At 42.8% G+C, this 72,089-nt stretch overlaps 3 protein-coding genes and 1 long non-coding RNA gene across 21 annotated transcripts; all 4 read left to right on the top strand.

Moving 5' to 3' along the window:
* The first annotated feature begins 44,201 nt into the window (after positions 1 to 44,201).
* On the top strand, positions 44,202 to 46,848 carry LOC141020667 (cysteine-rich receptor-like protein kinase 44). Its single transcript, XM_073495590.1, has 8 exons — positions 44,202 to 44,282; positions 44,630 to 44,708; positions 44,799 to 44,888; positions 44,992 to 45,220; positions 45,339 to 45,423; positions 45,620 to 45,808; positions 46,343 to 46,732; positions 46,831 to 46,848. Exons 1-8 carry the CDS (start codon positions 44,202 to 44,204, stop codon positions 46,846 to 46,848), a joined length of 1,161 nt encoding a protein of 386 aa, XP_073351691.1.
* LOC141021051 (uncharacterized) lies at positions 46,727 to 47,915 on the top strand. Its single transcript, XM_073495978.1, has one exon. It carries the CDS (start codon positions 46,938 to 46,940, stop codon positions 47,820 to 47,822), a length of 885 nt encoding a protein of 294 aa, XP_073352079.1. The 5' UTR covers positions 46,727 to 46,937; the 3' UTR covers positions 47,823 to 47,915.
* Positions 47,916 to 58,238: 10,323 nt separating this feature from the next.
* Positions 58,239 to 65,933, top strand: LOC109756760 (uncharacterized). 17 transcript variants are annotated; one of them, XM_073511130.1, is made up of 11 exons: positions 58,239 to 58,670; positions 61,148 to 61,700; positions 62,384 to 62,478; positions 62,596 to 62,713; positions 62,812 to 63,087; positions 63,202 to 63,250; positions 63,463 to 63,516; positions 64,460 to 64,517; positions 65,001 to 65,126; positions 65,206 to 65,384; positions 65,471 to 65,933. In XM_073511130.1, the coding sequence occupies exons 1-2, from the start codon at positions 58,662 to 58,664 to the stop codon at positions 61,634 to 61,636; spliced, it is 498 nt and encodes a 165-aa protein (XP_073367231.1). In that variant the 5' UTR covers positions 58,239 to 58,661; the 3' UTR covers positions 61,637 to 61,700; positions 62,384 to 62,478; positions 62,596 to 62,713; positions 62,812 to 63,087; positions 63,202 to 63,250; positions 63,463 to 63,516; positions 64,460 to 64,517; positions 65,001 to 65,126; positions 65,206 to 65,384; positions 65,471 to 65,933. The 17 variants fall into 17 exon arrangements, with proteins under 17 accessions (XP_073367231.1, XP_073367227.1, XP_073367225.1 ...); XM_073511126.1 differs by having other exon boundaries at positions 62,809 to 63,087; positions 63,197 to 63,250; XM_073511124.1 differs by having other exon boundaries at positions 62,347 to 62,478; positions 62,809 to 63,087; positions 63,197 to 63,250.
* A 3,923-nt stretch (positions 65,934 to 69,856) lies between these two features.
* Positions 69,857 to 70,660, top strand: LOC141042514 (uncharacterized). Of its 2 annotated transcripts, none has more exons than XR_012205614.1 (4): positions 69,857 to 70,004; positions 70,103 to 70,188; positions 70,354 to 70,416; positions 70,485 to 70,660. It is a non-coding gene; the product is annotated as an uncharacterized lncRNA (long non-coding RNA). The 2 variants fall into 2 exon arrangements; XR_012205615.1 differs by having other exon boundaries at positions 69,858 to 70,016.
* Positions 70,661 to 72,089: the final 1,429 nt, after the last annotated feature.

Raw genomic sequence — 72,089 nt, 5'->3', positions numbered from 1 at the left:
AGAAAGATCAATCTAGTAGGCCAAACCAAACTGATAATTTGAAGAGACTTGCAAAGATAACCAATCATACATAAAAGAATTCAGAGAAGATTCAAATATTGTTCATAGATAAACTTGATCATAAACCCCACAATTCATCGGTCTCAACAAACACACCGCAAAAGAAGATTACATCGAATAGATCTCCACGATAGAGGGGGAGAACATTGTATTGAGATCCAAAAAGAGAGAAGAATCCATCTAGCTAATAACTATGGACCCGAATGTCTGAGGTAAGAGGCTATATATGGTGTTGATGTAGAAGCCCTCCGTGATCGATGCCCCCTCCGGCGGAGCTCCGGAACAGGCACCAAGATGGGATCTCACGCGTACAAAAGGTTGCGGCGGTGGAATTAGGTTTTTGGCTCCGTATCTGGTAGTTTGGGGGTACATAGGTATATATAGGAGGAAGGAGGACGTCGGTGGAGCAACAGGGGGCCCACGAGGGTGGAGGGCGCGCCCAGGGGGGTAGGCGCGCCCCCTACCTCGTGTCCTCCTGGTTGATGTCTTGACGTAGGGTCCAAGTCCTCTGGATCACGTCCGTTCCAAAAATCACGTTCCCGAAGGTTTCATTCCGTTTGGACTCCGTTTGATATTATTTTTCTACGAAACTCTGAAATAGGCAAAAAAAACAGCAATTCTGGGCTTGGCCTCCGGTTAATAGGTTAGCCCAAAAATAATATAAAAGTGTCTAATAAAGCCCAATAATGTCCAAAACAGAATATAATATAGCATGGAACAATCAAAAATTATAGATACGTTGGAGACGTATCTTCAAGTCAATCACATAATTCTCCTAATAATGTGATCCCGTTAATCAAATGACACCTCATGTCCATGGCTAGGAAACTTAACCATCTTCGATTAACGAGCTAGTCAAGTAGAGGCATACTAGTGACACTATGTTTGTCTATGTATTCACACATGTATTATGTTTCCGGTTAATACAATTCTAGCATGAATAATAAACATTTTAACTTTATTATTGCCTCTAGGGCATATTTCCTTCACCCCTTTCCTATTCCCACAAGGAGAAGGGGGGAAGGAGGAGGAGAAGAGAAGGAAAGGCGGGCCGCCCCCCAACCCTAGTCCAATTCGGTTTGGGCTCGGGGGGGGGGGGCGCCTCCACCTGGATGCTGCCTCCTCTCTTCCACTAGGGCCCATGAAGGCCCATTAACCCCCCGGGGGGTTTCGGTAACATCCCAGTACTCCGGAAAATACCCGATACACTTTGGAACCATTCCGGTGTCCGAATATAAGCTTCCAATATATCAATATTTATGTCCCGACCATTTCGAGACTCCTCGTCATGTCCGTGATCTCATCCGGGACTCCAGACAAACTTCTGTACATCAAATCACATAACTCATAATACAAATCATCATCGAACGTTAAGCGTGCGGACCCTACGGGTTCGAGAACTATGTAGACATGACTGAGACACATCTCCGGTCAATAACCAAGTGCGGAACCTGGATTCTCATATTCGCTCCTACATATTCTACGAAGATCTTTATCGGTCAAACAGCATAACAACATACGTTGTTCCCTTTGTCATCGGTATGTTACTTGCCCGAGATTCGATCGTCGGTATCCTCATACCTAGTTCAATCTCATTACCGGCAAGTCTCTTTACTCGTTCGGTAATGCATCATCCCGCAATTAACTCATTAGTCACATTGCTTGCAAGGCTTATAGTGATGTGCACTACCGAGAGGGCCCAGAGATACCTCTCCGATACTCGGAGTGACAAATCCTAATCTCGATCTATGCCAACTCAACAAACACCGTCGGAGACACCTGTAGAGCATCTTTATAATCACCCAGTCACGTTGTGACGTTTGATAGCACACTAAGTATTCCTCCGGTATTCGGGAGTTGCATAATCTCATAGCATAGGAACATGTATAAGTCATGAAGAAAGAAATAGCAATAAACTAAACGATCATAGTGCTAAGCTAACGGATGGGTCTTGTACATCACATGATTCTCTAATTATGTGATCCAGTTCATCAAATGACAGCAGATGTCTATGGTCAGGAAACTTAACCATCTTTGATTAACGAGCTAGTCTAGTAGAGGCATACTAGGGACACTTTGTTTTGTCTATGTATTCACACATGTATCAAGTTTCCGGTTAATACAATTCTAGCATGAATAATAAACATTTATCATGATATAAGGAAATATAAATAACATCTTTATTATTGCCTCTAGGGCATATTTCCTTCAGTATCCCACTTGCACTAGAGTCAATAATCTAGTTCACATCGCCATGTGATTTAACACCAATAGTTCACATCATCATGTGATTTAACACTCTATAGTTCAAATCGCCATGTGACCAATACCCAAAGGGTTTAATAGAGTCAATAATCTAGTTCACGTCGCCATGTAATTAACACCCAAAGAGTAATAAGGCGTGATCATGTTTTGCTTGCGAGAGAAGTTTAGTCAACGGGTCTGCCACATTCAGATACGTATGTATTTTGCAAATTTCTATGTCTACAATGCTCTGCACGGAGCTACTCTAGCTAATTGCTCCCACTTTCAATATGTATCCAGATTGAGAGTCATCCGGATTAGTGTCAAATCTTGCATCGACGTAAACTTTTACGACGAACTTTTTGTCACCTCCATAACCAAGAAAACATATCCTTATTCCACTAAGGATAATTTTGACCGCTGTCCAGTGATCCACTCCTGGATCACTATTGTACCCTCTTGCCAAACTCATGGTGAGGTACACAATAGGTCTGGTACATAGCATAGCATACTTTATAGAACCTTTGACTTAGGCATAGGGAATGACTTTTCATTCTCTTTCTATTTTCTGCCGTGGTCGGGTTTTGAGTCTTTACTCAACGTCACACCTTGCAACACACGCAAGGACTCTTTCTTTGACTGTTCCATTTTGAACTACTTCAAAATCTTCTCAAGGTATGTACTCACTGAAAAAACTTATCAAGCGTCTTGATCTATCTCTATAGATCTTGATGCTCAATATGTAAGTAGCTTCACCGAGGTCTTTCTTTTGGAAAACTCCTTTCAAACACTCCTTTATGCTTTCCAGAAAATTCTACATCATTTCCGATCAACAATATGTCATTCACATATACTTATCAGAAAAGTTGTAGTGCTCCCACTCACTTTCTTGTAAAATATAGGCTTCACCGCAAGTCTGTATAAAACCATATGCTTTGATCATCTTAACAAAGCGTATATTCCAACTCCGAGATGCTTGCACCAGTCCATAGATGGATTGCTGGAGTTTGCACACTTTGTTAGCAGCTTTGGGATCGAAAAAACCATCTGGTTGCATTATATACAACTCTTCTTTAAGATATCCATTAAGGAATGCAGTTTTGACATCCATTTGCCAGATTTCATAAAATGCGGCAATTGCTAACATGATTCGAACAGACTTAAGCATTGCTATGAGTGAGAAAATCTCATCGTAGTCAACTCCTTGAACTTGTTGAAAACCTTTTTGCAACAAGTCGAGCTTTTTTGATAGTAGCACTACCATCAGTGTTCGTCTTCCTCTTGAAGATCCATTTATTCTTAATGGCTTGCCGATCATCGGGCAAGTCCACCAAAGTCCACACTTTGTTCTCATACATGGATCCTATCTCAAATTTCATGGCCTCAAGCCATTTATCGGAATCTGGGCTCATCATCGCTTCCTCATAGTTCATAGGTTCGTCATGGTCTAGTAACATGACTTCTAGAACAAGATTACTGTACCACTCTGGTGCGGATCGTACTCTGGTTGACCTACGAGGTTCAGTAGTAACTTGATCTAAAGTTTCATGATCATCATCATTAGCTTCCTCACTGATTGGTGTAGGAATCACTGGAACTGATTTCTGTGATGAACTACTTTCCAATTCGGGAGAAGGTACAATTACCTCATCAAGTTCTACTTTCCTCCCACTCACTTCTTCCGAGAGAAACTCCTTCTCTAGAAAGGATTCATTCTTAACAATGAATATCTTGCCTTTGGATCTGTGATAGAAGGTGTACCCAATAGTCTCCTTTAGGTATCCTATGAAGACACATTTCTCCGATTTGGGTTTGAGCTTATCAGGTTGAAGCTTTTTCACATAAGCATCGCAACCCCAAACTTTAAGAAACGACAGCTTAGGTTTCTTGCCAAACCACAGTTCATATGGTGTTGTCTCAACAGATTTAGATGTTGCCCTATTTAACGTGAATGCAGCTGTCTCTAATGCATAACCCTAAAACGATAGTGGTAAATCGGTAAGAGACATCATAGATCGCACCATATATCTAATAAAGTGCGGTTACGACGTTCGGACACACCATTACGCTGTGGTGTTCCAGGTGGCGTGAGTTGCGAAACTATTTCACATTGTTTCAAATAAAGATCAAACTCGTAACTCAAATATTCGTCTTAGCGATCAGATCGTAGAAACTTTATTTTTTTGTTACGATGATTTTCTACTTCACTCTGAAATTCTTTAAACTTTTCAAACGTTTGAGACTTATGTTTCATTAAGTAGATATTTCCATATCTGCTCAAATCATCTGTGAAGGTTAGAAAATAATGATACCCGCCGTGAGCCTCAAAACTCATCGGTATGTATTATTTCCAATAAGTCAGTTGCTTGCTCCATTGTTCTGGAGAACGGAGTCTTAGTCATCTTGCCCATGAGGCATGGTTCGCAAGCATCAAGTGATTCCAAAAGCCCATTAGCAAGGAGTTTCGTCACGCACTTTACACCAATATGACCTAAAAAGCAGTGCCACAAATAAGTTGCACTATCATTATTAACTTTGCATCTTTTGGCTTCAATATTATGAATATGTGTATCACTACGATCGAGATTCAATAAACCATTTATATTGAGTGTATGACCATAGAAGGTTTTATTCATGTAAACATAACAACAATTATTCTTTGACTTAAATGAATAACCGTATTGCAATAAACATGATCCAATCATATTCATGCTCAACGCAAACACCAAATAACATTTATGTCAGGTTCAACACTAATCCTGAAGGTAAAGGGAGTGTGCAATGGTGATCTTATCAACCTTGGAATCACTTCCAACACACATCATCACCTCGCCCTTAACTAGTCTCTGTTTATTTCGCAACTCTCGTTTCGAGTTACTACTCTTAGCAACTGAACCAGTATCAAATACCAAGGGGTTGCTATAAACACTAGTAAAGTACACATCAATAACATTGTATATCAAATATACCTTTGTTCACTTTGCCATCCTTCTTATCCGCCAAGTATCTAGGGTAGTTCCACTTCCAGTGACCATTTCCTTTGCAGTAGAAGCACTCGGTTTCAGGCTTGGGTCCAGCTTTGGGCTTCTTCATGGGAATGACAACTTGCTTGCCATTCTTCTTGAAGTTCCCTTTCTTTCCCTTGCCCTTTTTTTACTTGAAACTAGTGGTCTTGTCAACCATCAATACTTGATGCTTTTCTTGATTTCTACCTTCGCCGATTTCAGCATCGTGAAGAGCTCGGGATTCGTTTTCGTCATCCCTTACATATTATAGTTCATCACGAAGTTCCAATAACTTGGTGATAGTGACTAGAGAACTCTGTCAGTCACTATCTTATCCAGAAGATTAACTCCCACTTGATTCAAGAGATTGTAGTACTCAGACATTCTGAGCACATTGCTCACTGGTTGAGCTATTCTCCTCCATCTTGTCGGCAAAATACTTGTCAGAGGTCTCATACCTCTCAACTCGGGCATGAGTCTGAAATACCAATTTCAGCTCTTGGAACATATTATATGCTCCATGGCGTTCAAAACGTTTTTGAAGTTCCGGTTCTAAGCCGCAAAGCATGGCGCACTAAACTATCAAGTAGTCATCATACCGAGCTTTGCCAAACGTTCATAACGTCTGTATCTTCTCCTGCAATAGGTCCGTCACCTAGCGGTGCATCAAGGACATAATTCTTCTGTGCAGCAATGAGGATAATTGATGTCTACTACGCAACCTTCTTCTTGTAGATGTTGTTGGGCCTCCAAGTGCAGAGGTTTGTAGGACAGTAGCAAATTTCCCTCAAGTGGATGACCTAAGGTTTATCAATCCGTGGGAGGCGTAGGATGAAGATGGTCTCTCTCAAACAACCCTGCAACCAAATAACAAAGAGTCTCTTGTGTCCCCAACACACCCAATACAATGGTAAATTGTAATGTTGCAATAGTTCGGCGAAGAGATGGTGATACAAGTGCAATATGGATGGTAGATATAGGTTTTTGTAATCTGAAAATATAAAAACAGCAAGGTAGCAAGTGATAAAAGTGAGCGTAAACGGTATTGCAATGTGTTGAAACAAGGCCTAGGGTTCATACTTTCACTAGTGCAAGTTCTCTCAACAATAATAACATAATTGGATCACATAACTATCCCTCAACATGCAACAAAGAGTCACTCCAAAGTCACTAATAGCGGAGAACAAACGAAGAGATTATTGTAGCGTACGAAACCACCTCAAAGTTATTCTTTCGGATCGATCTATTCAAAAGTCCGTAGTAAAATAACACGAAGCTATTCTTTCCGTTCGATCTATCATAGAGTTCGTACTAGAATAACACCTTAAGACACAAATCAATCAAAACCCTAATGTCACCTAGATACTCCAATGTCACTAGTATCTGTGGGTATGATTATACGATATGCATCAAACAATCTCAGATTCATCTATTCAACCAACACATAAAACTTCAAAGAGTGCCCCAAAGTTTCTACCGGAGAGTCAAGACGAAAACGTGTGACAACCCCTATGCATAAGTTCACAAATGTAACCCGCAAGTTGATCACCAAAACATACATCCAGTGGATCACGTGAATATCCCATTGTCACCACAGATAAGCACATGCAAGACATACATCAAGTGTTCTCAAATCCTTAAAGACTCAATCCGATAAGATCACTTCAAAGGGAAAAATAAATCCATTACAAGAGAGTTGAGGGGGAGAAACATCATAATATTCAACTATAATAGCAAAGCTCGCGATACATCAAGATCGTACCATCTCAAGAACACGAGAGAGAGAGAGATCAAACACATAGCTACTGGTACATACCCACAGCCCCGAGGGTGAACTACTCCCTCCTCATCATGGAGAGCGCCGAGATGATGATGATGGCCACCGGTGAGGGTTCCCCCCTTCGGCAGGGTGCCGGAACAGGGTCCCGATTGGTTTTTGGTGGCTACAGAGGCTTGCGGCGGCGGAACTCCCGATCTATTCTGTTCCCCGATGTTTTTAGGGTATATGGACATATATAGGCGAAAGAAGTCGGTCAGGGGAGCCACGAGGGGCCCACAAGGGTGGGGGCGCGCCTCCCTGCCTCGTCGCCACCTCGAAGCTTCCGTCGGGGATATACCCGCGGTATGACCCGGCCGAAAGTATGACCCGGCCGGACTTGGCGCTTCAAGGTGGCCCGCCGGAGGACTAGCGACTCACGGGTCTGGCGGCTCACTGTCAGATGACTCACGAGCCTGACGGCTCGCGGATGACCCCGACGGCGGGTCAGATAGAAGACTAGGCCCAAGGCCCAGAAGGCCGGCTCATGTGATGATGGGCCGGCTTAAGAAGAAAGGGATGACGAATATTTCCTTTACAAGGAAGCAAGACCCGGACTTGTAATTAACTTGTAAGAGAAGATAGACTAGTCCTAGTCCTACTAGGACTCCACATGTAACCCGCCCCTCTAACTTATATAAGGAGGGGCAGGGCTCCCCAAAGAGGGACAGGCAACAAGAAATAATCTCTAGTGCTAAACACCGAGAGCCGGAGCCGGCGACTCTCCCGTGATCATAATGAGACCTATCCTCAAACAGCACGTAGGGTTGTTACCGGATGATGTTTTCCGGGGGCCGAAGCTGTCTACACCCTTGTCTTGTGTTGCGTCTCTCATCCCAATCAACCCCTCTCAAGCTACTACATACATGCGCTGGCCTCACGACTAAGTCCTTATACCTAGGACATCTGACGTGTCAATTCCACGACAGTTGGCGCCCACCGTGGGGCTTGCGCATGGTGGTGTTGAGTTCTTGAAGGGATCTCTTCAAGGGTTCGAGAAGTTGGCAAAATTTTCAGATGAAGAAAGAATCAGTTTGAAGGATATGCATCAGCTGGCCGATTTTGCGATCCGCCGAGTTGTAATGATTTTTGAAGATTCGCCAAATTGCCACCTCCGCGCACGTACTTCACATCAAGACAAAGTTGATTTGTTCCAAAATTATCTGAAGCCAAACTGGTCTTCTTTGGCCAACTCCGACGGCTATAAGGAATCTGCTAAAAGATTACATCAAGGATTAAGGAAGGAAAAAGCCGCAGCCCACGTGAAGGTGTAGTACTTGCTACCGTGGCCCCACGTGAAGGATCAATCAAAGGAAAAGTGAGCCATGCATGTACGCACAGATTCTTGATGGGATTAGTAGTACTCTTTGGACTTGGGCTCCACAATCGGGCATCTGCGCCGCGACAGCCGGTTTCGGCCCTGACGCCTCTGCCGCAGCACTTCTAAGCCTGCCTGCGCAAAGCCGCCTCCGGCCGCGGGCCTCTGGCCTGCGCGTCTCCATCCCGGCCTCTGGCTCATGCGCCTCCATGCTTCGTCGACGGCGTTCTTTCTCCTCGTGGTCGCACCTGCACGACTCTGAGTGCTAATCGCCAAGTTCCGTGCCACGCGCGCCCTCTGTTCTGGAGTCACCTTCGTCAAAGTCATCACCATGACTCGCCCGACCGCGGGCCTCCTCACCACCAGCTGCTATCACCAGATCCGCTCGTTCACTGGTTTTACTCCGCTACGCTGGACCCGTCGCGCTTAAACCGCTGCTATCAGGGGAACGCCAGCTTCAAGTCCCGAGGGAATCGGTGCCGCTGTTACGGTGTCCTACAAGACCTAAGGAATAAACCAACGTGACTAATGTTGGTACTCCGTATTGGGCTGATTTTCTTCGGAGATCAGTTTGCATGGAATACACATATGTGGAGACCAGCTACGCGCTAATGGCCACGCTCACATGCGTCCAAAAAATAAATCAGGTGTTATTTCTCCTATACATTTTCTCAGTATACTTTAATTACTATGAGCACAACTACTATGCTCTACGGTATTTTTATATATGCAGGAGAATTATTCATTACAAAGTGGTGTTATATCACGGAGGCACGTTCGGCGGTACCGCGCGGCTTCATGGACTGGCGTGTCATGGTCCGGATTACAGCAACGCGCCGGCCGACTCGCCCGTCCCCGCCGCATTGCAGCACCACAAATGACTCGCCCGCCCGCCCTCGCGACCGGTTCACGCGTCCGCATCGGCTTACAACGAGGAGGACAATTTTCTCGTCCGCACCGGCTTACAACGCCGCGGCCGATTTATCTGTCTGCTCCGACGGCCGATTCACCCCCCCCCCCCCCCCCGCGGCCGAATCGCCTGTCCGCCCGGCTTACCGTGCCTGCGATTAGCTCGCCCGTCCGCACCGGCTTACAGTGCCACGGCCGACTCATCTGTTGCCCGGGCGAATCAGGTGATATCTTTCTTCTGTATTTTATCAGTATGTTAATTCGTCTGAGAACAATTACTTGGCGTGTAATATTGTTTCACAGACAATTGTAATACTACGGGTACGGAGCGCACACTGGCAAACGTTCTGGCCTAGTGTTTCGTTCGTGCCACACTACCCGATGAACGGACGTGCGTAAGTCGCCGCTCCTGTGGCCCGGTCTACATCAACTCGTCAGTCTGCACGGCTTACCACGCCTGCGATTGACTCGCCGTCCGCGCGGCTTGCCATGCGATTGACTCGCCGTCCGTCATCAGGTGATATCCATCCAAGATTGTTTTATTAGCACATGTTGTTTTGTCAAAGAACAAGCTTATCTCTGCCTTGATCTGCAATATTGTTCATGCAGGGCAATTATTTATGACAAAAAGTGATATTATACTGCGGGGATAGAGGCATGCCAACATCTTTTGGCACAGGTGGTCTTCGTTATTCAACGGACCCCCGCACCGGCTTACAACGCCGTAGCCGTCTCTCGCGACCGCGCCGGCTTACCACGCCGTGGCCGTTTCTTGTGACCGCGCCGGTTTACAACGAGGAGGACAACTTGCCCGCTTGCACCGGCTTACAACGCCACGGTCGACTCATCCGTCTGCACCGGTTTACCACGCCGCGGCCGGTTCACCCGTGAGCGACTTCAACTTCACCTAGCAATCATTAATTTCATGGCGGATTATTTCCGGCCTGGCACATCAGGTGATATCCATCTAAAATATATTTTATTGGTACATATTATTTTTTATCAAAGAGAAGTTTATCTTTGTCTTGGTCTGCAATAGTGTTGATGCAGGACAATTGTTCACTACATCAAAACGATGTGGTTAACTCGTTCATCCGCACCGGCTTACAGCGCCACGGCCGGCTCGTCTGTTTGAGCTGCCTCTGACGCGGCGGTCGTCTTTTCCATCTGTCTATTGCGGCCGGGTCTACATTGACACACCAGGACTGCACCTGTCTGCATGAGCGGATTATTGAATATGAGCAAGTCACTGCTTGGGAAGCCCGGTTTTCTTTCAACAAAATGGAGGCAAATTATCATATACTATCAACCGCCGTCTGTACCGGATGGTTCAATGGACATGCGCACAAGTCGCCATCACTACAGTTTGGTTAAACTTCAAACAGCCAGTTGGAATGAACCATTGGCCGAGTTGCTGACACGGCTCATATGGGATCATTTATAACCCGCCGCAGTCACCTCAACCTTCTGTGGATACACATCGTGTTATCAACACCAATGATATGCAAGTTATGACGGTTTATATCACGGTTAAATATGGAGAATCTCAAGCCAACTCCTCGAGTCATCTTGAGACTCGGGGGCTACAGTGACATGACTCGGGAACCCCGGGTCGTTGGAGGGAATGATAACCCGGTTCCGGAGGCTGCTACCATATTGATGAAACTTTAAAGGCCGTCAGAAAATTGCCGGTTCAAATAAAGATTCCGGTTTAAAATCCGGTTCAAGAGATATCTTTCTCCCGCAAAGTTTTGAAGCTCTCAAATCCGGTTCAAACATCCGGCTCAAGGTAAATTTGTATCTTATAAAGCTTTGAAGCTCTTAATATCCGGTTTACAAATTTCTGGTTCAAAAAGAGGTTATCTCTCGCAAAGTTCGAGTTCTCGGGAAAAATTAAAGGGACCAAAGAGAGTCTGTTACAAAGCACAACTCAAATATAGGTACCCTGCTTTAATGACCATTGGGAGCTGATCGTATTCGAATTTAGCTTAACCCTTTTGGTGTGACCCTGATCGTATTCGAATCAGAGTCGTTAAATATTCTCATGATCACTAGGGGGCTTCCTGTTCAAACATAGGTCGTATTCGAATCAAAGAGAACATAGCTGTCGATACCCTTTTGATCGGCACACTGCCGAACTCATTGGGGAGTTTCTTGGTCATATTTGAACCATAGCTCAACCCCCTTTTGGGAACCGACATGGATCGTATTCGAATCAGCGTCATTAAACAACTCTCAAGGTCATTTGGGGGCTTCCTGTTCAAACATAGGTCGTATTCGAACCAAAGAGAACATAGCTGTCGGTACCCTCTTGATCGGCAACGCCAAATCCAATGGGGGCTATATGATCGTATTCGAATCTTAGCTTAACCCCTTTGGGACGGTTTTCTGATCGTATTCGAATCATAAGCCTCAAAATTTTTGAAGTCTCTTTTTGCAAATAATTTTTGGGATTTTATTTGAAAGCTCTTTTGGACACATCTAAAGTGTATATGAGTGGTTTCTATTTAAACCCGGCTTGATTTTCGATGATAAGTTGCCGGCTTATGAAGATCATCATCTATGTGGAAGCATTGGCTTCTAAGGATTGGGTTATCACACTTACTGCACAGGTATCATAAGCCGGAGTACAATTCAATATCACAGGTATGATATTTTTTATACATGATTATGTTTAAACTGGCCCTGGCTATGGACTTTAAGCCGCCGGTAGGTTTTGTATTGCGCCATTGGAATCATGCGCGTATCAAAGATTGGGTTGTCACCCTTATTGTGCAGATCATATAAACCGACAATGCAAATTCAATATCACAAGTATGATATTATAGTTACGTTTCAAAGTTGTGATTCATAACAGGCTTATCTGTGACTCCTTGTTACACATCAATAGTTATATGTGAGATATTATGACCCGCCCTGCGGTAAACCGCCAAGGGATCTTGTGATCTACTTGTGTGCAGGGTAAGACTACATTTGGGTGGTTACCCGCCCTGGCTTTTGACGTTAAGTCGCCAGGGCATATGTTGTTTAAACTCTGTGCAGGATTTGCAGAACTATGATTTATATAAATGCTTCAGTCCAAGCTCATCACTAAAATTAGTGTTTCAAAAGAGTTATCAATTATTGATTTTCTCAAGGGATATAGGCCACCGGATTACAAAAATTCCGGCTTATAAGGAATGGGCATTAAGTCGTCATCGGCCAAGAGCCGCTAGGTATTTAAACTCCGGATTTACTTGTCAACCGATGAGGTATTCAAATCTTTAATCGCGAATGATTGAGGTTTTCATACCGGATTATATTATTCAAATCTTGAATAGCCATCATGGCTGGATTTCTATTGTGATTATCAATAACCAGTGTTATGATTGAGGTTTTCAAAGTCGCTTTAGCGCAATGGCTATTATTTTATCAATGGATATAATTTATTCTAAAATGGAGGAAATAGTCCCGAGTCGCTGCAGGCTTACGACCCGGCACTTGGGGGCTACATTATTCAAGTTGAGATTACATCAAATATGCAAGTCCCATGTCACTGCCAGCATGCACCATGGCACTTGGGGGCTAATGCAAAGTCATTTTTTTTGCTCACTTCATTGAAGACCCGACTCATCACATCGTAATGAGCCGGCCCTTGGGGGCTACCAATTGCTCCTGTCAAAACATTCAAGACAATTCTAGGATGACCCGGCTACACTACTATGACTATAGCCGACTCATGGGGGCTACACAACTGGATTTTATTTAAAGCCATGGTGATAAGTCCCTGCTTATTCATGCTGATTAAACCGGCCCTTGGGGGCTACAGGTAATATGGATATAAGGGAGAAATATCTTCAAATTCTCAGTTTTGAGTAAATCAGATTGACCTGGTGTCTGCAAAAATCATAAACCGGCGTCGGCGACAATTATGACTAGGCATCATCTATTTATAACCTGGCAATTTTGGTACTCATAAACCGGCAAGTTTTATATCTTTAAGCCGGCTGAATATAAGTTGAATATTTGAAGACCAATATTTTTGTCAAGTCAGAGCATTGAAAGCCAACTCAAGTGGATTATCTCTTACAATATTTCTCAACAAGCGACCAATGTCAGCAAATTGATTCTGAAGCTGGCCTGTTGACCCGGATTTTTCAAAGGAAGTATCTGGATTTTTTGCATTGGCAAAATTTGAACATATCTGCTAAAGAGATTTGCTATGAGATTATGGATATATATCAAGAAGGAAGATGACAAGGACTTAAGGATGATCATGTGCCGGCTTACAAAGAATATTTAACCCGGAACACAACATGTCAAATTTGTTCTTGTGTTTATATTGCAGATTAGTTTAACATGGATAAATCCAAATTAAACTGGGGGCCAATGTCGGGGATATACCCCGCGGTATGTCCCGGCCGGACTTGGCGCTTCACCGTGGCCCGCCGGAGGACTGGCGACTCACGGGTCTGGTGGCTCACTGTCAGATGACTCACGAGCCTGACGGCTCACGGATGACCCCGACGGCGGGTCAGATAGAAGACTAGGCCCAAGGCCCAGAAGGCCGGCTCATGTGATGATGGGCCGGCTTAAGAAGAAAGGGATGACGAATATTTCCTTTACAAGGAAGCAAGACCCGGACTTGTAATTAACTTGTAAGAGAAGATAGACTAGTCCTAGTCCTACTAGGACTCCACATGTAACCCGCCCCTCTAACTTATATAAGGAGGGGCAGGGCTCCCCAAAGAGGGACAGGCAACAAGAAATAATCTCTAGGGCTAAACACCGAGAGCCGGAGCCGGCGACTCTCCCGTGATCATAATGAGACCTAGCCTCAAACAGCACGTAGGGTTGTTACCGGATGATGTTTCCCGGGGCCCGAAGCTGTCTAAACCCTTGTCTTGTGTTGCGTCTCTCATCCCAATCAACCCCTCTCAAGCTACTACATAGATGCGCTGGCCTCACGACTAAGTCCTTACACCTAGGACATCTGACGTGTCAATTCCACGACACTAACGTCTACTCCAAGTCTCCTGGATTGCTTCCGTTCCAAAAATAACTCTCCCGAAGGTTTCGTTTGGACTCCGTTTGATATTCCTTTTCCTCGAAACACTGAAATAGGCAAGAAAACAGCAATTTGGGCTGGGCCTCCGGTTAATAGGTTAGTCCCAAAAAATAATATAAAAGTGTTTAGTAAAGCCCATAAACATCCAAAACAGATAATATAATAGCATGAATACTTCATAAATTATAGATACGTTGGAGACGTATCAGCATCCCCAAGCTTAATTCCTGCTCGTCCTCGAGTAGGTAAATGATAAAAGAAAGAATTTATGAAGTGTGAATGCTAGCAGGTGCACAAGTTTGATCAATGATAATTTCAATCACCTTTTCTAGCATCATTATATATCATAACAGTAGCTCAACTCACAGAACCTCTCATGATCAAGTAACAAGCTATTCACATGTTAAAGTATAGATCATAAACTTTCTTGAAAACTAACAAAACGTGTTATTAGTCATGAAACAATTACAATTCATCTTCTTTTCAGGAAGGGTCTATGTCAGAGCTTTGATTCAGCAAACTTCACATACTCAACTATCATTTAGTCTTTCACAATTGCTAACACTCACGTGATATTTATGGGTTCAAAGTTTTAATCAAACACAGAGAAAGATAGGGGCTTATAGATTTGCCTCCCAACCTTTTACCTCAAGGGTAATGTCAACAATAATAGTTCATGATGCCTTACATACAATTGGATATATATATATATATATATATATATATATATATATATATATATATATATATATATCAGGATCTTTCCAACACAATGTGCTTGCTAAAGGAGAAAATGTAAAAAGGAAAGGTGAAGATCACCATGACTCTTGCATAAGGTATAAGACAAGAATAAAAGATAGGCCCTTCGCAGAGGGAAGCAGAGGTTGTCATGCGCTTTTATAGTTGGATGCACAAAATCTTAATGCGAAAGAACGTCACTTTATATTGCCACTTGTGATAGGGACCTTTATTATGCAGTCCGTCGCTTTTATTGCTTCCACATCACAAGATCGTATAAAGCTTATTTTCTCCACACTAATAGATCATACATATTTAGAGAGCAATTTTTATTGCATGCACCGATGACAACTTACTTGAAGGATCTTACTCAATCCATAGGTTGGTATGGTGGACTCTCATGGCAATACTGGTTTAGGGGATGTTTGGAAGCACAAGTAGTATCTCTACTTGGTGCAAAGAATTTGGCTAGCATGAGGGGAAAGGCAAGCTCAGCATGTTGAATGATCCATGACAATATACTTTATTTCAGATATAAGAAAACATAACCCATTGCGTTGTCTTCCTTGTCCAACATCAACCTTTTAACATGTCATATTTTAATGAGTGCTCACAATTAAAAAAGATGTCCAAGATAGTATATTTATATGTGAAATCTCTCTTCCCTCAATATTCATTCATGAATTGTTCAAGTGACCAATTCAATGTTTGCTAACCTTCAATAAATTTACCACCTCTACTTCTTATATGTGAAGTCATTACTCCGCATGGGATAAGCATATAAAACATATATAATTCAGATTTATGATATTCAATTCATTCAACCATTTACTCATAGGATAAATGTGAAGCACGCGAGTAAATGACAAACTACTCCAAAAAGATATAAGTGAAGATCAATGAGTAGTTAAATAATTATGTAGCTATATGAAGACTCTCCCATTTAGTAATTTCAGATCTTGATACTTTATTCAAACAGCAAGCAAAACAAAATAAAATGACATTCTAAAAATAGCAAACATCACGTGAAGAAGCAAAAACTTAGGATCAACCGATACTAACCGATAGTTGTCGAAGAAGAAAGGTGGGATGCCAACCGGGGCATCCCCAAGCTTAGACGTGTGAGACTTCTTGAAATATTATCTTGGGATGCCTTGGTCATCCCCAAGCTTGAGATTTTGTGTCTCCTTAATTCCTCTCATATCACGGTCTCCCTAAATCTCAAAAGCTTCATCCACACAAAACTCAACGAGGACTCGTGAGGTAAGTTAGTATAAACCAATGCAAAAAAAACCTTATCATACTCTACTGTAGCAAATCACTAAAATTATTATTCAACATTGCATACTAAATGCCTCTGCATATTTAATAGTCCTATCCTCAAATAGAATCATTAAAGAAGCAAACATATGCAAACAATGCAAACATAACAGCAATCTGCCTAAACAGGACAGTCTGTAAAGAATGCAGCAAGATCCATACTTCCCTAGCTCCAAAAATTATGAACGAAAATTCCCACTCTAGTAAATTTATCAGAGCTTATTATGAAAAAGGTTTCAACATTTTATCACATTCTGAATTTTCTAGGGAATTTTTGCAACAGCAGTAAACTTTCTGTTTTCAAACAGCAACATGAAGACTTGTAAAATAGGCATAGTAAAGGCTATCAATGCCACTTTTATTGAAATAAATGATGCAAACCATTGTTATAAATAACAGAAAGCAAATACTAACAAAATAAATTGACGCTCCAAGCAAAACACATATCATGTGGTGAATAAAAATATAGCTCCAAGTAAAGTTACCGATGAACAAAGACGAAAGAAGGGATGCCTTCCGGGGCATCCCCAAGCTTAGGCTCTTGGTTATCCTTGAATATTACCTTGGGGTGCCTTGGGCTTACCAAATCTTAGGCTCTTGCCACTCCTTATTCCATAGTCCATCGAATCTTTACCCAAAACTTGAAAACTTCACAACAGAAAACTCGTAAGCTCCGTTAGTATAAGAAAATAAATCACCACTTAGGTACTGTTGTGAACTCATTATAAATTCATATTGGTGTAGTATCTACTGTATTCCAACTTCCCTATGGTTAATACCCTCCGATACTACTCATAGACTCATCAAAGTAAGCAAACAACACATAGAAAACAGAATCTGTCAAAAACAGAATAGTCTGTAGTAATCTGTATCAAACGTATACTTCTGGAACTCCAAAAATTCTGAAATAAATTGGTGGATCTGAGAATTTGTCTATTAATCATCTGCAAACAGAATCAACCTAAAAGCACTCTCCAGTAAAAAATGGCAGCACATCTTGTGAGCACTAAAGTTTCTGTTTTTTACAGCATGATCATAAAGACTTCACCCAAGTCTTCCCAAAGGTTCTACTTGGCACAAACACTAATTAAAACATGAAACCACATCTAACCAGAGGCTAGATAGATTATTTATTACTTATCAGGATCAAAAGGCAAAGAACTAAAATAAAATTGGGTTGCCTCCCAACAAGCGCTAACGTTTAAGGCCCCTAGCTAGGCATGATGATCAATGATGCTCACATAAAAGACGAGAATTGAAACATAAAGAGAGCATCATGAAGAATATGACTAGCACATTTAAGTCTAACCCACTTCCTATGCATAGGGATTTTGTGAGCAAACAACTTATGGGAACAATAATCAACTAGCATAGGAAGGCAAAACAAGCATAACTTTAAAACTTTAAGCACATAGAGAGGAAACTTGATATTATTGCAATTCCTCCAAGCATATGTTCCTCCCTCATAATAATTTTCAGTAGCATCATGAATGAATTCAACAATATAACCATCACATAAAGCATTCTTTTCATGATCTACAAGCATAGAAAATTTACTACTCTCCACATAAGCAAAATCCTTCTCATGAATAATAGTGGGAGCAAACTCAACAAAATAATTATCATGTGAGGCATAATCCAATTGAAAACTAAATCCATGATGACAAGTTTCATGGTTATCATTATTCTTAATAGCATACAAGTCATCACAATAATCATCATAGATAGCAACTTTGTTCTCATAATCAATTGGAACCTCTTTCGAAATAGTGGATTCATCACTAAATAAAGTCATGACCTCTCCAAATCCACTTTCATCAATATAATCATCATAAATAGGAGGCATTCTATTATCATAATAAATTTGCTCATCAAAACTTGGGGGACAAAAAATATCATCTTCATCAAACATAGCATCCCCAAGCTTGTGGCTTTGCATATCTTTAGCATCATAGGTATTCAAAGAATTCATACTAACAACATTGCAATCATGCTCATCATTCACATATTTGATGCCAAGCATTCTATGTAATTCTTCTTCTAGTACTTGAGCACAATTTTCCTTCCCATCATTTTCACGAAAGACATTAAAAAGATGAAGCATATGAGGCAACCTTAATTCCATTTTTTAGTTTTCTTTTATAGACTAAACTAGTGATGAAACAAGAAACTAAAAGATTCGATTGCAAGATCTAAAGATATACCTTCATGCACTAACCTCCCTGGCAACGGCGCCAGAAACTGCTTGATGTCTACTATGCAACCTTCGTCTTGTAGACGTTGTTGGGCCTCCAAGTGCAGAGGTTTGTAGGACAGTAGCAAATTTCCCTCAAGTGGATGACCTAAGGTTTATCAATCCGTGGGAGGCGTAGGATGAAGATGGTCTCTCTCAAACAACCCTGCAACCAAATAACAAAGAGTCTCTTGTGTCCCCAACACACCCAATACAATGGTAAATTGTATAGGTGCACTAGTTCGGCGAAGAGATGGTGATACAAGTGCAATATGGATGGTAGATATAGGTTTTTGTAATCTGAAAATATAAAAACAGCAAGGTAGCAAGTGATAAAAGTGAGCGTAAACGGTATTGCAATGTGTTGTGACAAGGCCTAGGGTTCATACTTTCACTAGTGCAAGTTCTCTCAACAATAATAACATAATTGGATCACATAACTATCCCTCAACATGCAACAAAGAGTCACTCCAAAGTCACTAATAGCGGAGAACAAACGAAGAGATTATTGTAGGGTACGAAACCACCTCAAAGTTATTCTTTCGGATCGATCTATTCAAGAGTCCGTAGTAAAATAACACGAAGCTATTCTTTCCGTTCGATCTATCATAGAGTTCATACTAGAATAACACCTTAAGACACAAATCAACCAAAACCCTAATGTCACCTAGATACTCCAATGTCACCTCAAGTATCCGTGGGTATATTATACGATATGCATCAAACAATCTCATATTCATCTATTCAACCAACACATAGAACTTCAAAGAGTGCCCCCAAGTTTCTACCGGAGAGTCAAGACAAAAACATGTGCCAACCCCTATGCATAACTTCACAAACGGAACCCTCAAGTTGATCACCAAAACATACATCAAGTGGATCACGTGAATATCCCATTGTCACCACAGATAAGCACATGCAAGACATACATCAAGTGTTCTCAAATCCTTAAAGACTCAATCTGATAAGATCACTTCAAAGGCAAAACTCAATCCATTACAAGAGAGTAGAGGGGGAGAAACATCATAAGATCCAACTATAATAGCAAAGCTCGCGATACATCAAGATCGTACCATCTCAAGAACACGAGAAAGAGAGAGATCAAACACATAGCTACTGGTACATACCCTCAGCCCCGAGGGTGAACTACTCCCTCCTCGTCATGGAGAGCGCCGGGATGATGAAGATGCCCACCGGTGAGGGTTCCCCCCTCCGGCAGGGTGCCGGAACAGGGTCCCGATTGGTTTTCGGTGGCTACAGAGGCTTGCGGCGGCGGAACTCCTGATCTATTCTGTTCCCCGATGTTTTTAGGGTATATGGACATATATAGGCGAAAGAAGTCGGTCAGGGGAGCCACGAGGGGCCCATGAGGGTGGGGGCGCGCCCAGGGGGGCTGGCGCGCCTCCCTGCCTCGTGGCCACCTCGAAGCTTCCCTGACGTCTACTCCAAGTATCCTGGATTGCTTCCGTTCCAAAAATAACTCCCCCGAAGGTTTCATTCCGTTTGGACTCCATGTGATATTCCTTTTCCTCGAAACACTGAAATAGGCAAGAAAACAACAATTTGGGTTGGGCCTCCGGTTAATAGGTTAGTCCCAAAAAATAATATAGAAGTGTTTAGTAAAGCCCATAAACATCCAAAACAGATAATATAATAGCATGAATACTTCATAAATTATAGCTACGTTGGAGACGTATCAATAATCCTCAGATCACGGACCCAGTCCGCATCATTGCTACTATCATTTTTCAACTTGTTTTTCTCTAGGAACATATCAAAAATAAACGGGGAGCTACATCGCAAGCTATTGATCTACAACATAGATATGCAAATACTATCAGGTACTAAGTTCATGATAAATTAAAGTTCAATTAATCATATTACTTAAGAACTCCCACTTAGATAGACATCCCTCTAGTCATCTAAATGATCACGTGATCCATATCAACTAAACCATGTCCGATCATCACATGAGATGGAGTAGCTTTCAATGGTGAACATCACTATGTTGATCATATCTACTATATGATTCACGCTCGACCTTTCAGTCTCAGTGTTCCGAGGCCATATCTGCATATGCTAGGCTCGTCAAGTTTAACCTGAGTATTCTGCGTATGCAAAACTGGCTTGCACCCGTTGTATGTGAACGTATAGCTTATCACACCTGATCATCACGTGGTGTCTCGGCATGCCGAACTGTAGCAACGGTGCATACTCAGGGAGAACACTTGTACCTTTGAAATTTAGTGAGAGATCATCTTATAATGCTACCGCCGTACTAAGCAAAATAAGATGCATAAAGGATAAACATCACATGCAATCAATATAAGTGATATGATATGGCCATCATCATCTTGTGCCTTTGATCTCCATCTCCAAAGCACAATCATGATCACCATCGTCACCGGCTTGACACCTTGATCTCCATCGAAGCATCGTTGTCGTCCGCCAACTATTGCTTCTACAACTATCGCTACCGCTTAGTGATAAAGTAAAACAATCACATGGCGGTTGCATTTCATACAATAAAGCGACAACCATAAGGCTCCTGCCAGTTGCCGATAACTTTTACAAAACATGATCATCTCATACAACAATTTATAGATCATCACGTCTTGACCATATCACATCACAGCAAGCCCTGCAAAAACAAGTTAGACGTCCTCTACTTTGTTGTTGCAAGTTTTACGTGGCTGCTACGGGCTTAGCAAGAACCGTTCTTACCTACACATCAAAACCACAACAATTTTTCGTCAAGTGTGTTGTTTTAACCTTCAAGGACTGGGCGTAGTCAAACTCGATTCAACTAAAGTTGGAGAAACAGACACCCACTAGTCACCTGTGTGCGAAGCACGGCAGTAGAACCAGTCTCATGAACGCGGTCATGTAATGTCGGTCTGGGCCGCTCCATCCAACAATACCGCCGAATCAAACTCTTTGTGTTCTACTCGTGCATATAACATCTACGCATAGACCTAGCTCGGATGCCACTGTTGGGGAACGTAGTATTTCAAAATTTTCCTACGATCACGCAAGATCCATCTAGGAGAAGCATAGCAATGAGCGGGGAGAGTGTGTCCACGTACCCTCATAGACCAAAAGAGGAAGCGTTTTATCAACGCGGTTGATGTAGTCGTACGTCTTCACGATCCGACTGATCCTAGCACCGAACGTACGGCACCTCCGTGTTCAGCACACGTTCAGCTCGATGACGTCCCTCGTACTCTTGATCCAGTTGAGGCCGAGGGAGAGTTTCATCAGCCTGACGGCGTGGCGACGGTGATGATGAAGTTTGCAGCGCATGGCTTCGCCTAAGCACTACGACGATATGACCGGGGTGTGTAACTGTTGAGGGGGGCACCGCACACGGCTAAAAGATCAACTTGTGTGTCTTTGGGGTGCCCACCTCCCACGTATATAAAGGGGGGAGAAAGGAGGAGGCCGGCCAAGGTGTGGCGCGCCAAGGGGGGAGTCCTACTCCAAGTAGGATTCACGCCACCCCTTTCCTATTCCCACAAGGAGAAGGGGGGAAGGAGGAGGAGAAGAGAAGGAAAGGGGGGGCGCCCCCCCCCCCCCAACCCTAGTCCGATTCGGTTTGGGCTTGGAGGGGGTGCGCGCCTCCACCTGGTTGCTGCCTCCTCTCTTCCACTAGGGCCCATGAAGGCCCGTTAACCCCCCGGGGGTTCCGGTAACCTCCCGGTACTCCGGAAAATACCCGATATACTTCGGAACCATTCCGGTGTCCGAATATAAGCTTCCAATATATCAATCTTTATGTCTCGACCATTTCGAGACCCCTCGTCATGTCCGTGATCTCATCCGGGACTCCAAACAAACTTCGATACATCAAATCACATAACTCATAATACAAATCGACATCGAACGTTAAGCGTGTGGACCCTACGGGTTCGAGAACTATGTAGACATGACCGAGATACATCTCCGGTCAATAACCAATAGCGGAACCTGGATGCTCATATTGGCTCCTACATATTCTACGAAGATCTTTATCGGTCAAACCGCATAACAACATACGTTGTTCCCTTTGTCATCGGTATGTTACTTGCCCGAGATTCGATCGCCGGTATCCTCATACCTAGTTCAATATCGTTACCGGCAAGTCTCTTTACTCGTTCTGTAATGCATCATACCGCAACTAACTCATTAGTCACATTGCTTGCAAGGCTTATAGTGATGTGCATTACCGAGAGGGCCCAGAGATACCTCTCCGATACTCGGAGTGACAAATCCTAATCTCGATAAATGCCAACTCAACAAACACCGTCGGAGACACCTGTAGAGCATCTTTATAATCACCCAGTTACGTTGTGATATTTGATAGCACACTAAGTGTTCCTCCGGTATTCGGGAGTTGCATAATCTCATAGTCATAGGAACATGTATAAGTCATGAAGAAAGCAATAGCAATAAACTAAACGATCATAGTGCTAAGCTAACGGATGGGTCTTGTCCATCACATCATTCTCTAATGATGTGATCCAGTTCATCAAATGATAACACATGTCTATGGTCAGGAAACTTAACCATCTTTGATTAATGAGCTAGTCTAGTAGAGGCATACTAGGGACACTTTGTTTTGTCTATGTATTCACACATGTATCAAGTTTCCGGTTAATACAATTCTAGCATGAATAATAAACATTTATCATGATATAAGGAAATATAAATAACATCTTTATTATTGCCTCTAGGGCATATTTCCTTCAACTCCAACATACCGATGAAAGGTAGAAAACAAAGAGAACAATTTAAATAAACAGAAAATATGATACGCGAGCAATGTTAAATTACCTCAGGACATGAAATTCCTGAAAGAGTGGCTGAAATTTGTTTCCAGGTTGTAGGGGGCAGATGAGTACAAGACATACCATTTTCTTGGATTATCTCCTTCACGTGTGATTACCAGATTTACGCAAACGGAAAATGTGCATCATTAACAACTTCATGAAATTTGCTAGATTGATTCACGGTGTTTGTAAATATGCGATTATACTACTCATACCTGCTAGATTGATTTACGGTGTCTTCGTTTTCTTTCTGAAAAAATATTAACATGTAAATAAATAACTTGTTTCATATGTTGAAAATGGAAAGACTAGTTCAAATATAGAAATGGAAGACTTGGAGCAATAGCACGCAAAGCACACCTAATTTAATCAGAAACCAAATAGTGATGGGAGTGAGTGATGCAATCTACTCTGAAATGGTCTACATTCGGAAGCTTGACATAACAAGAGACTTTGCAATTTTGCTTGTTGACGTTTTCATACCTAGACAAGAAAACAAAGGCACTCCCATAACCTAGCCAAACTTGCTGCACAATAGTTACCTCACTATACTGAGCCCGTTGGTTAGCACACGGAGAGATCACGCCTTGGTGCGAAATGTTAGAAGTATATTTACATTTAAGATAGAGATAAGAGATAGAGATAGGATAGGTTTAACTTGTCCTCTACTTCAAGTCTCTCTCCCTCCACCGTACCTCTATATACACCCCATACACGGGTCAGATGAATACAACACAATATTCTTTCATCATATAATTTCTACATGGTATTAGAGCGGTTAGTCTCACGACGCCGATCCTAGGTCACATCCACCACTTCCGCAGCACGCCGCCCCCGAGGAGATCAATCTTCTCTCCTCGGGGGCGCGGCACCCGATCAATCAAGGATTAGATTGGTTCCATAGCTTAGATAGTTGATCAATGTATATAGGTTTTAATTTTTGAATTTCTTAGATCCATCCACTAGATCGATCATATTAGCCACCAAATAAATCTCTGAATACCCCAATCCCGGTGAGAAAAAGTCAGATCGGTGCAGCAATCTTTATCCCAGACGGCGGCCAAATCACTAGACCCGACGTGCATCCTCGATCCCTATGCTCCAAAAGGCGATGGTACGGTGGACGGACTCCTGCATTGGCCGCGCGCCCGCCTCTACATCAACCAACTCCGTTCGCCTAAACACGCACCGGATACCAGGGCTGGAGCACGGGACTACCCGGGGAGCCACATGCAACAAGATTGCGTCCGCCGGACAGGTGTGCTTGTTCAGCAATTATTATTGGCTACTTCTTACATGAACATGCATCGGGCCAGGGCAAGATGGGATGTGGAATACATCCATGATCCTAGATCGATTCCAGCCGGTGCACACGATGGCCTCCATCGTCGAAGCTGCGGCCTCGCCATGGGACTCGCCAATCAGTTGTCCTCGTCGTACGTCGCGCACCAGTGCAGACTTCGAGTCACTCACGTACGAGCCGAACCGGCCAAACAAGGCCTGGCGATTTCATCGAGCAATCGCATCAAGCGATCTCCACCGGTTCCGCACCGCGACATCGAGCGCTGCGCCTGCAGGCTGCAGCTACCTACATCGACATCGCGCCACCGCATCTCCATTGAGGAACGCGGATTTATAAAGCACAGGTTTCTGGACACCTCTTATCCATACCCTTCAATACCGCTTTGAGATCCGTGCGACACAACTAACTTACAGCACAAATTTTTCTCTTTTTTGTTCCTTCAAAACAAAACGACATATGAACCTCAAACTTTGCAGGACAACAAAACATTCTTACTACAATGTGAGAAAAAACTTTCAGATTTTTTTGCCCGACATAAATATACAAAATGAGAATTTTTGAGTAAAAAACATTATTTTTTTGTATATATGATACTCGAAAAAATCTGAAAGTTTTTTCCCACATTCTAGTTAGAATGTTTTGTTGCCCTACAAAGTTTCAAGTTCATATGTTGTTCTATTTAGGAGAAACAAAAAAAACAAAAATTACTCGCACGAATCGCGATGCGAAAATAAATGGCTAGATAAGAGGGTGTAGGAAAGCCTATGCTTTCTCAGATGTTAGCCCTCCATTGAGCCGGCTAATCTGCACCAATTTTCCAGCCACGTACATCCACGAGCTGCTGCATCGAGCGATGCATCTGCACCAACCTCGTGCTGCATCATCAAGCTGTACGAGCACGTCTACGAGAAGTAGCAATCTCAACATGCACCATCCACACGCCAGGCCGGTGTGGAACGAGATGCAATCTTCGTCGACTTCTTCAGCACGACACGGCATCGACACTTGGTCGTCGCGAGGGACGCCTTCAAGCGACACATTATCGTCGACACACTGCTGCGACGCCATCGCCGACACTTCATCGTCAAGGTCTTCATCAACGTGGTCTTCACCAACATCTTCATCAACACATCGCCGCTGCCACCTCGTCCACAAGATGGACACCTAGCGTCCTCTGACAGACTTTTCTGCAAGACGCGACCTCGACGACGGCAATGACCGTGTGACGATGACGGCATCGACCGCGTCATCCACGATGGCACGACTGCATTGACACGGCATCACTACAGTGACGACCCTACACGGCCACACGGTTATGGAAAAACTGATGTGTGCACGATGGGCTTCCTTCGGTCTTGGCAAAACCAGTGGACTCATCGCCGATGGCACCCTCTGACATCCGCAAGGTGCATCGTCCACGTCTGCTGCTCCGTCATAGCGCATTTTTTTGCGCATCTGGCTTTGTGCGGCTTCATCGTCCACGACGACCACACCATCGACCATGATTACCTCAACCACGGCTACATCACCTTGATCAGCTACCTCGACATTAATGGCTACGTCTACAGCAACTCATCGGTAACAACTCCAGTCAACAGCGTCCGCCTCGTCACTTGCGTCCATGACACTCCCGTTATGACTGCGGGAGGGAATAGAGGAGAAGGCAGGAAGGCACCAGAAGGGGACGTAATCACCGCCCTAACTGCCGACCCATCAGAGACGCAGTTGATGATGGCGCAGCGGAGAAGACGACAAAAGAGCAAGACTTCAAATTCAGTCGTAATCGTCCGCTTCACTCCCGCTACGACTGAGGGGGGAATGTTAGAAGTATATTTACGTTTAAGATAGAGAAAAGAGATAGAGATAGGAAGGTTTAACTTGTCCTCTACTCCAAGTCTCTCTCCTTCCACTGTACCTCTATATATACCCCATACACGGGTCAGATGAATAAAACACAATATTCATCCATCCTATAATTTCTACACGAAAGTCAGACATCGGCCGCCACCAAGAGAGCCCCCAAACTCCGTCGCTTACACGACGAAGTTGCCGAGCGTGCAATGCTACCTCTTGAGCATGTGTTGGTTTTTCCTTAAAGAGGAAAGGGTGATGCAGCAAAGTAGCGTAAGTATTTCCCTCAGTTTTTGAGAACCAAGGTATCAATCCAGTAGGAGATAACACGCAAGTCACCTAGTACCTGCACAAACAATCAAGAACCTTGCAACCAACGCGATAAAGGGGTTGTCAATCCCTTCACGACCAGTCACAAAAGTGAGATCCGATAAAGATAGTAAAATAAATATTTTTGGTATTTTTGTTGTATAGATTGGAAAATAAAGATTGCAAAATAAATAAATAAATAGGAAACTAGAATTGTAGATCGGAAACTTATATTATGGAAAATAGACCCGGGGGCCATAGGTTTCACTAGTGGCTTCTCTCATGATAGCATATATTACAGTGGGTGAACAAATTACTGCCGAGCAATTGATAGAAGCGCATAGTTATGAGAATATGTAGGCATGATCATGAATATAGGCATCACGCCCGTGTCAAGTAGACCGAAACGATTCTGCATCTACTACTATTACTCAACACATCGACCGCTATCCAGCATGCATCTAGAGTATTAAGTTCATAAGAACAGAGTAACGCATTAAGCAAGATGACATGATGTAGAGGGATAAACTCAAGCAATATGATATAAATGCCATCTTTTTATCCTCGATGGCAACAATACAATACGTGTCGGTTCCCTTTCTGTCACTGGGATCGAGCACCGCAAGATTGAACCCAAATAAGCACTTCTCCCATTGCAAGAAAGATCAATCTAGTAGGCCAAACTAAACCGATAATTCGAAGAGACTTGCAAAAACATCAAATCATGCATATAAGAATTCAGAGAAGAATCAAATATTGTTCATAGATAATCTTGATCATAAACCCACAATTCATCGGATCTCGGCAAACACACCGCAAAAAGTATTACATCGAATAGATCTCTAAGAACATCATTGGAGAACCAAAGAGAGAGAAGAAGCCATCTAGCTAATAACTATGGACTCGAAGGTCTGTGGTAAACTACTCACACATCATTGGAGAGGCTATGGTTTTGATGTAGAAGCCCTCCGTGATTGATTCCCCCTCCGACGGAGCGCCGAAAAAGGTCCCAAGATGGGATCTCACGGGTACACAAGGTTGCGGTGGTGGAAAAGTGGTTTCGTGGCTCCCCTGGATGTTTTTAGGGTATAAGAGTATATATATGCGAAAGAAGTAGGTCGGTGGAGCTATGAGGAGCCCACGAGGGTGGGGGCGCGCCTACCCCTTGGGCGCGCCCTCCTGCCTCGTGGCCGCCTTGTTGCGTCTCTAACTTCCACTCCAAGTCTCCTGGATTGCGTTTGTTCCAAGAAAGATCCTCGTGAAGGTTTCGTTCCGCTTGGATTCCATTTGATATTCCTTTTCTGCGAAACACTGAAATAGGCAAAAAACAACAATTTGCAGTGGGCCTTCGGTTAATAGGTTAGTCCCAAAAATAATATAAAAGAGTATATTAAAGCCCATTAAACATCCAAAACAGATAATATAATAGCATGGAACAATCAAAAATTATAGATACGTTGGAGACGTATCAAGCATCCCCAAGCTTAATTCCTGCTCGTCCTCGAGTAGGTAAATGATAAAAACAGAATTTTTGATGTGGAATGCTACCTAGCATAATTTTCAATGTAAGTCTCTTTATTGTGGCATGAATGTTTAGATCCAAAAGATTCTAGACAAAAGTTTAATATTGACATAAAATAATAATACTTCAAGCATGTTAATCAAGCAATTATGTCTTATCAAAATAACATAGCCAAAGAAAGCTTATCCCTACAAAATCATATAGTTTGGCCATGCTTCATTTCCGTCACACAAAATGCTCCCATCATGCACAACCCCGATGACAAGCCAAGCAATTGTTTCATACTTAGCCTTTTCAAACTCTTTCAACTTTCACGCAATATATGAGCGCGAGCCATGGACATAGCACTATGGGTGGAATAGAATATGATGATGGAGGTTGTGTGAGAAGACAAAAAAGGAGAAAGTCTATGGAGATGCCCATCAATTGATGTCAATGCAAGGAGTAGGGATTGCCATGCAACGGATGCACTAGACCTATAAATATATGAAAGCTCAACAAAAGAAACTAAGTGGGTGTGCATCCAACTTGCTTGCTCACGAAGACCTGGGGCATTTTGAGGAAGCCCATCATTGGAATATACAAGCCAAGTTCTATAATGAAAAATTCCCACTAGTATATGAAAGTGACAAAATAAGAGACTCTCTATCATGAAGATCATGGTGCTACTTTGAAGCACAAGTGTGGAAAAAGGATAGTAACATTGCCCCTTCTCTCTTTTTCTCTTTTTTTTATTTGGTCCTTCTCTATTTTTTATGGCCTCTTTTTTTATTTGGGCTTCTTTGGCCTCTTTTATTTATATTTTTTTCATCCGGAGTCTCATCCTGACTTGTGGGGGAATCATAGTCTCCATCATCATTTCCTCACATGGGACAATGCTCTAATAATGAAAATCATCACACTTTTATTTACTTACAACTCAAGAATTACAACTCAATACTTAGAACAAAATATGACTCTATGTGAATGCCTCCGGCGGTGTACCAGGATGTGCAATGAATCAAGAGTGACATGTATGAAAGAATTATGAAGGTGGCCTTGACACAAATACGATGTCAACTACATGATCATGCAAAGCAATATGACAATGATGGAGCGTGTCATAATAAACAGAACGGTGGAAAATTGCATGGCAATATATCTCGGAATGGCTTTGGAAATGCCATAATAGGTAGGTATGGTGGCTGTTTTGAGGAAGATATAAGGAGGCTTATGTGTGATAGAGCGTATCATATCACAGGGTTTGGATGCACCGGCGAAGTTTGCACCAACTCTCGAGGTGAGAAAGGGCAATGCACGGTACCGAAGAGGCTAGCAACGATGGAAGGGTGAGAATGCGTGTAATCCATGGACTCAACATTAGTCATAAAGAACTCACTTACTTATTGCAAAAATCTACAAGTCATCAAAACCAAGCACTACGCGCATGCTCCTAGGGGGATAGATTGGTAGGAAAAGACCATCGCTCGTCCCCGACCGCCACTCATAAGGAAGACAATCAATAAATAAATAATGCTCCGACTTCATCACATAACGGTTCACCATACATGCATGCTACGGGAATCACAAACTTTAACACAAGTATCTCTAAAATTCACAACTACTCAACTAGCATGAATCTAATATCACCATCTTCATATCTCAAAACAATCATAATGAATCAAACTTCTCATAGTATTCAATGCACTTTCTATGATAGTTTTTATTATACCCATCTTGGATGCTCATTATATTAGGACTAATTTTATAGCCAAAGCAAATTACCATGCTATTCTAAAAGACTCTCAAAATAATATAAGTGAATCATGAGAGATCAATAATTTCCTTAAAATAAAACCACCACCGCGCTCTAAAAAGATATAAGTGGAGCACTAGAGCAAAATTATCTAGCTCAAAAGATATAAGTGAAGCACAATAGAGTATTCTAATAAATTCCGATTCATGTGTGTCTCTCCAAAACGTGTGTACAGCAAGGATGATTGTGCTAAAATAAAAAGCAAAGACTCAAATCATACAAGACGCTCCAAGCAAAACACATATCATGTGGTGAATAAAAATATAGCCTCAAGTAAAGTTACCGATAGACGAAGACGAAAGAGGGGATGCCTTCCGGGGCATCCCCAAGCTTAGGCTTTTGGTTGTCCTTGAATTACCTTGGGGTACCTTGGGCATCCCGAAGCTTAGGCTCTTGCCACTCCTTATTCCAAAATCCATCAAATCTTTTACTCAAAACTTGAAAACTTCACAACACAAAACTTAAACAGAAAATCTCATGAGCTCCGTTAGTATAAGAAAATAAACCACCACTTTAAGGTACTGTAATGAACTCATTCTTTATTTATATTGGTGTTAAACCTACTGTATTCTAACTTGTCTATGTTTCATACCCCCCGAAACTACTCATAGATTCATCAAAATAAGCAAACAACACACGAAAAACAGAATCTGTCACAACAGAACAGTCTGTAGAAATCTGTATCAAACGAATACTTCTGGAACTCTAAAAATTCTGAAATAAATTGGTGGACGTGAGTAATTTGTCTATTAATCATCTGCAAAATGAATCAACCTAAAAGCACTCTCCTGTAAAAAATGGCATCTAATCTCGTGAGCGCAAAAGTTTCTGTTTTTTACAGCAAGATTGCAAAGATTTCACCCATGTCTTCCCAAAGGTTCTACTTGGCACAAACACTAATTAAAACATAAAACCACATCCAGACAGAGGCTAGATGAATTATTTATTACTAAACATGAACAAACAGCAAAGAACAAAAATAAAATTGGGTTGCCTCCCAACAAGCGCTATCATTTAACGCCCCTATAGCTAGGCATAAAAACAAGAATAGATCTAGGTATTGCCATCTTTGGTATGCAATCGATAAGTGGCTCTCATAATTGATTCATAAGGCAATTTAATTTTCTTTCTAGGGAAGTGTTCCATGCCTTTCCTTAACGGAAATTGGAATTTAATATTTCCTTCTTTCATGTCAATAATTGCACCAATCGTTCTAAGGAAAGGTCTACCAAGAATAATAGGACATGTAGGATTGCAATCTATATCAAGAACAATGAAATCTACGGGCACATAATTCCTATTTGCAACAATAAGAACATCATTAATCCTCCCCATAGGTTTCTTAATGGTGGAATCCGCAAGATGCAAATTTAAAGAACAATCATCAAATTCACGGAAACCTAACACATCGGACAAAGTTTTTGGAATTGTGGAAACACTAGCACCCAAATCACGCAAAGCATAGCATTCATGATCTTTAATCTTAATTTTAATAGTAGGTTCCCACTCATCATAAAGTTTTCTAGGGATAGAGACTTCTAGTTCAAGCTTTTCTTCATAAGATTGCATTAAAGCATCAACGATATGTTTAGTGAAAGCTTTATTCTGATTATAAGCATGAGGACAATTCAACACGGATTGCAACAAGGAAATACAATCTATCAAAGAGCAATTATCATAATTAAATTCCTTGAAATCCAAAATATTGGGTTCATTGCTATGTAAAGTTTTGACCTCTTCAATCCCACTTTTATTAATTTTAGCATCAAGATCTAAAAACTCCGAATCATTGGGACGCCTTTTAACTAAAGTTGACTCATCTCCAGTCCCATCTTTATCGAGATTCATATTGGAAAACAAAGATTTAATAGGAGTCACATCAATCACTTTTAGATCTTCATCATTATTATCATGAAAACTAGAAGAACATGCTTTCACAAAGCAATCTTTTTTAGCACGCATCCTAGCGGTTCTTTCTTTGCACTCATCAATGGAAATTCTCATGGCTTTGAGAGGCTCATTGATATCATGCTTAGGTGGAATAGATCTAAGTTTCAAAGATCAACATCAAGAGAAATTCTATCCACGTTCCTAGCCAACTCATCAATCTTAAGCAATTTTTCTTCAATCAAAGCATTGAAATTCTTTTGCGAATTCGTAAATTATTTAACACTAGTCTCAAAATCAGAGGGCATCTTATTAGAATTTCCATAAGAGTTGTTGTAGGAATTACCATAATTATTAGAGGAATTACTAGGGAACGGCCTAGAATTAAAGTTTCCTCTATACGCGTTGTTACCAAAATTGTTCCTACCAACAAAATTCACATCCATAGATTCATTATTATTCTCAATCAAAGTGGAAAAAGGCATATCATTAGGATCAGAAGAAACACTCTTATTAGCAAACAATTTCATAAGTTCATCCATCTTTCCACTCAAAACATTAATCTCTTCAATCGCATGAACTTTTTTTACTAGTGGATCTTTCGGTGTGCCATTGAGAATAATTAACCATAATATTATCTAGGAGTTTAGTAGCTTCTCCTAAAGTGATTTCCATAAAAATGCCTCCCGCGGCTGAATCTAAAAGATTTCTAGAAGCAAAATTCAATCCGGCATAAAAGTTTTATATAATCATCCACAAATTTAAACCATGTGTAGGGCAATTATGTATCATTAATTTCATCCTCTCCCAAGCTTGTGCAACATGTTCATGATCAAGTTGCTTAAAATTCGTAATATCATTCCTAAGAGATATGATTTTAGCGGGAGGAAAATACTTAGAGATAAAAGCATCTTTGCACTTATTCCATGAATCAATACTATTTTTAGGCAAAGAAGAGAACCAAGTTTTAGCACGATCTCTAAGCGAAACGGAAATAGCTTCAATATAACAATATCATTATCCACATCTTTCTTCTTTTGCATATCGCACAAATCAACAAAGTTGTTTAGATGGGTAGCGGCATCTTCACTAGGAAGGCCAGAAAATTGATCTTTCATAACAAGATTCAGCAAAGCGGCATTAATTTCACAAGATTCAGCATCGGTAATAGGAGCAATCAGAGTGCTAATAAAATCATTGTTGTTGGTATTGGAAAAGTCACATAATTCAGTATTATCTTGAGCCATTGTGAGAAACAATCAATCCAACACACAAGCACACAAGAGGCAAGCGAAAAGAGGCGAACGGAAAAGAGGCGAAGAAAAGGCAAAGGTTTTTGAAAATCGTTCTAGAAGTGGGGAAGAAGAAAACGAGAGGCAAATGGCAAATAATGTAATGCGAGGGAGAAGAGTTTATGATGGGTACTTGTTATGTACTGACTTGAGCGTAGATCTCCCCGACAACGGTGCCAAAAATCCTTCTTGCTACCTCTTGAGCATGCGTTGGTTTTCCCTTGAAGAGGAAAGGGTGATGCAGCAAAGTAGCGTAATTATTTCCCTCAGTTTTTGAGAACCAAGGTATCAATCCAGTAGGAGATAACACGCAAGTCACCTAGTACCTGCACAAACAATCAAGAACCTTGCAACCAACGCGATAAAGGGGTTGTCAATCCCTTCACGGCCAATCGCAAAAGTGAGATCTGATAAAGATAGTAAAATAAATATTTTTGGTATTTTTGTTGTATATATTGGAAAATAAAGATTGCAAAATAAAATAAATAGGAAATACAATTGTAGATCGGAAACTTATATGATGGAAAATAGACCCGGGGGCCATAGGTTTCACTAGTGGCATCTCTCATGATAACATATATTACGGTGGGTGAGCAAATTACTGCCGAGTAATTGATAGAAAAGCACATAGTTATGAGAATATCTAGGCATGATCATGAATATAGGCATCACGTCCGTGTCAAGTAGACCGAAACGATTCTGCATCTACTACTATTACTCTTCACGTCGACCGCTATCCAGCATGCATCTAGAGTATTAAGTTCATAAGAACAGAGTAACGCATTAAGCAAGATAACATGATGTAGAGGGATAAACTCAAGCAATATGATATAAACCCCATCTTTTTATCCTCGATGGCAACAATACAATACGTGTCGGTTCCCTTTCTGTCACTGGGATCGAGCACCGCAAGATTGAACCCAAAGCTAAGCACTTCTCCCATTGCAAGAAAGATCAATCTAGTAGGACAAACTAAACCGATAATTCGAAGAGACTTGCAAAGATATCAAATCATGCATATAAGAATTCAGAGAAGAATCAAATATTGTTCATAGATAATCTTGATCATAAACCCACAATTCATCGGATCTCGGCAAACACACCGCAAAAAGTATTACATCGAATAGATCTCCAAGAACATCGAGGAGAACTTTGCATTGAGAACCAGAGAGAGAGAAGAAGTCATCTAGCTAATAACTAAGGACCCGAAGGTCTATGGTAAACTACTCACACATCATCGGAGAGGCTATGGTGTTGATGTAGAAGCCCTCCGTGATCGATTCCCCCTCCGGCGGAGCGTCAGAAAAGGTCCCAAGATGGGATCTCACAGGTACAGAAGGTTGCGGCAGTGGAAAAGTGGTTTCGTGGCTCCCCTGGATGTTTTTAGGGTATAAGATTATATATAGGTGAAAGAAGTAGGTCGGTGGAGCTACGAGGGGCCCACGAGGGTGGGGGCGCGCCTACCCCCTGGGTGCGCCCTCCTGCCTCGTGGCCGCCTCGTTCCGTCTCTAACTTCCACTCCAAGTCTCCTGGATTGCGTTTGTTCCAAGAAAGATCCTCGCGAAGTTTTCGTTCCGTTTGGATTCTGTTTGATATTCCTTTTCTGCAAAACACTGAAATAGGCAAAAAAAACAGCAATTTGCACTAGGCCTTCGGTTAATAGGGTAGTCCCAAAATAATATAAAAGAGTATATTAAAGCCCATTAAACATCCAAAATAGATAACATAATAGCATGAAAAAATCAAAAATTATAGATACATTGGAGACGTATCATGCAACACCACCCCTCTTGATGGCCCTTGCCCTGGTTGACCAAGGCGGAAGCCATGCCCTACTCTTTGGTACTGTCGGTGATCTCATCCTCTGCCAGCGCCTAGAAGCGATTAGCCCCCAGGCTCACGTACGCTACCGCCAGGAAGAGCTGAGCTCATCCTTCGTAGCACCCAAAAGTGAGTCCCCGGGTTCACCTCCACCCCCGGCCCAGAGGAGAGGTAGCCCGGCGAGCGGCCACCCTTGTGGACCGCCGTCGAACCACCGAGCCCAACGTCAACCCCCGAGTCACCATTCGAAGCATGCTGCTAAGATAAATTTCTTTTGATGTCTGCTTGTCTAAGTAAAGAACGATCCGTTTGATTCCTTGATCTAACCGACCAATTGAGCAACACGTCTCTACTCTCGCTGTTTAGAATGATGTGATTATCGCTAGCCCTAATCGAGCGATAAAGTCCTGGACAAACACTAGGCTGTAGTTTAGTGATGACGAGCACAACTAAGCTAGGTACTACTTGTTAGAATATATATCGTTGTAATCTCAACCTCTTCCCTTATCTTGTGTTCTGTTCAAACTCTTGTATCTCTCCTTGTACGCCAAGGCAAGGGCTTCGGCCACACATCAATATAAACCAACGCGGCTCCCCTCGAGGGAGTAGGAACGCTTATTATATTTCATGGTAATCAGAGCCACCTCTTCTCATACATCTAGCTACAAACCAAAACCCTAAAACCACATACCATCGTCTCCATGGCTTCCTCTGCTAGCGTCGCCCTCAACCTCGGTTCGCCGCCATCCGAGAAGCTCGCAAGAGGAAACTTTATCCTCTGGAAGACTCAGGTTCTCCCACCCCTGCGAGGTGCGCAGGTAATTGGGCTCCTGGACAACTCCGACGCCGCTCCGCCCAGGATGGTGGAGATCACAAAGGCGGACAAGACCACGGCCCTAGAGCCGAACCCCCTGTACGGACCCTGGATCGCCAAAGACTAGAAGGTTCTGTCATATCTTCTCAATTCTATGTCTCCAGAAATCCTTGCACAGGTCGTTGGGAAAGATTCCACCTTTGAGCTCTAGACGATGGTGACAAACCTCTTTGCCTCGCAATCCCAGTCTCGGATTACTAATCTGAGAATCGCCATCACCAACACCAAGAAGGGCACCATGTCAAGCTCGGCGTATATGGCGAAGATGAAGAGGCTTTGGGATGAACTAGCTGCTGCTAGTCGCCCCGTCTCCGATCTAGAGATGGAGGACTACATCCTGGCAGGACTGGACCGTGACTACGACTCCGTGGTGGTGGCGATCGGCGCTGTCAAGAATACCATCACCACCGACGACCTCTTTGCTAAAATCTCTGCCTTTGGTCAAAGGATGGAGATGCTAGGCGACTCGTCTTCAGGCGGGTTCCACTCATCTGCTAATGCGGTCTACAGAGGTCGTGGCCAGTCCCGCGGCAGATCTCGCAGGCGAGGAGGAAGGGGGCGTGGCCGTGGTGATCGTGGTGACCGTCAGCCCTCTTCTGACAATGGAGGCGGCGGCTTTAGAGGTCGCCCTCGACAGCAAGAGCAACAGCAGGTGCGTGAGCAGCAACATGATTATCCTGAATGTTAGATATGCTACAAGCACCATCCAGGAGGTGCACGGGTTTGCTGGTGGCGCTATGAAGAGAACGACCAAGAAGAAAAGGAGGCGCATGTTGTCTCCTATGGCGTGGACACCAACTGGTATGCCAACATTGCAGCAACAAACCACATCAAAGGTGAACTTGACAAGTTGACGATGCGGGAGAAGTACAATGGAGGCGACCAAATGGATATCACACACATTGGTAGTTCAATTGTTAAAAACCCCGTGAAAAATTTACACTTGACAAATGTCTTGCATGTTCCTCAAACATCCAAAAATCTTGTTTCCGTTCATCGATTCACTCTTGACAACAATGTTCTTATAGAATTATATCCTTATTTTTTCTTGGTTAAGGACTTGAGAACAAGGAGAATCATTCTTAGAGGACGGTGCGTGGGAGGCCTCTACCCACTCATATCACCATCATCATCTTCATGGTCCAATAAACAAGCAAATGTTGTCACCAAGCTATGATCATCAAGGTGGCATAGTCGCTTGGGTCATCCATCTTCAATCATAGTTAAATATGTTCTTAGCAAAAATAAACTCTCTTATGAGCCTAGTGTTGAGTCAGTTTGTGATCCGTGTCAACAAGCAAAAAGTCATCAATTACCTTACCCTATCTCATTCTCTACTAGTGTGTCTACTGCCCCACTACAACTTATCTTTTTAGATGTATGGGGGCCAGCTCCTACTTCAGTTTGTAGATTTTCCTATTATGTAAGTTTCATGGATGACTATAGTAAATTTACTTGGATTTACTTATTGAAGAAACGATCTGATGTATTCCAAGTTTTTATCAATTTCCAAAATCTTGTTGAACGCAAACTGAACTCCAAAATCATTGCTATGCAAAGTGACTGGGGTGGTGAGTATGAAAAATTGAACTCTTTCTTCCAAATGCTTGGCATATCACATCATGTCTCTTGCCCTCATGCTCGCCAGCAAGACGGATCTGCTGAAAGAAAGCACCGTCACATAGTTGATATGGTGCTCACATTGCTAGCAAATGCGTCCATCCCACTTAAATTTTGGGATGAAGCATTCTTAACTGCCACATATCTTATCAACTTGCTTCCGAGTAAAGTCATCAAACTTTAAACACCCACTACACGACTCCTTGGTGTCACACCCAACTACACATCTCTTCGTATTTTTGGTTGTGCCTGTTGGCCCTGTTGGGGAACGTAGTATTTCAAAATTTTCCTACGATCACGCAAGATCTATCTTGGAGAAGCATAGAAACGAGCGGGGAGAGTGTGTCCACGTACCCTCGTAGACCGAAAGCGGAAGCGTTAAGTAACGCGGTTGATGTAGTCGAACGTCTTCGCGATCCAACCGATCAAGTACCGAACGCGCGGCACCTCCGTGATCTGCACACGTACAGCTCGATGACGTCCCTCGAACTCTTGATCCAGCTGAGGCCGAGGGCGAGTTTCGTCAGCACGACGGCGTGGTGATGGTGATGATGAAGTTACCGGTGCAGGGCTTCGCCTAAGCACTGCAACGATATGACCGAGGTGTGTTTCTGTGGAGGGGGGCACCGCACACGGCTAAGAGAAACTTTGGTGTGCCTTTGGGGTGCCCCCCTCCTACGTATATAAAGGGGGAGGGAGGAGGAGGCCGGCCAAGGGGAGGAGGCGCGCCAAGGGGGGCAATCCTACTCCAAGTAGGATTCGCCCCCCCCCCCTTTCCTATTCCAACAAGGAGAAGGGGGAAGGAGAGGGAGGAGAGAAGGAAAGGCGGGCCGACCCCCCTAGTCCAATTCGGTTTGGGCTAGGTGGGGCACGTGCCACCTCTTGGCCTTCCTCCTCTCTTCCACTACTAGGCCCATGAGGCCCAATAACCCCCCCCCCCCCGGGGGGTTCCGGTAACCCCCCGGTACTCCGGAAAATACCCGATACACCTTGGAACTATTCCGGTGTCCGAATATAGTCTTTCAATATATCAATCTTCATGTATCGACCATTTCGAGACTCCTCGTCATGTCCGTGATCTTATCCGGGACTCCGAACTACCTTCGGTACATTAAAACACATAAACTCATAATACCGATCATCATCGAACGTTAAGCGTGCGGACCCTACGGGTTCGAGAACTATGTAGACATGACCGAGAATCATCTCCGGTCAATAACCAATAGCGGAACCTGGATGCTCATATTGGCTCCCACATATTCTACGAAGATCTTTATCGGTCAAACCGCATAACAACATACGTTGTTCCCTTTGTCATCGATATGTTACTTGCCCGAGATTCGATCGTCGGTATCACTATACCTAGTTCAATCTCGTTACCGGCAAGTCTCTTTACTTGTTCCGTAATGCATCATCTCGTAACTAACTCATTAGTTACATTGCTTGCAAGGGTTATAGTGATGTGCATTACCGAGAGGGCCCAGAGATACCTCTCCGACAATCGGAGTGACAAATCGTAATCTCGATCAATGCCAACTCAACAAACACCATCAGAGACACATGTAGAGCATCTTTATAATCACCCAGCTACGTTATGACGTTTGATAGCACACTAAGTGTTCCTCCGGTATTCGGGAGTTGCATAATCTCATAGTCATAGGAACATGTATAAGTCATGAAGAAAGCAATAGCAATAAACTAAACGATCATAGCGCTAAGCTAACAGATGGGTCATGTCAATCACATCATTCTCTAATGATGTGATCCCGTTCATCAAATGACAACTCATGTCTATGGCTAGGAAACTTAACCATCTTTGATTAACGAGCTAGTCAAGTAGAGGCATACTAGTGACACTCTGTTTGTCTATGTATTCACACATGTACTAAGTTTCCGGTTAATACAATTCTAGCATGAATAATAAACATTTATCATGATATAAGGAAATATAAATAACAACTTTATTATTGCCTCTAGGGCATATTTCCTTCAGGCCCAACCTTAGACCCTATAACACGTGCAAACTCGCTTTCCGCTCAACAAGGTGTGTTTTCTTAGGCTATAGCCCCATGCATAAACGGGTCAAGTGCCTTGATGTTCCTACTGGTCGGGTATATAAATCCAGAGATGTTGTCTTTGATGAGTCTATGTTTCCCTTTGCATCCCTTCATCCCAATGTCGGTGCACTTCTCCGCAAGGAAATTCTTCTTCTTCCTCCACATCTTCGGTCTTTTGATCATGGGGGCGACAATTGTTCTAATCAATGTGATGATGTTCCTGCTAGTACTGGTTCTCCTCTTATGCCTGTGCAGGTCCCTGGAGAAAAGGTGCTCAAAATGATCAAAATTTCAAAAATAAGGCTCAATTTGACCTAATATTGCATGCTGGGGAAGAAGACAAACCTAGCACGGATGACGAAGGAGATCCAGCAGCGCCTGGCACTCCTGTGCGCGTGCAGTCCTCGGATCGCGCGAGCGCATCTTCCTCGGATCACGCCCCTGTCGGCTCCAGTCCTGATTCGAGGGAGGGCCACTCCCGCGCGGCCACGTCAGCATCAGGAGGGACCAGCGGCGGGGTCGGATCCCCCTCGCACCGCGCGCGCGCCCAGTTGCGGTCGGGCAGCGGATCCGCTGCGTCGGGGCGGACGGGAGACGCCCGTGTGCCTGCAGGGGGGCAGCCACACCAGCGGCCACAGGATCTCCTGTGCACATGGCGACAAATCTTCCTACTGCATCAGCAGATTCTATCGGATCTTCTATGGCAAGTATACCAGCGGTCCAGCCAGAGGTTCCTTCACGCATTGTGACTCGGCTACAGAAAGGTATACGAAATCCTAAAATAAGAAAAGATGGGACTATACCATATGGAATGTTGTGTATTTCAGGAGAACCAACATCGTTGAATAGTGCACTTGATGATCTTAAATGGAAGAAGGCAATGGATGAGGAGTATTCTGCACTGATGAGGAACAAAACTTGCCATTTGTACCAAATCAGAGAGGTAAAAATATCATTGATTGCAAATGGGTGTATAGAATTAAGAAGAAAGCAGATGGCTCCATTGGCAGGTATAAGACACGTCTAGTTCCAAAGGGCTTTAAGCAACGCTATGGCATTGACTATGAGGACACCTTTAGTCCTGTTGTGGAAGCTGTAACTATCAGACTTGTGTTAGCCATTGTTGTATCCAGAGGATGGAGCCTAAGGCAGCTTAGATGTACAGAACGCGTTTCTGCATGGTGTTCTGAAAGAGGAAGTGTTCATGAGACAGCCACCTAGGTATGAGAGTAAGAAATTGCCACATCATGTTTGCAAGCTTGATAAAGCACTCTATGGTTTAAAGCAAGCACCCAGAGCATTGTATTCCAGATTGAGCTTATAGTTGAAATATCTTGGCTTCATTGCCTCCAAGGCTGACACATCCTTGTTTATTTATAACAAGGCAGGAGTAGTCATTTTTTGTGCTTATATATGTTGATGATATCATAGTTGCAAGTTCTTCACAAAATGCTACTAATGCTCATCTACATGATTTGAGCTCAGAGTTTTCCTTGAAGGACCTAGGTGATTTGCATTTCTTCCTAGGTATTGAAGTTAAGAAAACACAAGATGGTATTGTGTTAAATCAGGAAAAATATAGCATTAAGCTTCTATCTCGCATGGGGATGAAAAACTGGAAGCCAATGCCTACACCTTTATCTTCCTCAGAAAAACTCTCAGCATATGAAGGTGAGCCACTTCAAGAGGAGGAGAGCACAAGGTATAGGAGCATTACAATATCTAACTCTCACATGTCCAGATATCTCATTTGCTGTCAACAAGGTTTGTCAATATCTACATGCACCTACTTCTGCACATTGGTCAGCTGTCAAGAGGATTGTAAGATATGTGAAACATACTATGGGAACATGACTTCGTTTCAAACGGTCTAATTCCTCTCTTGTGAGTGCATTCTCTGATGCTGACTGGGCAGGATGTAGTGATGACAGAAGATCAACTGGAGGTTTTGCAGTGTTCTTTGGGTCCAATCTTATTTCCTGGAGTGCTAGAAAGCAAGCCACTGTGTCATGGTCAAGCACAGAAGCTGAATACAAGTCTTTGGCAAATCTAACCACTGAAATCATTTGGGTTGAATCACTTCTTGAGGAATTGGGGATCAAGAAAAATCGTATCTCATGTTTATGGTGTGAAACTTGGGAGCAACATATTTGTCTGCAAATCCAGTGTTTCATGCAAGGACAAAGCACATAGAAATAGATTTTCACTTTGTGCGAGAAAGAGTTGCAGCAAAGAAACTCGAGATACGTTTTATTCCCTCCAAGGATCAAGTGGCCGATGGCTTTACAAAAGCATTACCAGCAAGACCATTTGAAGAGTTCAAGAGTAGTCTTAATTTAGGATAGTTGAGATTAAGGGAGGGTGTTAGAATATATATCGTTGTAATCTCAACCTCTTCCCTTATCTTGTGTTCTATTCAAACTCTTGTATCTCTCCTTGTACGCCAAGGCAAAGGGCTTCGGCCACACATCAATATAAACCCACGCGGCTCCCCTCGTGGGAGTAGGAACGCTTATTAGCTTTCACTACTGCTACTGATCATACAAACTAGTACGATATGTAACACGACCACCAGTAACTGAAACAGTAATAGTTGAGCTAATTAAGACGGGAAGGAATTTCCCGAAGAAGCTTAGCTAGCTAGCTACGAATTGATGGCAAGGAAAGGGTCGATGAGCTGAGGTAATCAGAAGAAGATATGGGGATTAAATTCCAACCCGCAACAAAAATAATAAAATCTGTGGCATCTTTGCCATGGGGTAATTTTGAGGAAGGATAACTTGCACCAACGATGCTGGCAAGGAGGTGCACATGTGTATCTAGATAACGACTAACTCAACCCACACGACCAATCGCAATGTTGGCAGGGTCAAGTCTACCAAAATACTCCAGGCATGTGCTGGATCTAAACTCTAAAGCACGATGCTCACATGCATGTACTCCTGCTGATTGAGTCAAGTCTGGTTCCCCTAATAATTGTCGTATACAGACGAAGCAGCTGTGTGAATGCATGCTGGAGCCAAGTCGGAGCAATGACTTTTTGTTTCACGCTAAAGCCAAGCAGAGTAGACCTTGGACAAAAAAAGAAGCAACCCCCAGGACCAGGCTGGTCATATCGTTCTCTATCGTAAACCAAGGAGCAAAGTAATACGTAGTGATCTAAACGATCTTATATTTCTTTACAGAGTGAGTACTTATTTCATTGTCACTACTAGACCTGATACTACAGCTTTAAATGCAGAACATGCATTCTACTCCATCCGTTTCTAAATATAATTCTTTTTAGAAATTCCAATATGAACTACATACAGATGTATATAGACGTATGTTAGAGTGTAGATTCACTCATTTTGCTCCGTATGAAGTAAATCTGACTGCTACTATCCATTCCAAGTCACTTCAATAGGCTAAGACCACTGACTTTGCCCCCGCTAAGTCAAGAGAATCTTGCTCCCCCGCGAGCGTTTACTACGAGTAGTTAATTAGGTTGATTGATTGATTAGTTAACGCGTATGGGCAGCCCATGTTTCTACCGCAGTTCATAGTGTATTAGTAATTCAGCTGAGTGAGCTTCTTCATTACCTATCCCTCCCTCAACCCACATCCTTCCTGTGAAGGACAAGCAAGCAGTACCATCGACAGGCATGGCGTCTCCAGCCGACTTACATGGAGTAACGGCTGCCGGGAGCCCAAACAAACAGACTCTGAAGACTTCCACCTCCAGCTCCAGCTCTGGATCCAGCTCCAGCTCCGGATCCGGCTCCAACTCTAGCTCCAGCTCCGGCTCTGGCTCCAAGTTAGTACCCTGACATCGATAAATATCTAGTATGGGATTTTGTGGTAGCATGTTGCTCTCTGGATACTAGTGCAGCAATCTCACTGAGTCACCCCATGTATTCAGTCACGAGTTCGTGTAATAAAATGTCACGAAATTTGTAAAAGAGATATTGATTACATGGACACGGCATGTATTTACCATCGTAAAGAAATTCAACTCAAAACTCATTCCGCAGCTCAAGATGCAGAAAGACTAATCATCCCTTAAATGGTTGCAATGGAACAAATGTTGAAATGATTTTTTATGAGATGGGACAAATGTCTACCAAAGTCTCACCATTTAATAAATCTGCTATTGTTTCATCCTTCTATGCTTACTTTCACTGTCCGTCTCGCTGCTTGCATGTATATACTTCCATTGTAGTATGTATACATATATGCCATGTCTAGACACCCCTCATAACCAACATTAATATGTTCAAGAAAAGCTGGTCAACTATATGTTCTTTAATGTCGTTACCCATAGCTAAGAGTAATATGTACCAGCAGAGACATTACGACAAGCTGCAAAATACAAAAGACAAGAAGTCTATCGATGCGAGAATTACAAGAAATTACAGACAATTTCTGCAAGGAGCGAGCAATTGGTGAAGGAGCGTATGGAAAGGTTTACAAGGTAAGAGACCCATTCAGGACAATTGGTTTCTAACTGCAAAAACTTAGCTGTAGAAACATCATAACACTGCTCTACTTACTTTGTAAAGTTATACCTTTCTAAAAAAAAGTGTATTACTTTAAATTACATACCTGCTTATTTACAAATTTGAAACAGTGTATTACTTTAAAAACAGTGTATTGCTTCAAATTACATACCTGCTTATTTACAAATTGAAAGTTTAACTTCCCAAAAAAATTCTTCTTTGCACTAAAATGACACAATCAACAAAACTAAATTGAACCCTTCAAATTTTCTGCATCTCAAAAGCCCTAATGGAACACTTCAATTTTCTGCACCTTGGATAGGGTGCACTTGGCAATGGCAAAGAGATTGCAGTGAAGTTGCTTCATAACAGGCCAGACATTGACGATGGGCAATTCCGACGTGAGTTTGATAACCTAATGAGGCTCGAACATCAAAACATTGTACAGTTAGTTGGCTATTGCTATGAAACACAACATAAACCTATCATAGGCACGGAAGAAACCATTTTTGCTGAAGAGATAACCAAAGCGCTATGCTTCGAGTATATGCAAAAAGGGAGCCTGCAGAAGCATCTCTATGGTATGACGCTTCTACATTCTCAGCATGCTACAACAGGCATATGAAGAAAAACGTTGTCGACATGTATTTTCATTTAATTTATACTCTTTGTTTCACATTACAGAGGAATCTGATGGCCTCGATTGGGAGACACGATACAAAATTATCAAGGGGACATGTGAAGGCTTACAATACCTTCATGAAGGATTCAAAAAACCAATTTACCATTTGGACCTAAAACCGGACAACATACTTCTAGATGAGAACATGTTCCCAAAACTTGCGGATTTTGGTTTGTCTAGGCTCTTCCGTGAACATAAAACGATGGTCATAGAAAGTGTTTCAGGAACAATGTAAGTTAATTCATGTTGCTAATGAATCCATTTCGTAGTTAGCCAAGGCATGCTTACTAAATAGATATATTTTCATATTCATCATATCTCTAATAATTATACATCTTCAACAACACAGTGGGTACATGCCGCCAGAATACATACATGAAAATGCAATCTCGAACAAGTTTGACATATTCAGCTTGGGTGTTGCAATAACAAAGGTAATTGCAGGGCCAAGCGGCCACACCAGAAGCGCTGAAATGTCTCACCAAGAGTTTCTTGACCAAGTAAGAAACACAATATCTTCACTTTATAGGGAAAAAGATTTAAAAAAATACCAACGGTTATTTGTAACAAATCGTGATATGCTTTACACATGTGTATCTCACTATTATAGCTTTCCACTTCCATACACAGGTACAAACAAACTGGAGACGCAGGTTGCGTTCAACGTGTTCTTCTCACAAGCAATTAAAAGCACACTGCCATCAAGTGAATATATGTACTGAGATAGCACTGAGCTGCATGGAGTACGATAGGCACAAAAGGCCTGATATAATAGATATTATCCATCGACTAAATGACACAGAAGCTACCATTGACAGGGTAATTATGAATTCACAATCATTAGCTCATTACTGTATACAGACAAGCTCTTTTATGCACAAGATAGTTAAAGCCATTAACGTACCCAGCGTCATATATAGGGACTTTCTCTTAATAAATACTAGTTCCAAGTACTATTCAAGGTTGGGTTGTCTCTCTCATTATCGATATTCTTAACGGATCAAGATTTAAAACCATGTATGTGTAGTAGATGCACCTTCCGCAACTCACTTCTCTAAAACTTGACAAAGTTTGAGAGGTGCAACCACGAGTACATGGTATCACCAGCAGTGCTCCAAAAGAATTAGTGTGGCACAGGGAGCACCCGGTAACCCACATAGCAGCCTTGTCACTTCACTGCCTGTTTGTGTTTACTGTTGAAATAAAATAAAAGTTGTCTCTTGCAGGCCTTGTCATGGTCGGTGAGTTCGCAATCATGGATGCAAGGAGACATGGTAAGCTTGTATTACAGAACATACTTAATTTGGATTTGGTACGACTGATCAATGAATCAGACAACATATATTAATTCAGGTGAAGCTACACACGTTCACGAGTAAAGCGATTTTGTGTGGCAAGACGTGCAACAAATTTCCAGTCCTAGTGCGTATCACAGCAGCGCCATGGCGCCACACGGAGGAGATGCCACGTGCTGGCGTGGACATTGTTGTGGTTGTTGACATCAACATGGGCAGGGTGAGTCACTGGAAGCTGAAAACCATCAAGCAAGCCCTAATGACAGTCATTGACAAGTTCGGCCCAAACGACCGGTTCTCTATTGTGTGGTTCAAGGGAAGTGTGCCCCACACTATGAAGTTAACCTTCACGTCCAACAAAGGCAAGGAAATTGCCAAGGTCATGATCAATGAGCTTGATGGGACCCATGACAACAATACAATTGCCGCTCTGCGAGAGGGATTTGAGGTACACATATCATCATGCTTTCCTATTGAAACATGCCATCGAATTTGTATTAAGGCAAAAATTTATTTTCAAATCCTGCATTTTTGGAATTTACTTAGTATAACTTTTTGTGCTGATTAAATTGACATAGATCCTGAGAGGGCGTGGAGCGGAAGAGGCATACAACCATGTAGGTTGCATCCTGTTCGTCTCCAATGGTGATGGCATGGCAGCCCTCAAGACGGAGATCTCTTCTGAATTCCCCGTGCACGCAATTGGTGTGCAGAAACACCACGATCCGGAGGTCATGAAGTATATCGCCGACAAGACCTGTGGCACCTACTCCTTCCTTGATGAAGATGACAGCTGCATCCATGAAGCCTTCAAGTTATTCACCACTGGCATCACGTCTGTCGCTGCAAGGTTCATACAGATCACCCTCGCAGCTCACGAGGGCATTACAATATCTTCCATCGAGTCTGGTGGCTACAAGAACCTTGTGGGATCAGACAAACAAACCGGAGTGATAGACATCGATAACATGTACGCGGGAGAGCAGAAGAACTTCATAGTCTACCTAAGTGTCGGGGAGGGAAACAAGAAGCTTCTGACCATCGGCGGCCAGTACAGAAGCTTCGATGCGAGCAAGCGGCTGGCTGACAAGGATGTCTTCATTCTGCGACCACTCTCTGAATGCTCGCCCGACAAGCTAGGCATCCATCATGAGGTGGCCGCGGAGCGCATGCGCATCTGGCTCATGAAGGGATTCTCGGTCATGGTGGAGATGCAGCATCCCATGTGTGGTGAGGGGCCACGGGAACTATGGAACAGTATCAGGCACCCTAGCAGCGAGGGCCACTGTGCAACCAAGGAAACCATGGTGAACCTCAGCAATGATGTGACTGAGATTGAAAGGAACATTAGAGACTATCTAAACAACCATGAAAGATGGTACACGAAGGTCCCTTACCTAATGTCATGGCTGAGTTGCCACAAGTGGCAGCGTGCTACCACCAAGGGCTCATGCTACGACTCCGGTGCTTTCACCCTATCACAACTCAGTGCCTCAGAGCAGCATGTAGGTGAAGATGGTGAGGATAATGACGACTAAACAAAGCTATGCACATAAGCTAGGAGTGAATGCTTTAGCATACTAATTGTCAACTCTATTCATGTATATCTGTAAACACGTAGCACGATGACACCAGCCAATTCTACCATTATTCCTGTGTAATAACAATGGGTAACAATCTTATGTCTAAATTGATCTAAAATGAGAATCTGGAGTGTGCCATATGTGTGCAGCTCCTTGAAAAGAAATAGTTGCATGTATGGGTAGTTTCTTCTGGTCACCACAAGGAGACTCCCAGTTTTCAAAACCATAGTACTATCTACCATCAACAGCTGGTATATGGTTGGTGTTGTGTATTCCATGGGCCAATGGAGAATTGATTTCAGTTACGGAAAGAAATCTGTCCGGAAAGATTGTTCATTCTCAATGAAAAAAATGCGAAGTACACCAGATTGCTCAGTCATGATGACGAATCCACGGTCAGACTGTACATTGCAGACCCACGAGGTGGTCAACTGTTCATCACGGTTAGTTAATCCTAGAGTGAATTCCGTTTTTTACCCCCTATTTTCACATTTCTGACACTAATTACCCCATTTAGCGAAATTTCATCCGTTTTACCCCATTTAACAATTTTTTGACACAATTTACCCTGTTTAAAGTTTTGTGAGCATTCTGACCGGTCGGTCACAGTTGTTAGGTCCAACTGGCATGCCATGTCAGTGGTTTTTCCTGGCTATTTTTCTCACTGCTGAACCGGGCCGCATAGCTTCTCCCAACCGGCTCGGCCCGATGGCGGTCGCTCGCGTCACGTCCAACGCACAACGCCCAAGTCGGCCGCGCACCACGCTTGCCTCCCATGGCTTCTTGTTCGCGTTGCTCGCTCCCAATCAAACGTGCAAACTGATTTCCGTATAAGCATCAAATTCCTATAGCATCATTACGCCTACATCATTTGTTAACTCAACCATGGAGTTCCCATTGGCCACCTTCTTCTGATAATAAACGCTATCCCAAGGGTTGGAACCCAACTCCTTGATCTTCTCCTTTATATCAAAATAACTAATGAAATCCCTCTCAATCATCTCTGGTTTTGGATTCTTTTATCCATGGACATGTAAAATATGCCTAGATATTCAGATATCACTTGTGCATGTATTAACACTCTTCCGATCGACATATTTGCTACCTAGATATTCAGATATGTAGGTGTATCAGAGTTAGTAAAGTAGTATATTTACACCACTTTAATCTAATGCATAGAACCATGCATACTTAAGGCCGTATACGATAACTGAATAAAAACATGCATGATTTCAAATTATATCAGTAACCGTTTCTCTGATAATTTATTCAATGGTAATATGCCATGGTGATCAAGTATAGTCGTCCCATTAGAATACTTCAAACCGGAAACGAGTTGAGTAGGGAGGAAAATAGGCGGGAACAACTATCGACGTGGCAGCCGGTCAGAACGCACAAAAAATTTAAAACAGGGTAAATTGTGGCAACACTTTTGCTAAATGGGGTAAAACAGATGAAATCCCGCTAAATGGGGTAATTAGTGTCAAAAATGTCAAAATAGGGGGTAAAAGCCGGAATTCACTCTTAATCCTAGCATCCATTATAGGAAAATCGATGAAACTTCAACATCTCATCTCTAATTTTCAATGAAAAAATGCGAAGTACACCAGATTGCTCGTTTATGATGATGAACCCAGGGGTCGGACTGTACATTGCAGACCCACGAGGTGGCTAATTAAGGTTAGAAAAACATGAATCCAATATCTCTATCACATGAAACAAACATTTCATAAATAACTTGCTGATTCCAAACCTCGGAGGTAAAGGTCCCTTAGAAGAACTTACCTCGTGTTAAGCCGACCAAAGCAAAAATCAGGAACTCGGGATAGGATGTGGTTGCCGCTGCATCTGCGACCGATGGCAAAAATCCACCCTGATACCTTGTGGTACATGCCGCCGATACCTAGAAAATACCGCCGTTATGCCATTGAAATGCTCAAAGTTCTAAAAAGTGAAAAAAAATCAAACAATGCCGAAAGATTGAAGACATTCCAGCAAATCAAGCATAAGAACAATACGGTATTATTTCAGTTAAAAATTAAAACTGAAATTTGCTATTTTTTCCAAGTTCAATTTATGGGTTCAAAATGTACAGAAAAGTTTGAAAAAACTACAGGAAGTTGGTAGCCACGGGATACGTAATCCAACCTCTTTCGTACATATTATCTTGATCTCACTTAAACAGCTTTTGAAGGCAGTAAATGAATAGAAATACCACGTTGACAATCTTTATCTACACTGTATTAATTCGAATTTATCGAACACTCACCAATTACTGATTGCTCGACAGCAAAGTTGAAGCCATTTTAGCACAACTAGAACAAAAGACACAAAGTCTAAAAAGGAAAGTGGTCATCTTGAAGTCAATCCTAGCAAAATGTAATAACTTTTGATAAGATGGCCTGTACTTATTAACTAAAATTATATGTGCATATGTACTTATAATTGGGTTATTCCATCCAAAATTGAGTACTTGTGCATTAAATCTTTTTCATTGCTTCCAGTTAACCAACTAAACACAAGAGGTACAAATTTTATCCATATGTAAGAAAAGAAAGAGGCATTTAAAAAACAAGATGATCGATACAAAAGCATAGATGCTGCAAATGAACTAGGCAAGTTTGCTGATCAGAACCTAATAAGACACGAACCATAGTTAGACAATTATCAATCAATAAACCCAAATACTGAATCACATCAAATAAGCAACACTAAATACAATCCTGATTGAGGAGGTACTCTAATTTTATTGTGTACAGTTGACTTGGTTTACAGATTTGTTAAGCTTTTTTTTTTTACGTAAGATCGGTTAATCTTCACGTGTTCAGAATTGCAAATCACGAAACCAGTAACAGAAGGAATGGCAAGTACTTATGGCAGAGTAGTCTACGGTATTCGACATAGACAAGCATTACCAAGGCCAATATGATGTCTCATGCCCATTTTGTTTTTTTGTTTGATCTGATCATTCATCCCTTCTCAACCGTGGTCTTTAGTTACCACTTACCAGCCAGATAGTCATTGGCAAAATGCCGCAAGTAACACTAACAGTCTCAATGAAATAGTTCAGGATTACTATAGCAAAGTGCCATCTTCCCAGAATTAGTAGTGTACCAGATTGACTTGAGTACTAGGCATTCGCGTTGAGGCAACCTGCACCTGCTCGCCAAGACAGACCGCCCTCGAATGTGCGCAGGCCCTCAGGGCAGTGGCGAGTAGGAACTCATTCTGCCCCTGGCCCTCCCGAAGGCCATTAAGAGGGCGGAGGCGTCTTCCTCACGGCCGTTCTGCGCATACATGGAGATGGCAGAGCCCCAGGAGACGAGGTTCCACCGTGGCATTCGGTCGAACAGGTGGCGGTCGTCAAGGCGGACCAGCTTGATTGGAGTAGCCACGGAGAATGAGGTTGGTGAGGAAGAGGCCCGGCCGCCCGGGAGAGCCTCGGTGGAGATGACTCGGTCGTGCGCGGCCGGAAGGAGGTGGTCGCCGGCGAGGCATGAGAGGAGGAGCTGGGCGAAGTTCATGTGCAGCCGGCTCGGGAGAGGGTAACGAGCTTCTTCACCCCCGGCACGTTCTTGACCAACCGCGCGTCGCATGTACGACATCCCGTCGGAATCGAGCGCGTCGACGCGGGAGTCGAGGAACGGCGTCGTCGTGGAGGTGCGCGTCGTTGCCCACCCGCCCCACCACCCACGAGTCCACGACGCCGCCCCGCCGCTCGCGCCACCAGCCCGAACTTCCCGCCCCCTCCGGCCGCGATTGAGTGGTCAGTTTACCTGGGCCGTCATCGAGAGGGCCTGGGCTGTACTTTTTGTGGGCCACATCCATCGACCCGCGACTGTATATAACGAGATGATGGACTCGGTATGACGGAAAATCCTACTTGCCGCTCGTTGCGGCAAGCTGTCGACGCTTCGGCTGGTTCCTATTCGGCGCCTTAAGCGCCCCTTTCTTCACATTTCGCAAACGGGCGCACACCCTTCCCTCTGCGCTGGGCCGGCCCATCTTCGTTTTTTCTTTCTGTTTCTAATGGCAAAAAACAGTGCGCCCGGTGAGTTTCGAACCCGCGATCTGCTGCTCTAACATAAGCTACGCTAACCACCCCACTAACAACACGTGATTTGTTCATTTTTCATCTTTTGACCACTTTTCTTCTTTCCTCTTTTTCCCTTTTTCTTTTTTCGTGTTCCTCTTTTTATTGGAAAGTTTTTGTTTCTTTTTTTTAAATTGAATGAACCTTTTTCAAATTGAACGAACATTTTTTTTAAAATCAATGAACTTTTTCAGATTTTTGAACTTTTTTGTCAAATGACTAACTGTTTTTGAAAATTGATGTACTTTTTTTTTAGAATTGATGACCCTTTTTTCAAAATTGATGAACTTTTTCCAGACTTTGTGAATTTTTTTCAAAATCGATGATCTTTTTCAAGAATCAATCGACTTTCTTTCTAAATCGATGAACTTTTTGAAAATTGATGAACTATTTTTTATAATCGATTAACATTTTTCAATTTTCATGAACTTTTTGAAATTTGTGAACTTTTTTTATCAAAATCTATTAACTTTTTTAAATCCATGAACTTTTTTTATTATCAAAATAGATTAACTTTTGTCAAATCCGTGAACTTCTTTTATCAAAATCGATGAACTTTTTCAAAATCCGGTGAACTTTTTTTAAATCCGTGAACCTTTTCTTTTACCAAAATCAGGTGAACTTTTTTCAAATTCGTGAACTTTTTCTTTTATCAAAATCCGGTGAAATTTTTTCAAATTCGTGAACTTTTTTGAAAAAATGATGATTTATTTTCTGAACATTTCTTTGAAATCCGTGACCTTTTGTCAAAATCGACGAACTTTTTTTAAAATTCATGAATTCTTGGTCAAATTGTCCTTCCTTTTTTTCAAAATAATTTGTACTGGGGCTTAAACATGGGTCAAATAGAGTTGTTTCCGCACAAAACACAACAAGCTATGCTAGTGTAGTGGTAGGAGCGCCAAGTCCGTCAGCAAATGCGTGGTTTTGGGAACCTTCTATGATGTTTTCAGCCTTTTTTTCCTGTTTTTTCTTTTTTCTTTTTCCTTTTTTCTGTTTCTTTTTTCTTTTCATGTTTATTTTAAAAAGAATCAGAATTTCAAAAAAAATCCTGTTTTTCAGATTTTGTTCACAAATTCAAAAAATGTTCCCATCTTACAAAATTTGTTCATAAATTCAAAAAATGTTTCTGGTTTCAAAATTTTTGTTCCGAATTTTCAGAAAATATTCCTGTTTATTCAAAAATTGTTTGAATAATTTCTGTTCATTTTTTGAGAAATTTGAAAATAATGGCATGGATTTCAAAAAATGCCTGTTTTCAAAAATTGTTCACAAATTTCAGAAAATATTCTTATTTTTCAAATTTTTGTTCACGTATTAAAAAATTGTTCACATTTCAAATTTGTTTGGGATTTTCAAAATTGTTCTCCATTTTACAATTTGTTCTAAAAATTCACAATTTGTTCATTATTTTAAAAATTGCTCCCATTTCAAAATTTTGTTCGAAAATTCTAAAAATGTTCATGTTTACAAAAAAAATTGTTCACAATTCAAAATTTGTTCTCCTTTCAAAAATATTCATGCTTTTGAAAAATCACTATTAAAATACTTCTTCAGATTTTCGAAAAACTTTTTTGTGTTTATCAAAAATTAATCATAATTAAAAAAGTGTTTTGTTCTGGAGTTTCATATGTGCACGCGGCTTTCTCCTTTCAAAAATCGCATTTTTTTTAGGAAATGTTTTGATTTTTCCTGAAAATGTTTACATATGTGCACGCGGCTTTGAGTTCTTATAAAATTCGCGCTATATTCAGTCAGATAGACACGTCTAGTCGAGTGGTTTGCCGCACTCACCAGCTCTGCGAGGTCCTGTGCTCGAATCCTTGCGCGCCCTCTTTTTATTTTTACATCTTCTTTAAGAGAAGCGCGCGTCGTCTACTGATGGGCCGGCCCAGTTGAGGCAACTATGTTTAAGAGAAGCGCGCGTCGTCTACTGATGGGCCGGCCCAGTTGAGGCAACTATGTGCGTCGCTCCAACTATTTGCCGCAAAATACGGCAAATACGAGCTCCCCGGTATGACTGCCTCGATCTGAACTCCGTCTCCTCCGCCACGAATCCATCCCATCCGCAGCCGGCCGGAGTGCAGCCTCCTCCGCTGCATCCCTCCCATGGAAAATGCGGCAGCCCTCGTCTTCCGGCGCCGGAATGTCGCCATCAGGCCCGGAGTGTAGGATTAGTTCGAGGTCAGTGGCGAGGGAGGCGGCGACAGCCGTCGGTGAGAGGAGGAGCATTGGGGTCGCGCCCCGGCGAGTCTCCGTCTTTCCCCACGCCGGCGGCAGATATGGGGACGAGTGAAGTGGTGACGGGCGCAAGCGGGACGCAGGGCGGAGCTAGTGGACACGCCGGCGGCTTCAATTCAGGTAAGACCAATGCTTCAGTCCCACATCGCCAATCCAATCCAGGACGTTTTTGACCGATTTTTTAAGCGTTTCCCTTTTACACTGGTATCAACGAGAAATAGATCGGTATTTATAGGATGAACAGTAGAGCGCGCAGATGGCACGCTCTGGGGGTGATCACCACGGGCATGGCATGCTCTGGCGCGTTCCCGCGTAAACAACCATGTCCAGAGTGTAGTACATAGTGGTTTTAGTGTGTTAGTATGCTGGGTTTGGTCTAGTGAGGTTTAGTTGTGAGTTGAGCATCCATCTTTTGTTTCTGTCAGTAGGTGTTTGCGATCTGCCATTTGAAATTGGCTTTGCAAAACATGCTCATTTTTGTTGTGGCAGTTGTTGGTATGATGGTGGATGTTTATGCAAAATATGAGGACATATGGATGCATCTATGTGGCACTTCCTGTACAACCAGAAATTGTGTACAGAAACGTGATGATCTTTCTGTGGTGAAATTGCTTGACCACTTGGGCTAATTTTCACTGTAGGGTGATCTAATATGGCGATGCACATGCTTGTAAATTTTGGTGGCAAGTGGATGATCCTAAATGGTACTTCATGTACAACTTGACAGTATGTACAGAAACTTGGAGAGCTTGTTGTGCTCAAATGGTGAAGCTGATAAAGCCAAATTTTGAAGTAGTGGGGTCCTACATGATGTAAATCATGCATGCAAATTTTGAGATGAAATGACTGAGGGAAAAGGGCACTTCATGTAGTACTAGGCTCTCTGGTCCATATCTTTGGAAATTCACCAGGGTTATATGGAGTGGTGTCATGTGCTATATTTTTGGTGGCATGGATAATTTGTCATATTTTAGAATCATGATTTTTTTTGGATCAAGTGGGTGGATGAAAAATATACTTCCTTCACAACATGCCTAGGTGGATGCAACCTTTGGGAAAATTGTGGAGGAAGCAATGGGTGTTGGATGTGGCTCAAATTTGGTGGTCATGTAAAATATGAGTGTATGGTGGTGTATACAAAATATGAGCTTCAAAGTATGAAGCTATAATGCACTTGCTTTGCAACCTAATAGATCTGGCAAAAACTTAGGAGGGATACTATGGTCAAAACTTGACTTGGGTGTGGGTGGTTTAAGATGGAAATGGTGAATATATTTGTAGGAGAGGCTTTGCAAATATTTTGGGGATTTTATGTACAAGGAATAAGGGTGTTGCAGTTCAATTGGGGTCCTGGGGTTTCTGTTAGCAGAGGGGGCAGTTAGGGTTTTGGGAGGCAAAATCCTAATTCCAAGTAGCTAGGCAAGTCAATACTCTAAATTAAACACAAGAGTGCAAATAAAAAGCAAGAACACCAAAAGAAAAAGACACGATGCAAAAGAAGAAAGGGATTTTCTAGAAGGGAAAGTATAGGGTGTTACACGCGTCGCCGGTGCAAGTCCAGGCGATGATGGTGTCGATCTAGGAGGTCGCGGCTTTGATCCAAGAAAGGCTCTGACCTGGGAGCACCTCATTTTTGTGTGGAAAGGTGTGTGTGGCCTGCAAAAAATAGGGTTTCGTTTTGGGCCAAGGCAGTTTTTGGGCCAGATCGTATCCCAACCATCTCACATATGTATCCCAGCATTGTTTTCTTTTTTTAATAAAAAATCAGGGGATACTAGGGATAAGTGTGTCATGTCGTATCCTGCTGTGTCCCCGTATCCCGCCGTATCAGAACGACAGATCGGCAATTCCTGTCGTGTTCGTGCTTGCTAGATAGCAGCTATAAGAAAGAGGTCAACTAGAGTGGCCTAGCCCAAGACAATCATGCTTAAATCCAGTGTCATGCTTTTCTCGCATCCTCAGCCAGACGATGCAACTTTCTATAAAAGTTTGTTTCGTACAGGTGATTAAGAATGTTTCCCTGTGTTATGAAGAAAAAGGCATGTATGCCAAGGTGAGGGAAAGTTAGCCATTAGTTTTCTAGTGTTTAGTCAACCGGAGCTCTTTCCCGACCTAGAATGGCCTTGCCACTTGTGAGGAATCAATTTGTACCACCTATCAAGCAAACCTTGTCCTATGGTGAAAGAAAAAATAAATGCACCTTTGCCCAGATCAAGACCTGGAAATGGAAAACAAACCTACTATGATATGAATCCTCTTCTCGGGGATCATAATGTCAAGTTTGATTTCTACCCGAAAGCAGTTGTGCGGCACTCGAAAGTACTAAATAGATAGGTGCTTGGGCCAGGTACAAGTGAATGAAAAGAAGCAAACTACAGTTGTTTTAGGAGGTATGGAGGGTGGAGACCGATCGAGAGAAGTGTCTTATCTTGGCTATTGGGATTTATTGGGTCATTCCTTCATGTGACGTCTTTTCTCCCATCCATCTCCTCGGCTGCACATGGATCATGTCTTGTTGCTGGTGCTTAAGCTCAACAACTACTTAGATAGTATGGAATGAGCACCTAACCCGAGGAGAATACGCGTCATCACACACCACTAGTTAACTGCTTCCTGAGCTAGTGGAAATGGAATTAATTTGGTAGAGACCAATCCCTTTTATACTCGTGTCAATCGCTCATTCCATACTAGTTGAGTTGTTGCTGAGCACAAGCGCTAGCAACAGGATAGGATCTACGCATGGCGTAGGAGATGGACGGGGAAAAGGCGTCATAGGAAGGAATGATTCAATATATCCAGATAGCCAAGAAAAGACACTTCTCTCGATTGGTCTTCGCCCTCCATTCCAGTTAAAACAACGGTAGTTTGCTTCTTTTCGTTCAATTCTACCTGGCCCAAGCGCCTATCTATTTAGCACTTTTGAGTACCGTGCAACAACTTTCGAGTAAGAAATCAACTTAACATTATGATCCTCGAGAAGAGGATTCATATTATAGTAGGTTTGTTTAACATTTCTATATCCTGGTCCAGGCAAAGGTGCATTTTTTTTCTTTCACCATAGGACATGGTTTGCTTGATAAGTGGTAGGAATGGATTCCTCAAAGTGGCAACACCATTCTAGGCCGGGAAAGAGCTCCAGCTTACTAAACTCTAGATAACTAATGGCTGACTTTCTTTCATCGGCATACATGGCTTTTTATTCTCAACACAGGGCAACATTCGTAATTGCTTGTACCGGAAAAAAATTCTATAGAAAGTTGCATTGTATGGCTGAGGATAAGCGAAAGGCCTGGCGCTGAATTTAATTATGGTTGCCTTGGGCTGAGCCACTCTAGTTGACCTCTTCTTATAGCTGCTATACCAGAATGCAAAGTTTGGAACAAAACAACCAATCATTTCATTACCATTGTGGAAAGGCAGGCTATAAGAAGCGAGTCCTAACCAAGGATATACTGCTCTTGCCTTGGCCTTTTCCTTGCACTGACTCAGGATGGAGCCATGCATGTGAAACTTCACTTAGCAGCTGCTTCAACTATTACTTGCGCTGGCTGGAATTGTGCCCGAGGTCTCGATTCCACTTCTTTGGTGAAAAGGCACTTCCAAATCAAACAAGAAAGGTTTGATAATCTACCGTTTAGTTCCTTCAAGAACTATGAGCTTTTTTCTCTTAGTGCTATTTGCAATCCATGAGACTCGAGTCTTCTCGAATCTTCTGTGCCTGAAGTGCTTAGTTAGTTGTTATTATTTATAGGTTAGCAGAAAACACGTGCAAGGGTTGGGTGATAATTACTTCTGTTATTCCTTGTCTCTACGGTCTGGGTATAGGGATTGGCTTGGCCAATCAATCAGATAAATGTCTAATCTCTTTATTTTTTGTAGGCATTGATACGATTTGTATTGGGGGACTCGTCTCATCAACCTCCTTCGTTGAAATGTGAATTATTGAACCTATAAAGGATGAAGGAGTCGCTAGACACAACGGTGGCTCGAGCGCACCGCACCACGCGAGGGGATAAAACCACCGTACCGCGCTGCGCTTGGGAAAGAAAAACAGCGAGGGCGCACCGCACCACGCGAGGGCTTTCTCCTCCATCCCCGTTCCCTCGTCTCAACCGGCCGCCACTCCATCTCCATCCCCTCCCCTCTCTCGCCGCCGCCCCGCTCCCGCTCCCGCTCTCCCTCCCCGCCGCCCGCTTCGCCTACTCCGGAGCCCTGCTGTCGTAATCCCACCATCCGGCTTGTGGCGAAGAGGACAGCCGCCGCCTCTTCCCTGCCTCCCCATCTCGCCCGAAACATCGCTCCTGGAGCCCTTCCCAGTCCACGGTGGAGCCCCCATCCCAGCTCCGCATCCGAGATCCGCGACAAGGGAGGGGTGGATCGATGATGTTGCAGCAAAGAGGAACGAGGTTGGGCAGTGGTGACGGAGCGGGATAGGTGACGAGGATGACCTGTGACTCCTCATGGCAAAGGTAATTTCTGACATCCCCTTCCTGGCTCCCTCCTCTGCTTCCCTGCTGTCGTAATCCCACCATCCGGCTTGTGGCGAAGTCTCAGTTGAGGAGAGGGTGGCGCTGCCGTAACCCCACCTGCTTGATTTGATCTTTGCCAATGCACATTGTATAGATTGATTTGCATCATGACTCGGATTGCAGAAGTGCATTTTGTAAAGCAAAAACCTTTTGATGCAAAGGATCAGGGGACGGAGCTGAATGATCCCTTTCAGATATCAGTATTGTACTTGCGGAATTGCATGGCATGCAAAGCCTGAAAGCAACAACTCCCTGGACTGGACCGACGAAATGAACTTGCAGCTACAAGGTGGACATCAGAATATTGGAGATTAGGCACGCACCGGGCTGTGGACATCAGAATATTGGAGATTAGGCACGCACCAGGCTGTGGACATCAGAATATTGGAGATTAGGCACGCACCGGGCTGCTGTTAGCACACACACATCGGTCGCTGATCACTGTCGTTTTGCGCAGTTTTCCGGTAGGCCTGAGCTTTAATCTCGGGTCAACTGTGAGCCTCATTATCAGAGCTAGGATACAAAGGACACACTGTGCATATGTTGCAACCCTGACTTCTCTCGTCTATGAATAATATAGCTGCAGACACATTTAGGACCTCTCATTTCTGAAATGGACAAGAAAAAAGGGCAAAAACAAATTTGTCAAGTTGCTGCACACATTTCCTTTGCTGTGATCTGTGGATGACCCTTCAAGCAGGGATTAGGTATAGATGTAGAGTAATTTACACCGAAGGATTACACATGTAACACACGGCAACCTAATTCATTTGACCGAGTCAGAGTTGAGGTCCCTGATGATGAAAAATGCTAACTGTTCTACTGTGAATCTTATCACTCCAGACTGGTTCAGTAATGGTTGTAAGGTAGCTGTATAGTTATTTTGGTTGTTTGGCCTCTTCTTCGAAGGTTTCCATTTTCTGCCATGGTTTCTGTTTTTTCCCCTGTCTTTTGCTAATCAATTTTTTTCTTCTAACCAAGATTTTGCACCCATAGGTGTGTATATTCTATATCAAAATAAACAAATATACGAAAGAGGAAGTTCGCCCTTCCTCTAACCAACTCAGATGACCTAAATCTCATGCTTAATTTATTTATGATTTGATAGGCACCTACAAAGAGCAACTTTGCTTATGATCCAGGGCAACGGTTATCTGTCTTAAGCACTCAATGAGCACTTTCTACCAGATTAATTGAATGTTAATTATATAGATGAAGCTTAAAGCATCCACCTACTATTTCTGACCTGCACATTGGTCTCAAGCTACAAACTAAACTGGACTCAGACTAATGAGTACAGAGTTACAATATTTTAAGGTTACAATGGCAACGTAAAATAATGGAAGCTTTTCACCATTACCTCCACTCCTGTTTCTATTCATTTTGGTCGCTCTAGGAATTTCTAGCTCATTTGTACGTACCTCTGGTTAGTGTTATTGTTGAAAATTGAATTAGTAAAATAGCTTGTGGTAAAAATAAGAAAGATATACTGGCCACCTGTGTGTTAATTATTGTTTCAAACCTGAAAATGGAAGTCTATAAATAAATCCCTAAATGTTTTCCCCTCAGGACAGAGTTGTTATTTTTGAGGAGCAAGGTACATGATATATATGTAGGGCCTCTTTGGTCAACGTCTCAATGGATATGAAGTAAACTCACGTTGACTCCGCGGCCCCACGTCTATCGAGCCCCACCTGCCATCCTCTCCAGAATCAGGAACAAAAGTGAAAAAAAGAGGACGGCTGACCCGATCGGGTGGTCAAAACCGACGCGCGCCAGCGATGCCTCCAGATGAGCGGGTAGTCTAGGATGGTTTATATGTTCGATGTCCTGCTTGGCCATGGCAATTGGTAACACTGTCACCTCGGCTAGATAGCATCCTTATTATGTGCTTTAGTAGAGTGAGGTTTCTCTGTGATGCTACTGAGCTCGCGATTAACATGACACCCTGCCTAGGTCCTAAGGGTTGGTTAGAAACCTGAAGATACATTATGCTCGAATGACATTAGCACCAGAGTGATTAATCAACCCGATATTACTTGCATGATAGTTACTATTTGGAGGTATGTTATTTTGCTAAAAATGGTACCTATGCTCTAACATTTTGTAAAGTCAGCCAAATCAACTTAATCCAAATTAGGACACTTTTTTATAATCTGGAATTGTGCTTATGATATTTTTTACTTTAAAACTACACTACTGAATATAAGATCTCACAAATATGTTCAGGAAATGAACACCATTAAAAAGCCAATCATGATATGTCTCCTTATTTACAGACCGATCTCAGTTTCTACCATGCATTGCTTTTTTGTTAGCTTGCAATATTATTTAATATATTTATCTCATAAATACAAGTAAAATACACACTTTTGAAAGCTCACAATGTAACAGCTTGATGGATTTGTGCCTTTCAGAGGGAGGCATGGCGCCTCAGCTCCGCCACCGACGACAGCCTCGACGGCTGCAGCATGCGCAGTGCCGACAGGGTCAAGGTGCGGCAGTATGGGAAGACGTGCAAGAAGCTCACTGGCATGTTCATGACACAGGAGTTGGCCACGCACTCTGGCTCTGTATGGTGCATTAACTTCAGCTTGGCTGGACGGTACCTTGCGAGCGCCGGCGAGGACCGTGTGATCCATGTCTGGGAGGTCTCCGAGGGTGAGAGAAAGGGGGAGCTGCTCGGGGAAGGTGCGGTTTCAAAGGAGAGTGGTGGCGGAGGCAGCCCGTTTGTGGCAGTTGCTGGAAATGGATCGTGGTGGTGGCAATGTCGCTGCTCAGCAGTGCAGACAAGGGATATGTGGAGAAGAAGAGGAGGCCACGGGTGCAGAGCAGCAGCAAGTCTGTCGGTTCTGATCATCTGGTTGTGCCCGAGACCCCGAGTGCGTGTTTGGGTTCAGAGATAAGCCATTTTGCTCGCCCCTGGGGCACGCCGCTGATGTTCTTGATTTATCATGGTCCAAATCTCAGGTACAGACTCTCTCCGACATTTAATGAATAAAATAGCCAACTGCTTAATCTTACTTTTTTGGCACTTTTGTTAGACATTCTGAAAATTTAGAATCAACAGTTGCACTGCAATCTTCTTCAGAACAAAACCGAATGGTAATTTTCAGTTTTAATGGTGTATAATACGGCTGTAAGGACCGTGATCATCAAAACTGTCATGTACTATAGGGAAAACATTACACTTCCAAGTTCCAACTTTTATCACTTGGCTGCACTAATTGGGCAATAGGCCTGATCTATGTAAGAAATTAGTTTTATTTGCCCATGATCCTGCTGAAAAACCTGTTCACTTCAAATAGTAAATCATAGCCTGTCATTATTCAAGAGGTAAACTGAGGAAAAGAAAGTATCAAGAAAGCAACCATCGTGTATATATCTTAGTATATATTTGCCCATCGTTCTACAAGATGCTAATCGCTTCAGCTTTGGGTTAACTTGTTGGCTGGCTCCTGAAACTGAGCACATGTTGGTATTTCATTGTTGTACTGGTGTATGCAAGGGTTATTTTCGTGCAGAGGTTTTGAACTGTGATTTCCTTCTCTTTCAAACCTAAAGCATTCAATTCATAATTTCAGGCAGGCATTTCAATTTTCTGTCATGCTTCTAGATATCAAACGTGGTTGAGAAAGTTCCATTTTTAAAAGGGGCTGGAGCTCCATGGCTTACAGATCTAACGACCCCTGATGCTCTTTGCATATTTCCCATGATAACATCACTGTTCGTCATGCTTCCCTTTGAGGTATGTGTTCAATTCTTTTTACCTAAATGTATGTTTGTTCGTGGGCTACAAAATTTGAGATGCCATTTATTGCATCCTTCAACTATTTTTCCTGCTGAACCTGCCGGCTCGACCCAGGAGCGGCAGGTGCAGATGCGTGTGCGAGGAGCGCCGTCGGTCGACCGGCCGGCGTTCTTTCTTCGTCAGGAAGGGTGCAGCCTGCTACTCAAGCCCCTCTCCTTCGCTCCTTGAAGAGGTACATCGACCTTCTCCTTCCCCGTTTATCTTACCCCGTTGTGCTCTTGCCATAGCTGCTCCTAACCCAGGCTTTCGCCGCTCCTCAACTCTCAGCAGGAGAGGCATGGGCACCACCACACTGGAGAGATGGACGAGGACATGAAGCTTTCGTGGAGAGGACGAGGTGGCCGCCGCTGCACCCCCACGCCGCGGACGCCGAGATTCCCATCCTCTCTGCCCTTGATAACCACTTCGGCGGCGCCATGAACGACACCAATCGCCTCTTCTCGGCAGGCGCAGACCGCATGGTCGTCTTCCTCTCCGGCTTCTTCTACACCATCAGACTCAGACCCTCTCCCGCTCCCTCTCCCTCTGCATCTCTGTAAAAATATGGTAAGCATTTCTTCAGAGTATCTCTATTGACTGATTTGGTTCCTTCGGTATTGACCTGTGCAAAGTAGGGTCAATGAAATCAGAGTATTGACCTGTATTGCATTTGTAGCTTAGGTCAACTAGGAGATGATGCAAGCCAAGGCGCTCACACCGATTTAAGATGGTATATTCTGAACTTCCTTTGGTTTATGAGACAAAAAGGATGTTATATCTGCATGCTACTACAGTTTAGGCATTGATAATATTTGAGCATCTTTTGGTCCTGATGCCATATTTATTGCAGTTACAAAATTATTAACATGAATTTTCATTTATCATTTGTTGATCTAATTTTTTAGACCAAAATGAGAAGCCATCCTTTTATTTTCATTTCAGGTGTGGGTGATCAATAGAAGACAAATGAATACACTGATGGAAGGCCATGTCAAAGTACCTTTCTATTTTGTATTTTCTTTTTGTTTAGGATCTACTATAATTTCCCAGAAAGTTTTTATTCCATAGATGATATTTGGTTTTATTCTACATTTTTTTCCTTTGCAAAGATAGATATTATAAGAGATAAATAGCATGTACATGTTAACCTTATATAGCCTTTTTTATGAGCGATAATCTAACACTTACAAGATCATCTTAGGATTTCCTAATGGATACTGTACACATTCCACCAAGGATTATTTTAGATGCTATGCTGAAAGACACTATAGCTCCCAAAATCTGTATACTACACCCAGCCTACAGGAAACGTTGGTATAGAGTAGAGACTGTGACTGGGTTTTATCCATTTCTGCAGCACTTGCCAGAGTGCACTGTCAAGAGATTTGTTTTTCGGTCTGAGTCATCTTGCTACTTTTTCAGGTTTATTTACATATGAAATCACCATAATTTTTGCCATGGCTCTGGTTCTTGATATAGTGCTTAAAAGCACTATCCCATCCTGATTATTCCAATACAGTTTTTTGTCTCACTGAATATCGTCTTCGAGAACTGGGCAATCTTCGAGTCCATGAAGAGCACTCGCACGGTCAAGCACCATGAGATCTTCATCCGCAACGCCGAGTGCGTTGTGCTCTTCACAGACCTTGAAGATGAGGCCAGAGAGATCCGCCGCCTACTGGGTTCGATCGGATGCCATCGATTTCACCCACCGCCAATGACGGCGAGGCTGGTGGCTCTGGCATTGAGCGATATACTTCACCTCTCACGTGAAGTAATAATTTTTTTTGAGGATTAGGATTATTTATGAAATATAATGAGCATCTTTTACCACCAATGGCCTATGAAGTCTCACCATATTAAGACACATGCATCACTGTTAATCATCCCAGCTAAAACCAGTCAGATAAATCAACTTAATTATTCTACTACTTTCCAGATGACAGCTGTTAAACAAGAGGTAGACACAACCAGTGATACCAGCCCGATTACCCATGGTAATTCTGAAAAACATACTTATGATTGATTGTACATCGCAAAGAATGTTTCTTCTTCTTCACTAATGCATGCTATTTGATCAGTCTTTTTTTATCACTCATGCATGCAAGTTGATCAAGTATGTAATAAAACAAACTTCTTTCAGGTCCAGTAGGTGTTCTGTTTGCTATTCATTAATGCTCTGATTTATTTGCTGTTACATGTACAAGCTGTTTGCTATTCATTAATGCTCTGATTTATTTGCTGTTACATGTACAAGCACTGCTTACTGCTTCCCACTGACCATATACAATAGATAATCTTTCTACCTTTCACGAGTACACACAAGCTAATTAGCCCCTGCTTCCCACTGACCATATACAATAGATAATCTTTCTACCTTTCACGAGTACACACAAGCTAATTAGCCCCTCTGTTTGTTTATGTTGTCCTCTATTTGCTATTGCAAACTCTTACCATGATCTCCTTATCTACCAACACAGACGAACCACTGTGTCAGAAGCACAATAAGCCATACGAGTATATCCATCGCCCACGCTAAGCAAACTCAATCCAAAAGTTCAAAGGCAAGAAAATTCATGTAAAGCCTAGAAAGTACATTCTCCGTGGTAAGAGCTACATTACTCTTCTCATTCCATCAACTCGCAACAATTGCTAAAAGATATAACTTTGTACAACTTAACATAGGTGAGCCTTGCATCCACTACTTAGATGAGTTTAGTCACCACATTGTGTGGGGCAACACAGTTAAGCTCTACAACCATAATGTTCGTACACTGTGAAAGATCATCTGCAGCACCACCACGCCTGATAACTACTATGTGTGCCACATGACAGAAACATTTGCAACAGAAGGCAAAAGAATGGTAATCCTTTGCAATTACTCTATCCGGTTTCATATAATAGCATGGTAGAAAATGTTATAGTGACTAACCTTTACTGTTATTTTCAGTACTTTAGCGTTCCCTTTTATACGGGTTCCCTTTTCCCACACATGGATGCTGACCATGGTAAACTGCCAATCACTATTGGAGACGGAACTACGCTGTCACGACCCGCTTTATCAAGGGTGTTGACAAAAGGGCCACCATCACTAAAGGTTGGAGCGACTTCTTCCGTTAGGCACACATGAACGAAGGGCGAGTATATGCTTTCGCCTTCAAATGCACTTCCAAGGGACTCTGCCTGATCGTCTACTCAATATAAGCAAGTTGCAAGAGCCCCTTGTTATATAACTTAGTATTAGTACAGATGCGTATCAAGACTTCCGTGTTTATCATCCTTTTGGATCTTACGTAATCCCCTAAGACCATCCTGTGCATTTAGCTATCGGTTAGTTGCCGCTTAGACTGCTATGTGGTATGCTTTTGAAACAACCTTGATGGAAGAAATATATGCTTTCACCTTTAAGTGCACATCCAAAGGCCTCTGCATGATTGTCTATCCAATCTAAACAGATCAAAAGAGTCCTTTCCTACATGACTTATTGCATCATTTTCAATCTTATGTACTTACTGCGTATAGAATGAGCTATTCTTTTCGAATAACAATATGTTAATGCATGCTCTTACAATAATTAGCTTACACTCGGCCTTTGCGCCATTAGCGCAACGGATCATCTAGTCTTAGTAAAGATAGAACAATTGGAGAAGCGATCACCTTGGTGAACTCTTCGCTTATAAGACTTACCCACCCATAGAGTAGAATCCCTACGCTATGCAGCTAGAAAGATTGGTCGACCCCATTCTTCATATGCAGGCCTGGGAAGGAGCAAGGTATCTCCTTTTCCAGAAAGATGTGAACAAATGGGTGCCAACTCATCTGATGTTTTACTTTCTAGTCCCATTATTTTAAAGGGATAAGTATATTTTTCGTCCTCAAACTCTTCCAAGAGTTTAGAAATTGTCCCTCAACTCCAAACCGGATAGTCTTCGTCCCTCAACTATCAAAACCGGATAGTTTTCGTCCCTCGTGCCGCTTCGGCTGGTTTTAGTACGTGGTGAACAGTAACTCGGTGAACAGTAAAATATAAAAAATAGCAAAAAAAAAATCTGAAATTTTACAGCATCGAAGATACTCTGGTGCGCAAGACCCGTGCAAAATTTCGTGGTGTTCCAACATTCGAGCAGCTCACGGCAAACAAAAACTGTAAATATGTACATCGGTGAACAGTAAATTCAAAAAATAGAAAAAAATAAAAAATTTATGAAACTTTTTGGCATCAAAGATGCTCAGGTACGTAAGATGCGTGCAAAATTTCGTGATCAAATGACATATGAGGAGCTCTAGCCAAAAAAAAATAGCGCACTTTTTCAAAAAATTAAATTTGAGCCAAATTTTGTTTTTTTCCCACGAGTTCGTACAATGCCCAAACACCACGAAAATTTGCACGCACGTTGCACACCCAAGCCTCTTTCATGCCAAAAAAATTCATACTGTTTTGATTTTGTTTGCTATTTTTTTGAATTTACTATTCACCGACGTATATATTTGTAGTTTTTTGTTTGCCGTGAGCTGCTCGAATGTCGAAACACCATGAAATTTTGCACGGGTCTTGCGCACCAGAGTATCTTCGATGCTGTAAAATTTGCAGATTTTTTATAATTTTTTTGCTATTTTTTCCGATTTTACTGTTCACCGCGTACTAAAACCGCCCGAAGCGGCACGAGGGACGAAAACTATTCGGTTTTGATAGTTGAGGGACGAAAACTATCCGGTTTGGAGTTGAGGGACGATTTCTAAACTCTCGGAAGAGTTCGAGGACGAAAAATATACTTATCCCTATTTTCAAAGAAACTGACGTTGTAAATGGAAACCCCTGAACCACTTCTTACTTTTGGATTTGGTGGGAGCCTGCCAAGTGGGAGACCCAGAAAGAAGCCATCCCGGTGTGTATCATCAGTGGGTGTTAAGCTTGTCTGTGTAGATATTTATTGTATAAAAGGTGTTGCATGTTTGAATCACTCCTGACTATAGCATTTAAGAACCCTGTCTCTCGATCTCATCCTTATGCAAGGGAGACTATCTCTAGGACTTTGTTTGTGGTCGACAAGCTATGTGTCTATCTTAGACCAGAGCTGTCAGGATACTACACCGGCTTTCATATGTAAGACAATGTTGTACCAAAGTCAAAAACTGATGTTATTTATCAAGTCTTTCGAACATAGTTAGTCCCATCCTTTTCATCCGGCCACTAGACTAGTTTGGTCTCTTCAAGGAGAGAAGTCCTTTCTCGAGGAGTCCAAGTATTGGATATATTGGTGGAGTAGATAGTAGGTAAAAAGTAACCACTACATGGTAGATAGCGTCCCTTCCTTACTTTTCTTAATAAGCCCTTGATCGAGTAGTTCATCCGAAAGCATTTGATCCATCAGATCAATGCTTGATCTGCTACGGTTCAAGACCTAGGAACGGAAACAACTGGATGATACGCTTCTTTCTCTTAGTCAGCTTTATCTCATATTGCCTACGAAGCCGTGGATCCAAGCACTGCTATATTAATTCTACTTGGCTGCCGCCCATAGGGCCTAAGGGAAGACGTACGGAGGAATGGTCTTTGGGCATTTGTGACCAACACCCCATTTATCACCACACTCTTTTTTGGGCGCTGCTTCTCTGTCTGTATCTTCAATACACTAAGAAAATTGAAAATAATATTGTAGAGATAAAAAATAAACTAAGAAAATTCCTCCTGATCGTTTTTTTAGTCTAGTATAATTATTATTTTCGCAAAAATGTTTGTCCAGCCAAAAATGCTGACTAATTTAAGTAATTTGCAAACTACTGACAAATACACCCATACACTTGCTGTCATAGCCATGTGGTTAATGGCTTTTACTGGCCAAATGGAATTGTGAAGTGGTTCTTAGCAAGGGAAACTTGGTTTCCATGATGTTTTACTGAGTTAGGGAAACCAATAGATACACAAAATCAATATGGGGGCCTCACACCTATGCACCTGCCACTTCTTCTCCCCTGCCTCGTATGAATTTGCACAGCATCAATCAATGCTGAAAATGCAGCTTATCAGAATTTCAGGGCTTTCAGTCGTTATAACAGTACAAGCAGTCGATCAATGGTGATCTGCCTGCTTTATACATATGTGAAAGTAAGCACCAATAGTCAAGCATGTTAACACCTATCCTTTGTCATATGCCTGTAACTTATCTTCAGTACGTCTTTTCTGAAGAAAAGGAAAAACATTTTCCTGAAATGGTATGTACTTGTTTTGATTTTCTCCGAATCACAATTTGGCTTTAAGAAAAGTGGGCCTTTGTTACTGTACCATAAAGTTAAGAAAAAGGGAGGAAAGAACGCACAAAATATTGAAATCCTGATGACCTTCTAAAAACAGTATAGTTCATCAGTTATCCGAGCTTGTCATATACAGACTTTTTTCTAGTGAGAAATATGTTTTCCCTTAGTTTCCCAGTAGCTTGTCTCAGTAGCAGTGTAGTTTTATCTGCAATTATATGCTTGTGAGCTGTAGTAACCATCGTGCCCCGCAAATTTTCACTATGCAATGCTATTTATCGTTCATTTTTTGGAGTAACTATATTATTTGTATGACGCCCTGAATGAAGTTGGTTACTCCGATGTGATCCCCGCATGCTAGGCTTGTGTGAAGTACCACCTTTCATCCATTTTACAGATAACTCCGTTCTTATTTGTCTTTTGACTTCAATCATGACCACTGGTGGCACTGATGGTGTCTCAACGCTCCTGAAAGTCAATAAAGAGATCAAATTCAGGTTTGAAACAGACTGGTGTTGATGAATTGTGCAGTATGTTTATTATTTAGGCAAAAATTAAAATGAAAATAACATTTGGTCTAACCAGATGTGTAGCTGTGGTATCCCATTCATAGCTCAAAAGAAGGTGCAGAAGGAAATCAAATTCCATTTACAAAGCGTTCATGAATTGTGCAATACCTTTTCTTATTTATTTATAAGATGCAACACACCTAGTAGTATTTTAGTCTCTACCACAATTTGCAACTATAACAACCATTCATTTTGGTTAGTTGCATTTTTAGAATAGTTATTTGTATTTGGCTTGGAATTTGAACCTAAAATTACAATGCCCTTGTGTTTTGGGGTTTTGTATTAGAATAGGGATGGTCCTTCACTCCATCTGTTATAGCTTCCATTGGCCTCTCTGTTAATATCTCAGGAATTGTTTCTTACGATGCCCTTCCATGATTTGATTGATTCGTCTCCTAATAAAACATTGCTCTATGCTAATAGTTCAGGAACTATATTGCGCACGGCAGTGCCATTTATCTTTGTAATAGTGTATGTTTTTTGTTTCAGATCCACATTCAGTCAGTCATTCATTGGCAGGTAGAAGTCCTGTGAAGCACGTACATTGTTTTTCACCTTCTACGTACAAGAGCTTGATGGAGCTATCCATGTGCCTATTAGCTTCTCTAAATGGTCTCGTGACTAAAAAGACTCTGCCGCGCCAACACCTGATTAATTGCATCGGTTTCTGCTCAAGTGCCTAATGCAATCTTCTGTCTTTGATAAAACACTGCCAGGTTCCACGCGCACTAAATCTAATGAACTTTTTAGTTCTATTTCAGGATATGGAACATAAGGAAACCCCCCTTTAAGGGAGCAGGTGAGGATTCCCAAGGAAGAGCAGCTTGCTTCAAACAAGATTGACACAGTGGGTTCCATTCTAGAATTTTTCGTAACTACAGTCACTGCCAATGCTCTTTTAGTTGTACCTTTGATGCTTTAGCAAGCTTAATGTCAGTTTTGTGAGTTTAATTTTGTGGTACTTTTGATTTTTATCAGCTCATGTACCCTAACATTTTTATCTGACATGCAGATTAGTTTGGGTGCATTTGTGCTTGTGTTCAAGCCATGGGAGGAACTCGTTGTTCACAACAAGGTTTCACTCTAATTTGAAAGCCAACTCATTTATCTGTATTCAGCTTACTTTGATGCTACATTCTGCAGGACTTTGATGTTTCTGCTCTGAAGAAGTTCATTGAAGCTGGCAGCAGCCTGAACTCTGGCAACCGTTGCCTCTTGAAATTCTTGTAGAGCAATGCTTCACACGGTAGCCACTGATATGCAACTTGCTTTCTATGGAGCTTGATTATTGCGTACTTCTATCTGCCAGTGATTCTTAGCAATGATGGGCCAGAAAACGATACTACTTTATAGTGATCTAAACACTCTTATATTTCTTTACGGAGAGGGTAGAACGCAAAACCCATTTTACTGATGTGAGCTATTCTGCCCGCGCCGCCCCCGCGAGGCGACGGGGAGGGCCCTCGATCTCCGCCGCCCCTAGAGCCAGCCCCCTACTCTCACCCCCTCGCCGCCGCCAAGGGGTGCGGCCGGGCGAAGCTCGACCCGCGCTGGCGGCGGCGGCGGGGCCTCCTCCTCCTCATGCGCGACGGGGCGGCGCTGGCCGGTTCCTTGGGCCTGGACGCGGTACTCGCGCATGGTGCCACGGCGTGGAAGCCACGCGGGGGTGCAGCTACGGCGTGAGGGGCTGCGTGGCTGGTGGTGCTCGCCTGCACTGCGGTGGCCGGATCTGGCCGGCAGGCGGGGCGGGCTGGGCGGCTGCTGTGCTGGATCTTGGCGGTGGTGGCCACGTCCTGGTGGTGCTCTGCACCTGCGGGGATGGCGGCAGCAGCTCGTGGCGGTGGTGGTTCCCCTCCTATGCTTGGTCGGCTCATGGGCCGAGATGGGTTGGGATGGGGGTGGTGCGGGCTGGTGGTGGCGACGGCGATGCGGTGTGCAGTGGTTTTGTCACAGCAGATGTCTTGTGAAAGGACTTAAGCGTGAGGCCATCGCAACAGTGAATAACTTGTCGGGGTTGAGCAGGATGAGAGACGCGGAATTACCCAGGTTCGGCCCCTCAAGGTTGAGGTAAAAGCCTACATCCTGCTTTATGCTGTATTGCTTGAGTATCGATTACAAGGGAGCGGATTCGCTTGACCTAGCTATCGATTGATTGTAATATGTCTATTCTATGCCGGGGACTCGCCTTTATATACAAGTCGAGGCCGCCGGCTTACAAGAGTCCGGGTCGGGTTACGATACGTGACCGAGCCTTACTCTAAATCGCCTTGCTTTACAAGGTAAGTCATTACATGGTGGGTTACACCCTTGGGTCGTCTTTTGACCTTGCATTCTAAGTCGGCCCATCTTGTGAGCCGCCCTTCTTAATACTGCGCCATGTCCATCTTGGCCCAGCTCTATAAGTCCCCAATAATCTGACCCGGCCTTATTAAGCCGGGTTATATCGTGGGGTAATATCCCCAACACGGTGGTTGTGGTCCCGCTGGTGGCGCATGGTGGTGGCGTGGTGGTTTCCCTTCTCCTTTGTCAGTGCCGGCAGCATGCGGGGCTGGTGTGGCTGCACGCACGACAATTGATCTTCTTCCTAGGGTTTGTGCTTGGACGGGTCAAATCTGGGACCGAGGCAAATTGGGTCTTGTTCCTCGGGTAGGTGAGGCAGGGCTCGGCCCGGGATGTGCCCGTGAGAAGTGTCTTCGCGGGTGCGGTGGGCAGTGGTGGTGGTCCTGACGAAGCCGCCCCGACCTACGG

This window comes from Aegilops tauschii, chromosome 3, assembly GCF_002575655.3.
Source record: "Aegilops tauschii subsp. strangulata cultivar AL8/78 chromosome 3, Aet v6.0, whole genome shotgun sequence".
Classification (NCBI taxonomy): Eukaryota; Viridiplantae; Streptophyta; class Magnoliopsida; order Poales; family Poaceae; genus Aegilops; species Aegilops tauschii.
Note: the sequence above shows the minus strand (reverse complement) of the source record. Positions and strands in the feature narration are given on the sequence as shown.

Bases quoted from the DNA above. Each gene is read 5' to 3' on its own strand.
- LOC141020667 (XM_073495590.1), top strand. From the start codon at position 44,202: ATGCGAGAATTACAAGAAATTACAGACAATTTCTGCAAGGAGCGAGCA. The intron at 44,889-44,991 runs GTATGACGCTTC...TTCACATTACAG, and splicing joins CCTGCAGAAGCATCTCTATG to AGGAATCTGATGGCCTCGAT. The intron at 45,809-46,342 runs GTAATTATGAAT...ATATTAATTCAG, and splicing joins CAGAAGCTACCATTGACAGG to GTGAAGCTACACACGTTCAC.
- LOC141021051 (XM_073495978.1), top strand. From the start codon at position 46,938: ATGGCAGCCCTCAAGACGGAGATCTCTTCTGAATTCCCCGTGCACGCA.